The sequence below is a fragment of the Semicossyphus pulcher genome, unplaced genomic scaffold, assembly GCF_022749685.1.
Source record: "Semicossyphus pulcher isolate SPU_LCO1_2020_fin unplaced genomic scaffold, fSemPul1.0.p SCAF_25, whole genome shotgun sequence".
Taxonomy (NCBI): Eukaryota; Metazoa; Chordata; class Actinopteri; order Labriformes; family Labridae; genus Semicossyphus; species Semicossyphus pulcher.
This window is the reverse complement of record NW_027211699.1, coordinates 3,906,266-3,967,213: the sequence shown is the minus strand read 5'-3', so window position 1 is coordinate 3,967,213 and position 60,948 is coordinate 3,906,266. Positions and strand designations below refer to the sequence as shown.

The 60,948-nt window shown below is 41.8% G+C and overlaps 2 protein-coding genes across 3 annotated transcripts; both read left to right on the top strand.

Annotated features, from left to right (window-relative positions):
• Positions 1–236: 236 nt before the first annotated feature.
• grapa (GRB2 related adaptor protein a) lies at positions 237–35,170 on the top strand. Its single transcript, XM_069676218.1, has 5 exons — positions 237–567; positions 5,124–5,221; positions 7,454–7,573; positions 21,252–21,420; positions 34,034–35,170. The coding sequence occupies exons 1-5, from the start codon at positions 490–492 to the stop codon at positions 34,217–34,219; spliced, it is 651 nt and encodes a 216-aa protein (XP_069532319.1). The 5' UTR covers positions 237–489; the 3' UTR covers positions 34,220–35,170.
• A 6,261-nt stretch (positions 35,171–41,431) lies between these two features.
• On the top strand, positions 41,432–56,595 carry fam83ga (family with sequence similarity 83 member Ga). Of its 2 annotated transcripts, XM_069676231.1 has the most exons (6): positions 41,432–42,159; positions 42,882–43,049; positions 49,065–49,189; positions 50,445–52,983; positions 53,123–53,155; positions 55,461–55,548. In XM_069676231.1, the coding sequence occupies exons 1-5, from the start codon at positions 41,707–41,709 to the stop codon at positions 53,150–53,152; spliced, it is 3,315 nt and encodes a 1,104-aa protein (XP_069532332.1). In that variant the 5' UTR covers positions 41,432–41,706; the 3' UTR covers positions 53,153–53,155; positions 55,461–55,548. The 2 variants fall into 2 exon arrangements, with proteins under 2 accessions (XP_069532332.1, XP_069532331.1); XM_069676230.1 differs by lacking the exon at positions 53,123–53,155 and having other exon boundaries at positions 55,461–56,595.
• The last annotated feature ends 4,353 nt before the right edge of the window (positions 56,596–60,948 follow it).

Genomic DNA, 60,948 nt, shown 5'->3' with positions numbered 1-60,948 from the left:
AGAGAGTATCCTTAAAAGCCACACAAACTGTGTGACAAATATATACACAGGAAGTGCCTCCCACTCCCCAGCCCCCCACATGCTCTCTCTCTCTCTCTCTCTCTCTTTCTCTCTGTGAACGTTACTCATGGTAGTGTGTTGCTGAGCAGCAGCCAGTCGTGTTTTTCCCCTCACTGAGCTCTCTCTCTCTCTCTCTCTCTCTCTCTCTCTCTCTCTCTCTCTCTCTCTCTCTCTCATCCTCTCCTCTGACTCTCTTGTGCGCTCTCAGGCTCAGCAGACAGACTAGACCTCCTCTCCTGCTCCTCTTCTCCTCTCCTGTCTGTTATTTCATTGAATCCTACTACTTTGTCTGTTTCTTTTCTTTTTTTTTTTTTTTTGACATTTCTTCCTCTTTCTTCTCCCCCAAGCCCCCTGTGCTAGGGGCATTAGTGGGGGTCTCCGAGTGTGTGTGTGTGTGTGTGTGAGTGAGTGAGTGTTGGAGATAGCGGCATGGAAGCAGTGGCACTGTATACGTTTCGTGCCACTGAGGGCGATGAACTCAGTTTCAACAAGGGAGACATGCTCAAGGTAAGGGAAAGTATTTATTCCTCTATCTAGCTATCTATACAGCACACGTCTCAGACTCATGAGTCGTACTTTCGTGCGACGGCTCTTGACATTTCCAAGTACTTCTGACTGTTGCTGACTTTAGAAAAAGAAACCAGCCTGTAATGTACTGAATGTTACAAACATCACAACATTTTTGATTGAGAGAGCGATTGGCTGTACAGGAATGTTTTATTTAAACTAAAACATGTTAGTATTAGCTTGAATAGCAACATGTTGGGTACTTTAAAGCAATAGTTTAGTAGTTAGAAATTTTATCAAAAACACTTTTTTTTGCTAATGTGAATATTAAAACACATGACTGTACACTGAACATGTGGCAGGAGCTAGCAGCCAGCTAGCTTAGATTAGCATTAACAAGACTTAAAACAGAGGAAAACAGCTAGCCTGGCTTTTTTAAAAGCGTACAAAACCCACATTTTAGCACAAGTAAAAACCACTTGTTAATATGGTATTGCCAAATTTGTTTACAGTAATCTGCCCAAAAATTTGTTTAGAAAAAAAATCATTAGCATAATATGATATGAAGGCTACTGAACTGTTTCTTGGCTACGACTAGTAACTTCATGGTCCAGAAAAAGTTTGTAATAAAACCGCAAACTGACACTTTTACACGTTAGAGCAGCGCTTTCAATGCGTCTTAAAACAACGCTAAGCTAACCGTCTACTCAGTATAGCGTAATATTTAGCCAACAGACATGACTAAGCAAAAACAGAGCGAATATCAGTAAGCGTATTTTCAAAAATGGCAAACTATTTCCGAAAGGTCGCACCTTTGCTGTAGGAAACATGTTCTCAACACTACAGCTTTAAGTTTTGCTAGCCGGCTAAATGAAGGGTTGGGATAGTTACTGCACAGCTGGAGATTATTGTAGCAGAAAAATTGTCCTTAAGACATCAGCAGTAAATCTCAGAAATGAAGTGAAAGATTCTCCCTCAATTTACACTGAGGCGCCAGCTGTTCAACTTACACACAGCGCATGATCAGCCTCAGTCGGCTAAATCCTACAATGGATGCAATGCTAACTGTCATTTTAATATTGCTATTGCAACTTAACACACCATGTATTTTTAGTGTGAACCTGTTCTCTGAAAGGAAATCGTGGAGAAGAATAAGGGGCAGGTCAAGACCTCGTCACAAATAACCCGTGACATTTGATCACGTCTGACGGGATAATGATGTCTGAGGGTGGAATTTACCTTTACTTCTAAGCAGCAGGCTGCTTTATTATTCATCGCAGACGGACTCTTTTCCAATATGAGACGACACATGAATAAAGCAGCTTCTCATTTCTGCTGTGTGTAAAGAAACTTATCTGGAGTCAGTGTGACGCAGACAAAATGAGGTGGCATTTAGTTCTGCTGCTGTGTCAGCGCATTAATACAATAAATAAATATGTTTCCAGTTTCCTCACAACATTTCTATGCATCACTTTTGGTTCTAATAACCTACCTGTAAAGCCGAATTAGATTTTGGATTTGATCAACTAACCGGGAAGTAATGCTGTTCTTATGTTGCTGGCCATGTCGACAGCTTCAAAGAGAAGTCATGCTTTATGGCCACAGTGACGAACAGCTTATGCGACACTTTTTCTTCCTTCCCGCTGGGATAAACTGCTGTGTTGTCTCAGCTAAACTGCTCTTGTTCAGACTTTGGTCAAACAGAACTTTTAAAAGAATTCTTCACATTCGTGCTCGCAGCACCAGATGGCCTGAGCTTTACACTTCCATAGCAGCTCATGCAGCATCATGCAAGAAAGAGATTCTTTAATTTACTGCTGGATTCTTTCCTCTCACTACTACACTGGTGCTAATTCAGTGTTTGTTTACTCCTTTCACACCTTGCATCATTCCATTTGGGGGTGCATTGTTTATTTCTGTCCCAGTTTTGCAGACGCCATGTGGACAAGCATCAATCAAGCTAAATTGTAGCTTCAGAGTCAAAAGAGGAAGCTCTGACATTCTGTTTAAAGCTGTCAAACAATGCGGCCAAGTCTGACACAAGGGACACTAAAGCGGGAGTGAGACGACAGTAGTCTTTTGTTCGACAAAAATAATCACATTATTGTGACAGTTTTGGATTCAAATTGGATTTGGAGTGTGTGACAGACTCCTCTGTCTCTGGCACTAACTAAGATACTAAGAAGTTTTTTAGAGGCACAATCTCACAATCAGTAATCTCCTGAGCTATATAAATCATTCCAATCATGTAAACACATTTTCGGCTGAAATTGAAATCATTTTTTCCCTTTTTGCTGTCACAAAAGAAGCCTAGAAACAGCCTGTCTATTCTGGGGCCTCAAGGTGCAGTGTGTTGGAATAGTGCAGATGTCAGAAAACAGTGTTTTTCCTTGATTTCCCATTTTGGTTTGATTTGGTCTCACAGTATGATTATTACATTTTTAAGGTCAATTATGTAATTGTTAAGGAGCTGAGTCAGACACAGCGGAATCAGCGGGGGTACCCGAGGATAAACAAGCTTAATATAGGCATCCTAAATACACAAGAAGTAGACAGAAGTACATTATTAATTGGGTTTTTTCCATGAGTCAGAACTCAACCCAAAGATTAAGAAGTTATTTAACTTTAGAGCACCTGATGCCCTCGCTTAGGGCCCATGTCAACCAACTGCACCCACAACCTCAATTTCAGAGCGCTTATCAAGGGCCCTGACTGTTGCTAGGTTACGAAAGATATCTGGCGGCACTTCCGCTTCCATTGGTAGTTACCATCAAGTGTGTTTTAAATGGCTCTGTATGCTTAATATTTGCTTTTATTGAAGGAAAATTGACATTGACAATTGATTTGCTTCTTCTCCGCCATCGTTGTTGACAAAGTTTGTTTCGTAAGTCCTACCCCTTTTTGATTTTGATTGGTTGGTGAGGCGACATTGACGAGCGTGGCAGTGGTCCAAAAGTATAACTATTTTGAAATGAGAGTGAAGTGAGCCCAACTCCAAAAAACAGCTGACACGAGGTCGCTGAGCTTTGAAAACGCTGAACTGCATTGGTTTTGTCTCAAAAATAGGCGCTGCACACGAAAAATGCCGGTAGTGGACACAGGCCCTTAATGTAGTTCTACTGTATCTGGGTTTTTTTTATCATGTATATGTTGTGTTTTGGGGTGTTTAATAGATTTTAATGTGCCATCTTGTGTAATTGTGTTACCTTGTGTTTTAAACCGGTAAAATTTGCACACAGAAGTCACTCATTTAGTATTTTCTATTCTAGTCTAATAAACAGCAGAACAGTGAGGATGCAGTTTGTTGTTTGGAAATATTGGTAGCAGAAAATGGGGAAAAAAAGAAGTTTAAAGACTTTTGTATTAAAGATAAGAGCATCACATCAAACCAAACGGTCCAACATGAGTCCTTGAAGTCGAGCCGAAACGGCACTTCGAGAGTATCCAGCTTCCGTATCGTGACGTATTTCCGAGTGAAACGGGACGTGCAGGCGGGACATATCATTAGAGGGATTCGATTTGATCGTTGAGAAGTGGGCGTAGACAGACGTTCTCCACAGCGCAGTAGCTAGCTAACTGACCATGCGTTCTCGGTGCTCTGCGGCTAAATGTTACAGATTGATTGGTTGAAATTGTTTGGTGCTAACTTACGTAAGCACGCGTGAAATTTAGTTTTACCAGAAGTAAAAATGATCGGATTTTGATATAAGAATACGAAGAAATGGATTTTCTGTATTTTTTTTTGTCTATATTGTCAAATAGATGCACAAAATTACCGGGGATGTGATCTAAAAGGATTAAAATGACTTTTTTCATTTCACCTCGACTTTAAACTGCCAAAAACTTGGTTTGTGACAAATTTCTTCTTGCTCTTACTTAAATCTTTGGCCGACATTGAAGCCACCAACTTATTTGTATGAAAGGATAATCATTCAGCTCTGTGATGGAGCAATGACTGACACCTCGGACAGTGCATCATCACACGGCCTGCAACACATTTTGAAATGCTCGTACAAGTGTGCACAGTGCAAGCGTTAAAATAGATGGTGCATGAAATGAAGTTCCTAACGGGGTACTGGACAACTTTTTTGGGCAGATGTGCAACATTGCCAGAGGAGTTTTTACATCATTCTTCACTTCGAGGATACGTTTCAGATGTACGTGATTAAAAAAACAGAGTTGAACACAGATTAAAAAAGACGAGAAAACAAACAAACAGGAGAAATGACTGAGTGTAAAACAGTAAACAATAAAGAATGAAAACTGCTGGCCCTTGCGTGTGTGTGAGTGTAATTATGAGGGGCTTTATGTGGCATTTTGAACTTGCCGATGGAGATTTGTGCGAGTCGAGGGCCCCGGTTCACACAAAGACGAATGAGAACCAGTGTAGCGGATAATAGAAGAAGAAGAGAGTCGAGGCGAGGAGATTGATATACAGCGAGCGAGAGAGAAATGATGGTGGCCTTTCACCCGATAGTAATAGCCTGCGTCAACATCATTATGGGCAATATTTCATTTCTTTGTGTGTGTGTGTTTGTGTGTGTGCGTGCTCCTAGATCACCAACATGGAGGATGATCCGAACTGGTACACAGCTGAGCTCCACAACAGGAAAGGCTTTGTGCCAAAAAACTACATCAACCTGAGGCCCCATGCGTGAGTACACACACAAACACACACACACACACACACACGTACATGTTCAGTTCATCTGTAAAGCAGATGAATACATTTCACACATCCAGCGCTGGTCTATCTAAACAGCTCATCAGCGAGCGTGTGCAGCTTGGGGGCGTTTTCTGCTCTGCTTTGGACATCTGCACTCCGGCATAAGGCAGCATTACCCAAAGGGACACACTGACTCGCTGCCTTACGTAATCACCCACGATACAGCCGTGTGTGTGTGTGTGTGTGTGTGTGTGTTGATGCTGAAGCTGCTGGTACATCCTGTATCTCCATCAGATGGTCATACACCAGCTGGGTTGTACTTTTTCTTGAGAGAAACACTAAACTGACACCGCAGCCAGTGCAGCCCCTCTGGCTCGTTAACGAACACTGATGCACCGTCTTTGAATCGCCTGGTTTAGCATGTGTGGTCTCTGGGAACATGTGTGTGTCTTCAGGAACTACGGTGGCCAACAAGGGCAAACATGCTGCAATGTACCAAAGATCTCCATTGGGAGATACAGGCAGGAAATTCAAAGAAACGCACGTATTTAAGTCCCTCAAGGAAGCTGCAAAGTTTCAATTCAACCAGTTGCCCCAATTTTTTACGCAAATTTGACCAATCATCCCATTTCAGTGAGTGTTATTTCCAAACTCACAAGGTCAGAAGGCTCAGAAGGTTCCTGGTTCGAATCCCAGTTCGGGTGCATGGGGCCTTCCTGTGTGGAGTTTGCATGTTCTACCCGTGCATGCGTGGGTTCCCTCCGGGTACTCCATCTTCCTCCCACAGTCCAAGAACATGCTTGTTGGGTTAACTGGTGTCGCTGAAATTGCCCGTAGTTGTGAATGTGAGCGAAGTGTGATTGACTGGCGATCAGTCCAGGGTGTACCCCGCCTCTCGCCCAATGACAACTGGGTTAGGCTCAACCGACCCTGAAAAGGGTAAGCAGTATAGATTAAGGAAGGATGGATGGATGGATGGTTGAATGGATGGATGAATGGATTTATGGATGGATAGTTGGAAGGATGGTTGGATGGACGGATGGATGGATTTATGGACGGACGGATGGACGGATGGTTGGATTTATGGATGAATGGATTTATGGACGGACGGATGGTTGGATGGTTGGATTTATGGATGGATTTATGGATGGATGGATGGATGGACGAATTTGTGGATGGATGGACGGATGGATGGATGGATTTATGGAAGGATGGATTTATGGATGGATGGATGGACGAATTTGTGGATGGATGGACCGACGGACGGATGGATGGATGGATGGATGGATGGATGGATGGATGGATGGATGGATGGATTTATGGATGGATGGATGGATGGAGATTCTCCTTTGCGCACATGGATAGCATTGAGCGTGCACGTGCAGTGCAAAATGAGCATTTCATGGCCGTTAACTTTAGTGTCCTTCAGTTTGAACACATTTTATTTGGAGTCCTGACACTGAAATCGACCACATGTGATTTCAGATGACAAACAGCTCATTCAGCCAATAGACGGCCTTATTGGAGTGTTTGTCCCAGTCGCTCACATTGGATGTGTAATGTGTTAAACAGAAAAATACGCCTCAAAGCATCGCAACTTCTTGCTGCCGCCAAATCAGGCATTTTTTGCCGCAACAATCACAGAAAATGCCTGTGAAAAACTTTTATTTTGCTTTGGCATTATTCCTACATTTGCAGCCTGTTTCTCCAAATGTAAATCTTTTGAGCCATTGCTGCACGCTTGCCCCTGTCAGCCACTGTAAACAACAATAAAACAAACCCCCAGAATTCTGACCTTACGACCTTAACCAAGCGAGTCTTATTATAACCACAGTTCATGAAAGCAGAATGTAATTCATGCAAACATTGCATGTGACAAACTGCTCCACTAAGCAAGACTAATGAGAGAAAAAAAAACAGAGAAGGGGTATGAACTATTACTTGCGCTTCACAGCTGACAACTGACATCCTGCAATTTGGGACTTTTTTGCGTGCATATTTAGCAGCGCTTTCAAAAATAACATCACAAACGTGCTAATTTTAAATCTGCTTTTCCCCCCACCCTCAACCTCTCTTCATCTCTCTGGCAGCATTGATGCGTACTTTTGTTTTCTGATCAGTTACACTAAAAATAAAACATCAAAAAGTTCTTAGATGTCTAAACAAATTATTGTCACAAGTTCATGTTTCTTTCTTCCCTTTTTTCTGTCTTTCCTGCAGCTGGTTCGCCGGTCGTATATCTCGCGGTGTGGCAGAGAGTCGACTCAGACACAGGGAGTGTGGAGCTTTTCTCGTCAGAGAGAGCGAGAGCGCCCCAGGAGAGTTCTCAATGTCTGTCAGGTAGGAGATAGATCATAAGACTGAAGATATTTTTCACATTTTGAGCCTTTTATGCTCAAAATAATAATAATTTGATCTATGCATTCTTTTTTATTCTCCTCCTGTTCTCCAAGTATCCTCTAATTACTGCAACAGCCCCGTTTCTCCACAGGGGTCATTAAAGTTTCATTACATCTCTGCTAATGCAATCTGATTCAACTAGCAGGTCTATGTAAACAAACTGTATGCACAAATGCACACATCCTCGCACACGCAGCAGTTTTGTCCCTTGTTTTCCCCTTGATAAAATTTTGAGTGTGTGTTTGTGTTGGTGGCAGGCGATCAGAGGAGGAGGGTTAGAGGATAAGGTGTGGGGTGGAGGAAGGATCTGCAACCCCTCTGGCCGGATGTGAGCTAATCCTGTCTGGCACGCCACGGCATCTGGAGCCACTGAAGGGGGCCCGATCGGTTGTGTTGTCGGCAGGAGTGACGGTCAGGGATGCAGCTGAGGCTTGGTGCTGTGCTCCTTGGAGGCTGTGTGGATCTAGGAGGTGGAGGGTCGGGGTATGTGGGGTGGGTAATTGAGTCAGACTTGGAACTAAGGGTTGGCTCCTCTCTGCTGGCTGATTTCAGGGGGTGAGAGTTGGATGTGTGGGTTGTTGCGGTTGGTTTTGACAGTGTCAGGGCTTGATATCTCTCTCCAAGTGGTTAAGAACGTGTGGGTTGTGGGTTTTGTTGGCGCAGAAAATTAAATTACTAACATTTCACAACTTGTCAATTAATCAACTAAAAAAACAATGGATAAAATCTAGAGGGAAATCTTATAACTGTTTAGCTAGCGTTAGACAACAGCTATCATTAGCATTCCACCACTTCCTAGCTAGCAATACTCTTTGATAGTGTTACATGAAACAATAGGAAAGGTGTAAATTCTTAGCTAATAAAATGTTAGCTAGCTATCATTATTGGGCTAGCTAACACTATTGTTAGCTAAGAATTGGTTGAATGCCTAGGTTAGCTGTTGTGACAAAGCTTTCAGTCGCTAATAAGTTATAAAATGTGTTGTTTTACTTTGAAATATGACTTTACCATCTATTGTCTTTCTTGTCACTGATCAAGGGAAGCGCTAATATGATAACAATTTCTACAACATTACAACAACATCTGAGCTTCCCACCCTGAGCATCATGTCAGAGGAAAATGGCCGCTGTGTGAATATGGTGAATTAGGGAATCAAGAGGGAAAGCGGAGGGGGGTTATGGAGTCAGACTTGGAACTAAGGGTTGGCTCTTCTCTGCTGGCTGCTTTCAGGGGTCGAGAGTTGGATTTGAGGGTTAGTGGTTGGTTCTGACTGTTTGGGCTTGATATCATTCTGCCAGTGGTTAACAACAGCTCTGTAGAAGAATCAAAGCAGAAAGGGAAAAATAACTTGGTGGATCACATGGCGGCCATTTTCCTCTGACATCACACTCAGGGAGGGAAGCTTTAATGCTGTGGTAATGATGGATGGAATGTTAGCATTAACAAAGTGCTAACATTTCACAACTTGTCAATTAATCAACTAAAAAAACAATGGATAAAATCTAGAGGGAAATCTTATAACTGTTTAGCTAGCGTTAGACAACAGCTATCATTAGCATTCCACCACTTCCTAGCTAGCAATACTCTTTGATAGTGTTACATGATATGATAGGAGGTGTAAATTCCTAGCTATAAAAAATGTTAGCTAGCTATCAATACTGCGCAAGCTAGCAATATTGTTAGCTAAGAATTGGTTGAATGCTAAGGTTAGCTGTTGTGACATAGCTGTCAGTTGCTAAAATGTGTTGTTTTACCTTGAAATATGACAGGGATCTTATATCTCTTGTCTTTCTTCTTAATGATCAAACGAAGTGGTGAAATGATAACAATATGTACAACATTACACCAGCATCTGAGCTTCCCACCCCGAGCATCATGTCAGGGAAAAATGGCCGCCATGAGAAAATGGTGAATTAGTGAATCAAGAGGGACATTGGAGAAGGGAGGTGTGCTGGGTGAAACAGATTTGGGGACGGCTAATTTTAAAGCGACTTTTTTTTGGTTGTCTGCTGAGGCCTCTCTGTTAGTTGGGCAGCTTGAAAAGTGGGTCAGGTGTTTGTGTGTGTTTTGTAGCTGTGTGTGTGGTCCTAGTGTCCTGACAGCTCCTCCTGTCAGAGGAGACGTCCTGACAGGAGGAGCTGTGAAGACTTTCGTCCCGGCTCAGCTCGAATCAGCTCCAGCCAGCTTTGACGCCAGGGCGAGAAAATCTCCTCCACATTGCTTTCATGAATGGAGTCAGAAAGGGGCTTTAGTTTGCTGTTTTTGAAACTATTTTAATCTACTGGAAACTGCTGGTAAAGTTAGAAATCATGCAACACTGTGAATGTGGTGTAGGGTTATCTTTATTTACATTAAAGGTAGACTGATGACCGGTGGTCCGTCTACGCTCTGTTTCTCCAACATTTTCCTCCGTGCATGGACGTAACAATCCCAGACTTGTTTCCATTCAGTTTTTCAGGTCGACTTCTAAAATGGAGCTTATCTGTCACCAGCTAATTTGACAGGCATGTTTGTCTCTGTGCAGTGGCAATGACACATCGTACAGATGTGGATAACTGCAGACTTGGTCTATCAGCTTGTCTTCAAAACTTTCTGCCATTGTTGTCCCTGCTGTTGTGTTGACCCCGTCACATCCCCTCTTCCCTTTGTACTGCCCCTACTGGTCATGTGCGTACTACATCTTTTCTCTTTATTATTACATATTGAATGTAAAGAAAATACTGGGACTCGCCTATAAAATATCCAGCAGTGTAAAACCTCCAGAAAAGTAACAAGGACGTGACCTCAGTGCCCTCAATTTTGGTTCTGATTGGGTCCCTTTTAGGTGATCAATCTTCATTTGAAAACCAGTCAAGCATTTTGTGCTCGGAGTTAGAGATTTCTTCTCCATGGACAGAACGGAGGAGGTTATTTTTTTTATCGCTGCTCTACAGAAAACTTTCTGAGAGGTGGTTATGGAAGAATACGTGGCTGGGGACTAGCTTCAGACTATGCCAGTGAAACTGTCCCGATGGGTTATTTAGTAGCTTATTTTTGGAAAGTGGAGCAAACTGATGCCAACCTAGAGTTTTTTTTTATAGACAGAGATGAGGATTCCATTTTGCTTAGCTAGGCTTTCACAGGCCTCTTTGACTCAGCAGCAGATTCACCCACAGGAGATGTCTTCTGCGGTGTTGATCCAGTTTGAAGAAGAAGCGGCAGCATGTTATTTTCCTGCTCTGATGTTATTTTGTTGTCGAGAAATTTTTCAGACCCTGGCAGAGGAGGAACATAACTCTCACTATTTCTCAAATAGAAAGTCTTACTTCCTTCTACATATGCTCCCACAATCAGTTGCAAAATCAGGCCATCCACCTACATGTAAAACTGACAGCTGAGTGTAACAACTATGCACACTTTCCCTCTGTGAGTCATCTAAAGACACGATGGGAAATCTGTGACTGAAGCAAAAGCAGTAGATGTAAACTGAGGGTGAATGGATACACCAGACAGTTACAATATTTCCATCACAATATCTGAAAGTACAACTCACCTTTATTTTGAGTCACCTTTGCTCTTACTGAATGTATTATTCAGTATCTCCTCAACTTCCTGTTAAATTGCTGGACGTCTCACTGCCTGAAAAAGCTCAAGGTTGTTTCACCACAGCCTCTTTGTACTTTTGACACTTTTTTATAAAGGTTGTGTAGAACAAAAAAACATTTCTTTGCTTTAACAGTTTGGTTTGTGTACACGTGTGTGGTACTTTAAGCTTTGTACGTTCATTCTTGTTCAGGCATCTGCTTGGCAAAGGATAAGAAAGCAGAAAAATATACAGAGCGCATAGCACACTTCTGTAGTCCTAGTGTAATCATCCATGAGCATTTTAGCAGGCTTTGATTGAGACTTTTTTTATTGTAATTATTTATTGTATTGGCCTTTTATGCCCTTACTGATAAAGAGAGAGGACATTGGAAACTGGGGGAAGAGAGAGTGGGGAAGACGTACAGCAGGGGGCCGTGGGTGGGAGTCGAACCCGGGGCAGGCAACTGTAACCTCTGTATATGGGAGGCCTGATTTAACCGCTGAGCTAAACCGGTGCCCCACAAAAATTTAGCTTTTAATCAAACACTTTTAAAAAATACAGTCGGCTCTTAGACAATGCCTCTCAACTCAGACATCGCTTTTCAATTTGCTAGTCAGACTGCAAACAATGGCAGCGCACGGAAAAGGAAGTCTCGTCTGGAAGTCCTTTCTCGCTAACCGCTGTTGCTTCCAGAGGCTAATGTAGAGTGTATGCATGTTATCTGGTGACATGCTGTAAATTTGCAAACTAAACTGGCTTCCATGTGCCAACTTAAACGCATTGAGCTGTTTGTCGTTTGTTGGGCCGTTTCAATTTCAAAACCAACATTTACGACATGGCCTCAGAGATCATTGACTCATGCTTCCAGCTACTGATAGCTCCTACAGCAAGTGCCGAATCGGGCTGTTGATGCAGCTTCCTTGTTATTATTCATCATTAGTGTCATTACTCCACAGAGGAAACATAAAGGGAACTGACTCCTTTGAGCTATGCTTGTTTTTCAGCTACATTATATTCTTTGAGATTTAAGTAACTTTGTGTTCAGTGTCCCATGAATGTTAACACTTAAGGATGAGGCTATACTTAGTCACTCTTGATGACTCAATAAATTAAATTAGTTTGCTTTTGTTAGAAAGAAATGCATTTGGAGAAAACGTTAAAATAAATATATCATGCCAAATTTTTATGTAAAATTCTCCTTCAAGTTTTTGCTTTATTCATGCCAGTGACGGATAAGAAGACCAATGCCACTCTAATGTTTACTGCTCTTTAATGTACGGTAAATAAAGAGTAGCTACAGCCAACAATCAGTTAGCATAGCTTAGCACAAAAACTGGAAAAAGGATCAAACAGCTATTTGGGCTCTGTTTGAAGAGAACAAAATGTTATATCTTGTTTGTTACATTTGGACAGAGCTGGGTTAGCCATTTCCAGTCTTTATGCTAAGCTATGCTAACTAGCTGCTGTCTATAGATTCATGCTCACCATATATACAAAAGAGTGATATATCAAAGTTCTCGTCTAACTCTCAGCAAGAAAGTGAACAAGTGAACATTTTCATTAAATAATCATATGATGAATAAATAAAGTGCTGGAGGGTTTGGGTCTATCCCTTTCAAAAACAATTAGCTTTTTTCTCAACAGTCCAGTTAGGCTTTCACAGTTTAAACCACATCTCAAGGCACCATTTATTACTAGATTTCAGTGAACAGAAGTCACCAAGAGAGGTTTGAAAGAGACAGAAACAGAGAGAGCACAGAAAATATGGCAAGAGATGAAAGAGACAGACGGCAAACAGAAACTACAGATAAAATAGGCTGGGGAAGGAAAGAGGTTGGAGGGGGTTGCATGACTTAACTTTATTTTTCTGCTTTCTTATATTGACAGTGAAGCTGAAATAAGACCAGCCAGCCAGTTCTCTGGGGGATAAACCCTCCAGAGGGTCTCTTTCTTTCTCTTTCCAGTCTGTTTTTAATTCAGTTTTTCTGACTTTATTCTGTCCTTACTATTCACCCTGACTCTATACAAAGCCCCAGAATAAACAAAAACCAGTCGTCTGTCATTAAATCATGAATGTGTTATGTTGTGCAGCCAAAAGGCCTGTCCTTCACTTCAGTTTAAGCCTTACACATACTACAATTAAAGGAATCTATTGACATTTTGGGAAATTAACTTTTACTTTCTTGCCATGAATTGATCATACAGCAGTCATTTTCCTCTGATGTCACATGAAGCAACTGGAAAGACAATAAACTGTGAAAATCTGGATGGTTATTTCAAATTATATCAAAATATTAGATAACCCATTACAGACAGTCAACAACAGCTTACGTTAGCATTCAGCCACCTACTAGCTAATATTGACATTAGCTAGGAAGTGGCTAAATGCTGATATTACCATTTGGTAGTGTTACACGATACAGTAGGAAAGGCATAAATGCCTTGCTAACAAAATGTTAGCTAGGAGGTGATTGAATGTTATTATTAGCCGTTGTCTAACATTAGCTAATAGGCTAAAAATGTGTTGTTTTACCTTAAAAAATGGCCTGATGTCCCTCTGGCTTTCTTCTATTTATTGTCTTCTCAGTAGCTTATTAATCAAGAAGTAGTGTAATGAAAACGATTTGTCATTTTTCAAGATTTATGCCTCACAACCTAAAACAAAGCAGTACAACACTATAACAGCACTTCCTTCCCGGGCCTTAAGTCAGAGGAAAATGGCCGCCATTTGAATTTGGTAAATTGGAAGATAAGATCAACAATCATGTATTTAAAATGAATTTTAAGGCTACATCCAATAGCAGGTTAGCTTAGCTTAGCACAAAGACCGTAAACAGCTGGGAAACAGCTCCCCTAAAGCTCGATAATTCACTTACATCTTTTTCTTGTTTAATCTATAAAAACTGGGGATTATGAGCAAGGACACTTTCGGGCCACGTTACATTTTTGTATGCATTTAAGACCCAAAAATTCAATGAACTCAGCCAGGCTAGCAGTTGCCCCCTTTTCCCAACTGCTGCGCTATGGTAAGCTAGGCTACGCTAACTGGCTGCTGGCTGTAGCCTCATGCAAATTATCCTCCTTTAAAATGAATTACAAATTATTTTAAAGGTTTTAAATGATACAAAAATGTAAAATATAAGAATGTTTGCATTACTAACTAGCTTGTCAAAATTGCTAATAGCGGATTTGGCTAGTCTCAATTGGAAAGTCAGGTATAGCAATCTAAGTAGGGAAAAAACCATTTAGTTATCCTGAATAAGACTGCAGAAGTGCTTTAAATCATTTTAATACTTTTTCCTCGCTGCTTAGTCATTAAACTCTGTAGCTTCAGAGTAGCTTGAGGGGTTTTTGGTCTAACATTTCTTTGCTAGATTACCGGTGGCTCTTTGGCTCTGTCTGTTGAGATTTAACAAAATGGATTAGACTATTTCTTTGCTTGAGGCGTCTCTGGCCCAGAGAAACTCTTATATAACCACTCAAATCTATATTTATTTCAGGGTTTCCTTTATTGCAGCTGAATATTGTCAGTTGGGGATATTGGCTGTCCTAATTCTGAGGCTTAAACAAGTGTAAGTTTGAATTATTAAGGGTATTAGAAGTTGAAATAATTAAAGTGATAAGGGGATGGTGTGTTTTGAAAAGCAACAATCTAATACATAAAATCAGTGTTTAGATAGTTGTGTTCTTCGTGATGATAACTGACTTGGACAGAAACTCTGTATGACCCTGTCTGAAAGGCTGATTGAACTATCAACGTACTTTTGAATAAATCGCCCCAGCCATACATCTTTTATCATTCTCTTCTCTTTAGCATCTCATCTTACTCTCACTTCCTCCTTACGTCCTCATCCATCCATTGAAACAGGAAACAACTTGATTGATGCTCGGAGTTCAACCCCTCTGTCATGCTTGGTTGACACAAAAACCACACACATGCACACACCAACTGTCCCATACGTGCGTCATTAGACACAGACACACACTGGTCTGCACACGTAAACACTAATGTAACATGTGATGTGCAGCGTGCACATGGACTGACACACTTTCTGATAACTACTTGACACGACCATCAGCTACTAACACATGCGCTCAGTTACCGAGTTAAATTGACAGCTGGAGGTGTCGGTGTGGCTCTGTGAAGTGTTCCAGACATCTGCAGCAGTTTGGAAACCGAGCAGCAGATTAGAGGAGGGGAGGGGTTGGCAGGATGAGAGACGGAGAGAACAAGGAAGTGAGAATAGATTGATAGAGAAAGTCGAGAGAAAGATGGACGGATGACCTTCACGCTGCTTGAATTGTGCTGGCGCTGAGTAAAAGTTCTAAAAATAACTCGCGTCCTCATCTACAGTATATCTCTCTCTGTGCTCTATCTCTACATCTATTTCATTTTCAACCTTTCCCACTCTCTTTCTCTCCTAATCTCTCTCTCCCTCTCTGGTTACCTTGAAAAAGAAAATAATCTGTCTGTATCGCTGTGGGCCCTAATTACACTGGATCGGGGAGATGAGAGGGCACTTACAGAGTGTGTCTTGTGTGTGTGTGTGTGTGTGTGTTGAGACAGATGCTGTCTGTGTTATGCACACTGGTTCTCTAATGTCTCTGGGTAATAATTAATAAAAACGCCAACATGACATCAACAGTGGCTACAACATTACATCTGCTTCCTCTCCTCCTCCTTTCCCTTCATCTTTGAAGCATTGTTTTGGCTTTCACAAACCTAGCTTGTAGTTTGACTTCATCAAATTGTGATTGTTGACCTTAATATAGTCATAATAGTGGTTTAAACAACTTCTAACATTAGCTAAATTCAAATATAGTTTAATTAAATACTTTCATCAATGTTCTTTGACCTTAAAAGTTTGTAGGAGGTGGCGGGAGGGGGCTAGCAGGGTCTCCGCATCTTTGCTAGCCTTGTGTCGAATCTATTCAGAGAAAGTAGTTGATAATGGGCCGCGTTACTTTTGTAATGTTAACAAACGAGGGCAGCAATCACAGACTGCTAACATTAGCAGTAAAGACGCTAAATGGAGGGGAACAAGGACAAAGAAGAGGATTAGCGTTGTTAGCAGAAAGTACGGTAAGCTACTTCTGTCATGCTGCGTGCCACAGACAAGCTACAACTGGCAGGGCAGCTTCAATCTATTCAGTGAAACACAATAAGTTTGTGCTGATAAGCAGATAACTGACCGCGTTACTTTTGTTATGTTAACAAAGGAGAGCAGCAATCACAGGCTGCTAACTCCAGCAGTTAAGATGCTAACTGCTAACATGGCGGAGGAATTGTGCTGCAACAAATTGAGGGAAACGAGGACAAAGAAGAGGACGGCGGAGAAGATAGCATTAATACCGTAAATTAGCATTGTTAGCTACTTCTGTCATGTGCTGTGTGCCTCAAGCAAACGTTAGCTACAGCTGGCAGGCAGCTTCAAGCTAGCAGGAGTTGTGTGGGAACACTGTGGGCTCACTCTGCTTTACCAACAGAATTAATTGTGCTTGCCTCGTACATTTAGTAACGTGCATGTCATTTATATACCAAGGTTAATTGAGTCTGTTCATTCTTTAGGTATATTATGTTATAGGTTGTAGCGTCAAAAACCGTTAGCACCTGCTACAAACAATTCAGTCCTATAGCTCCCCCAGTCACAATTCCCTGGCGCTGCTCCTGGTGTTCAGTGTGATGCTGCTGAGATGGCAGCAGTGTTTACAAGGTTGTCATTTATATTGTAGTAGTTTCCTGTAATTGTCCCACAGTATTTAAATGTGGTCTCAAAGTGCATCAGCTTTGTTTGCCTTTTACTGCTCGACAAGTAGCAGCGTTTTTCACTGGAGGGCAAATTGAGTGTGAAGATGTGATGTTATGGTTCAAGAGTTGCTACATGAATATTTGAAGCCATTCTGGTCAGCTGTACGAAGAAGCAAAATCTTTTTTTTTTTCTGTATAGATTGTTTTGACTGTCACAGTTGCAGGCGCTTCTGCTGACACAACGCATAGAAATGATTTGCAGAATTCAAGATGAAATATTTCACATCATAGTTTCCCTCATGTCTCAAACCATGCTCAACAGATACATTAAAATTTGCACTTCAGAGGTTTTGTGTGTGGCTGCACGCATCATGCTACCCTCTGCTTCATGTCAATCATTTGAAAGCGACTGGATGAAATGGATTTCTCTGACAGGAAAGAGGCCTAAAACTCAGAATAAACATGTCGCCTTAAAACTTTAGAAGTGAAATGCATTGTTACATAACATAGCAGGTGCAGGACGTGTAGACCTAATGAGGTCAACAAGCTACACCACAATGTAAATGATGTTTTGTTTCCTTTTCCCATGTGTTAGTGCTTGTTGTTTCTATGTTACATAAGTGTGTTTCCACTATAGGTAAAGTCCTTGTCTTGTTTACATCCTGTCTTTAATCTCCACCACCCACTTCGCTTTTTACTGCTTCTATTTGTTCTGTATGCTTTCTTTTGTTGTGCGTTTCCTGAGCTGGTAAGGACACAGCTTCTTTCTCAAACATGTCTGTTAAACACCTTTCAAGAACTCTCACCAATCCCTTTTGGATTAAGCTTCAGATCTTTCTTAAACAGCTGCACAACAGGTGGCAGTACTTAAACCCAACCAGTAGGGTGCAGCAGATGTGTGGGGGCTGACAGGGATCATTCAATTCACAGTGGCATCATACTTTTGTGTGAGTCAGCGGAGGGTAAGGGCTGAATCAAAAGGAGACGAGGAAGAGCAGATAAGACGGGAAAAGTTAGATAGAAGTCAGATAAAACAGAAGAGAGAGAGCAACACAGACGCAAAGGCAATGCCAAAGAGAGACACATATCAGAGCTGCAGTACAGTTGTAATCTAAAAATAAGTAACAAAAAAAAGCATCCCTCTATTTTTTACACTTCATTACATTATTTGGAGCATCACTCAGGGTGAGAGGGGAGAAATGAGGACACGCGGGGTGAAACAGAGACGATGGAGAAACAAGGGCAGGGTGGAGGTGGAGCTGAATGCCATGCAGTCATCAGGGAGTCAGCCCGGCTTGTTCCGAGAACTCTGCGTCTGAACGAAAAAAAAAAGACTGACTGAAACAAGCTGATGCTTATTTACCTTCCCAGCTTGGAGCAGTGCCAGTCCGACTAGATAAAGGAGGAGTTTGAGTGCTATACTGTGTTATTCCAGAGCAAGAATAGCAAAAGATGTAAGCCTTATACACACATGCACCTTCTTCTGTGATGTGTTAAAGAACATGGAGGTGTTGTATTGGCTTCCACTGCATATTACATGCAGTTATATAACAGTACGATCACGGTGAGATGTCCAGATATCTAAAGATAAGCTGGCAAGTTACTTAGCAACTAGCACGGAGCTGGACGAGGGAAGCAGGTATGATTGCCAACGAATACCGGCCAAAAGTCTTTAATCGCAGGCAACAACTCCAACACTGTGGCTATTTTTGTTTGTGCCATTGGCTCTATTTTATTAATCCTCTACTACAATAATCTATTTTCATCACCAAAATATCAGATTCTCACAGATGAAGTACAAACCTGTGTAACATATTTTTGCCTGATTAATTACACTGTGTGAAAATGTTTTATTTTCAAAGTAAAACTAATTGGTATCAATCACGTTTGTTTGACATTTGCTTAGTATTGAATCCCAGAGGCCCATAGTGACTTCCATTTGTTGTTGGTGTACAATCAGCCGTAGCATTATGACCACTGACAGGTGAAGTGAATAACATCGATTATCTCTCGATGTTAGGCAGCAAGTGAACATTTTGTCCTAAAAGTGTTTAAAGCAGGAAAATTGGGCAAGCGTAAGGATGCGAGCGACTTTGACAAGGGCCAATGGCCAATTTGATGGCTACATGACTGGGTCAGATCATCTCCACAACTGCAGCTCTTGTGGGGTGTTCCCGGTCTGCAGTGGTCAGTACCTACCAAAAGTGACCCAAGGAAGGAAAACCAGTGAACCGGCTCATCGATGCGTGTGGTGAACGAAGGCTGGTCGCAGACCGATCAGGGTGCCCATGCTGACCCCTATCCACCACCGACAGGATTTGGGTTTTAAACAAAAAGGTAAAGGACCCAGGTGCAGACAATGGTATTAATTCAACAAAAAGGCCAAACTAAAGTCTTACTGAGTAGAGAGAGTCCAGGTTACAAAATCCAACAAAAAAAGGTACAACCAAAAATCCAACGGAATTGGGAAACACATGGAGCCACAAGAAAATCCACCCTGGAAACATGAACAAAGCTTCAGGAGGAAGGACAACAATGAACTGGCAAACTCAAAGGGGAAGACAAAGACTATATACACTGGGGATAATCAGAGACAGGTCAGACCAATTAACACAGGTGAACACAATGAGGGCTGGGAACACAATCTAAAAGGTGGGAAACACACAAAGGCAGGAAGTAAAACAAGACATGGGACCAGAACTACAAAATAAAACAGGAAACACTAAAAACCAAACTCAGGACTGACAGTAGAACTCCAGGAAATGATCTCTAAACAAATGAATCTTTGACATCATGTGGATGGTCAGTTGCTTGTGCAAGGCTAACCTGTTGAAGCACCAGGTTGCACTATGGTAAGAAGGCAAGCCAGTGGAGGCAGTGTGATGCATTGGGCAATGGGTCTGCTGGATCCTGCCATTCATGTGGATGTTACTTTGACACGTACCACCTACCTAAACATTGTTAGGGAACGGTATTCCCTAATGGCAGTGGCCTCTTCCAGCAGGATAATGCGCCCTGCCACACTGTAGAAAAGCTTTAGGAATGGTTTGAGGAACACGACGAGTTCAAGGTGTTGACTTGGCCGCCAAATTCCCCGGATCGCAATCCAATCGAGCATCTGTGGGATGTGCTGGACAAACAAGTCCGATCCATGGAGGCCCCACTTCGCAAGTTAAAGGACTCAAAGGATCTGCTGCTAACGTCTTGGTGCCAGATACCTCAGCACACCTTCAGAGGTCTAGTAGAGTCTATGTCTCGACAAGTCAGGGCTGTTTTGTTGGCAAAAGGGGGACCTACACAATATTAGGCAGGTGGTCATAATGTTGTGGCTGATGGGTAATGTCTGCTTGTTTAACTCCAGCATATGACTAAAAAAAGACTCCACTAGTTGTTGCCTTCAATCTCTATTATTTATTATTATTATTATTGACTGATTGAATTTCTATTCATAAATGTGGAGAAAGTATGCACTTTTTTCCTCTGCTCTTGTACTCTTTTGTCTCTCTTCGTGCTGTCTCACCCCATGTTTTGCCAGGTTTTTCAATGGTTTTCTGTTCATGGTAAAAAAAAAAAAAAAAGATCTTATGTAATTGAAATAAAGTAAAATAACTCTTTAGAGACAAATGAACCGCACAGCACTGACTGCATGCCAGCCCCAACAGCTGACAGCTGTTGAGTTAAATTGGCGGCTTAGAGGACCACGCTGTTGGTCTCAACCCAAAGCTGCTCCAAACATTTGTATGCAGAAAGCAGTTTGTGATGTGAAGACAGGAACGCTTTATGACAGGACCAGATAATGTTCTTCTGTCTGTCATTTTTAAATATTGCAAACTATTGTGAACATGCTCTCAAGTAGGGTTGTTCCAATACTGATACCAGTATCGGTATCGGCCTCCAAGACTGCCTAAAAGGTGGTATTGGGTATTGGCAAGGAGTTTACATGTTGCATGCGTGGGTTCCCTCCGGGTACTCCGGCTTCCTCCACAGTCCAAAGAATATGCTTGTTACAGTAGGTGAATGGTGACTCTAAATTGCCCGTGGGAGTGAGTGCCTGTCTCTCTGTGTCAGCCCTGTGATTGACTGGCGATCATGTGAACCCCGCCCCTCTCCCATGGGCAGCTGGGCTTGACTCCAGCCCCCTTGCGACCCTGAACAGGATAAGTGGTATAGATAAGGATGGATGGATGGATGAATGGTTGATGCTATGGTAGAAATGTACTTAATCCAACATGATCACAAAAAAGATATTAACATACCTTACGATGAAACATGGTTTTATATTTCTTTCTCTGTTCATTTTGCAGTTACGGGGACCACGTTCAGCACTTCAAGGTGCTGCAGGACCGCTGTGCTCAGTACTACGTGTGGGACGAGCTCTTCTCCTCTCTGAACGAGCTCGTGGAGTTCTACCACAGCAACAGCATCGCAAAGGAGAGGACCGTCTTCCTGAGGGACCCTGAGCACTTCGCTAGGGTGAGCATGTGACCCCAATATACATCTGTTCTGGTCAGTTTGCGTCTGCCTCGCCTTCTTTTTAAGCAATCACAGCTTTTATTAAGCATCTGATGAGACCTTACAAAAAGCACAAAAAAGCATATTTCTGTTATATTTCTGTCTGTTGCGTTTTTTCAAACATAACCAGCTGACTGCTATGGGAACAGCCCGTATGTTGGTGAAATGTCGGCCGCTGTGACTGTAGCGACCGAGTTTGACGTCGAGGTGCGGCTCGTAAAAGATCACAAGACTGCCGCCGGTTTGGACCAGAACCAAATCAGTCATTTCAGACACCAAGCCAGAGGGAGTGAGCGCCGCAGACACTGATTTAAAAAGGGAAATTAATTACATCGGTCATGATTAAGTTGGTACATATCAAGTTATGACAGAACTTCTCTTTAGTTTGTTTTCAGTCTAGTTTCCATTTATCTTTCAGACACCTGGTGAGTCAGGTTGAGGTTTTTATTCTTATTAGCTAATCCTGCTTTTAATTTGAAAAGGTGAAATAGCATTACATGCTAAAAGTTAGTTAGTTGAGAAAATAAATAAACTGGAAGTTAAAGATAAAGCTGTGGCAGGACAACACCCAAAGGCGTTTCTCAAATTTCAGCGTCTTCTCTGAACTTTCAATCAGGTTTGGTGGGACATATGAAAGCTAGTTCCCATGATGATGTCACCAGGGGAGAAGCTGTCGTTCCTGCGATTGTGAAGTCATTACGCCAGCAGGATCACATAACATGTTAAGTATTCTTGGGAGTGGCAGGCAAGCTGCGCCGCAGGCAAACTCGGTCGCCCACAGAGCGATGTGATCTACAGCCATCCTGACATGTCAACATGTTCACATCACTACTGTAACAGCAGCAGCGTGCTTTTATACCCACCACATCATAATCACTCCTAAAGCCTGGCACCTGAGAGCGTAGACCACCAGTCATAATGGAGCTGAACATGCAGCATCAATCATTGAGAGCAATTAAAGTCATGGTAGGGTAAGAAAAGCTGCCACACAGAGAGCATGTTTGATTTAAGGGAAGATTAAAAATCCAACGTAAGGATCAAGAGAGTTGTTTTAACATTAACATTATCTAGAGGCAGTCAGTCTCTGAGTCCGCTGGGCACCCTGGGTCGGTCGTTTCTCAGTCAGCAGGTTGGGGGTTCAGTCCCTGACTGATTCACAGTCACATGTCTAAGTGTCCTTGGGCAAGACACTGCACCCCAAATTGCAAAAGTAAATGAATGCATAGGGCCTGATTGGAAATTGGCACTAAGGTCATTGCCATCAGTATATGAATAAGTGTGTGAATACGTGAACGTGACATGTAGTGTAAAAGCAGCTTTGAGTAGTTTGAAGACTAGAAAAGTGCTATCTAATCTCAGTCCATTTACCCTCTGACGTTAATATAGCCTCTTGGAACAAGGGCACATTTTTTGGGTGACCTAGACTTTCTTTTCTGATCATTGTTTACAGTCCGATATTAACTTGAGACACAAGACTGAAGTCTGTGTTGAGAGACAGCTTAAAAGAACGCATTGTTAGCTGCACTTCTATGCAGATATCGGTTTATAAAGAATAAAAAAGCTAAATTGTTGTTATTTTCAGCGATTGCAGTATGGACCATGGTTCATGCTTCTCTTACTTTTATGTTTGGAGCAATAGCTTAATGAAAAAAAAGTATCCAAATCTTGCAGTAGCTAAAAAAAGTAGCTAAATCATTTGAGTAGTAGCTAAATCTTGGTAAAAAAAAAAATTAGCTAGAAAGTAGCGAGAAAGAAGCTAAGTCTTGGAGTAGCTAGACAGTAGCTAGAAAAGTGGCTAGAAAAGTAGCTGAAAAGTAGCTAGAAAGTAGCCAAGTCTTGGAGTAGCTAAAAAGTAGCGAAAAAAGTGGCTAGAAAAGTCTAGGAGTAGCTAGAAAAGTAGTTAGAAAGTAGCTAAAAAGTAGCTACAAAGTTGCTAGAACTTGGAGTAGCTAAAACTTGGAGTAGCAACTAAATCTAGGGGTGGCTAAATCTTGGAGTAGGTAAAAAAGTAGCTAAATCTTGGAGTAGCTAAATCTATTTTTCCCGCATACAAACTGAAACCACATGGCTTCAAACACCAAAAATCTTGTCCCTCGACTCCAGACTCTGTACTAGTATGCAGGATCTGTTTATAGAGATTAGGAGGCAGTGAGCTTTATATAGCTAGCTCGCGGCTCCACAGATGGCAATATTGCTATTTTGGTCAGTTGGTCTTTTGATCAACCAATTTGGTCCTGACTTAAATAACTGCATCTGAAAGACAGGCAGGAAACAGACAGATTTCCATTGTTGACAGAGTTTAGCTGGAGTTGTGTTGTTTTGATGTTCCAATAAAATCCAACCAGTTTAATATTGTCGGACCTCTTTTGGTCTTGGCTCTTGGTAATAGTGGAGTGCAACGATGTGAGCATTGTGAACAACCCGTACATGCTCTCACACAAACAACAGACCAGGTAACAATAACAGAGAAGGAACTTGACTTGCTCCTAATGCATGACCCGACCAACATTACAGCCTCAGTCACAGCAGATAAGGCAAATCACTGCACACACAAGGACAGCTGTGTATCTAGTTGTAGTCTTGTAACTAGTGACCCTGCAAGATTCCCAGTCTTTAAAAGTGTTTTAAAAGTATTTAAACGTTTTCCAGTGTACCGCAGATATAACTCCTTTTACAGTGACATTAATCTCATGCACATTCCTACACGAGAGCTGTAACGACATTAGAGTAAAGGGAACATACTCTAATTCTCATAACCAATGAATTTTTAACATTTCCCTCTAATAATGAAGTCATATATTCTATATTTGCTCTTAAGTTAATATCCTGAGTGTATTGCACTTATCTCATTTCCCGCTCCCAAGCGTGCTCAATGACTAACAGGATGTGACATGTTATATTAAGGTCACATCACTCATTAGTGATGTTTCTCTATCTGTGCTGTAACCAGTCATCACTCAGGTACTTCAGCTCTCCTCTAGTTGTACCTATTTCATATTGATTTTGATCACATGTCAAGCAACAATAAGGTTCGTTCCTTTCTAATACCCCTTTCCCACCTAAATTTAGCGTGTTGACGCAGGTTTTTCAGACCAACTTATAAATACAGATTGTTTGTTTTCCCATTGCAAGTGGAGTATACTCCTGTCGGTCTCTTTTCTGCTGCGTCACCGTCTGATGTCACAAACGCGCCCGAAACAGAGTTAGTAAACAGTGAAATTGTTACGCTGGTTAGGTCTTTATAGTCTGTTTGACAAACTCTGCGCCAACAAATTAGTAACGATGTTCGAGCGCTGCTCAGTTGGAGATGGAGAGAGATGACAAGGAGTCGCAGAAGTTACAGACGGCGCATAGCATCGCACTGGAAAGCACGGAGATTAGCTTGTTGACACAGGTTTGGTGTTCCCATCAATACCGATCGGAATTATGCCATGGCAATAATTACCTGGGTCTACTGCAGAGTCATTTGACCCGGGTCTGAATGCCGATTGTAATGTTCCCATTAAGCAAAAAAGCCGGGTGTTAGCAGGTTTTTTGACCAGTGGGAAAGTGGCTTGAGAGCTACAGTGGCCTACAAGGGCAATCGCACTGCAACAGTTTCCATTAGAAGAAACAGGCTGCAAATTCATAAACGATGTCAATTCAAAAAGTCCAAAACACATGCAACGACAGCACCGTCCAGCCCTGTAGGGGCACTCGGTTTAAAAGTTAAGAGCAAGAGTTAAGTGTTGCTTTCCCTACCTACAGATCTAAGTTAGCCGTGCAGCTAGCGCTACAATCAGCTAACTCTGCCCTGTGTCGGCCTCTGAGCACTCACTCCTCAACTAGCACAGGAGCTTGTTACACCGAGCGCCCCCTACAGGCCTGGAGCACTTCAGTTGTGTTGACTGGATTTGCAGTCAACACCCCCTTGCAGTCTGGGTTTGTGTGTTTATGACTTTGCATCAATTCTGTATTTGCAGCACGTTTGACGTTAATGCACTTGTTTCGGGCTTTTGCGGTGCGTTTTTGAATTTGCATCGTTTCTGAATTTGCAGCCTGTTTCTTCAAATGGAAACTGTTTGGGCCGTGGATGAGATGAGATTACAGTTGCAGGTGTTTGCAGTGTATTTAAAGTGTTTGGCCACTTTAATGGGTAAACATGCATTTTTATATCCTTCTTTCGAAAGCAGCAGCCCAAAGCAACTCATCCTGCAGATTGGATCCATTTTTTTTGACTCCTCTGGTTCTTTTTGCTGGGAAATCCAACTTGAACTTCTATCAGCCCACTGCATAACATGCAAGTCAATAAAAAGTAGGGAAGATGCAAGGAAAGCATAAAGGTGCAGGCCTACAGGTGCAGCAAAGGCTGGCTTGGTGGTAATATTAAAGGTTCAGTGGCCGGTGAGTCAGTGCTGCTAAAAGAACTAAACTGAAAGAGAAAAAATAACACACTTACACACACGCGCCTACATCTTTCTATGCTTGTTAAATTGTCCAGAAGGTGTTTTATTGTAGTTTCGAGTTTGTATTCATATTCTGGCAAGGTGGTCTATTGTGCTTTTATCACTTGTCCATCCTGTCTTATCTTTATTCTGCTTCCAGTCAGAACACTTGAACCCAATCATTGCAGTAGCATAGTGTACGTCTCTGTAAAAACCTTAAAGAAAGAGCTCATAGTAAGTTTTAGATGCATTGCCTGGAGTCCTCTCATGCATCTTAAAGGACATAAAAATGAATGCACAGTTGAATAAGTTTGCAGCTAAAAGAATAAAGTGTGTGAATCTTTTGTTCTTTGAAGATGATTCACATTTATTGATCTTTGTGACGTGCAAGCTTTGCCTCGATAAATCTTCAGATTACCCCTCTCTTTATAAAACCTCTCTTTAAGCGTGAGGGAGCCTTTTCTTTCTTAAACTCAATTCTGTACCTCAGATTGGGTGATTGCTATAAAATCTAGGGCTGATTTTTCTCCTAATCTTCATTTATTCAGCGACAGTTTGACTGCTGCAGTATGTCGCCTGGTGGAGCAGGAGACTCTCAGATGAGACGACAGGTTTTGATCCTAAATATAGGTTTTAGTTTCACAAAGCAGCTTCTAACAAAGTCAGTTTGGTGCATGTTGTAAATCACTGGGGATGTTGCACGGTATATTCTATCATCTGCAGCTGGAGCAGGTGTAAGTTAGGAATGTAGCTTCGGGGCGTTCTGATGGTAGTTAGACTGGAGGTAACGTCAGTTGTCCTGCGGGAGAACGGAAAACTGTGTGACCTAAATACTGTCACAATCTAAATCTCTTTAACATACATTTAGAACAACAGCAGGTCTGTGTAACACTCATACACTAGTTCATCCTCTGCTGCTGCCATGTACTCCGCTTAATAGTAACATAATTACAATAGTTATGGAAAAACGCACCAATTAAAATGCTAATTAGCATTCATTGGTGCCCCTTCAGTTACCTTTAATAACATCTTTAAATAGCTGTTTCTTTTTAACAAAGGGAGAACATGTTCACTCCACTACACCACCCACATCTTCATAACTGCTGTTCACAAGCGTGCATCTCTAGTGTTTAGGATGTGGCTGCTCAGCATTACATTACAGTAAGTCAAGTTTAGTTATATATTTATATGGTACATTTTAAAGCACCTTTTACACTGCAAGTTTGAGGTGGGAATGTTACGCCTTCTGTTATGCGTCATCAGCAGCATGTGTGTTTATGTCGCGCTCTTTCTTTACATGACGCACGCCAGCGCCGGAACGCAATGTAAAAACACTGGAGCGGCTTTACGCCGGCGTGGATTGGTTCAACGTAAAATGGCAAAGGTGGCGCAACAGGACGTTCGTTAGGCACTGGGGCGGAACCGCAGTGTAAAAAGGGCGAAACATACTATTTACAGGCACCCGGAAATTCCACCATTAGCAGGAAGTTGGCGACAGCAGCAGGGATAAAATTCCTTTAACAGGCAGGAATCTTGAACACAACTAGTATCAGGGTGGGCGGCCAGCTGACTCAAATGGTTGGGATGAGAAAGAAAGTGGGAAAGAAATAAAAAAAAAATCATCATACATTAATACAATGCATGTTACACAGATATAATAACTTTTAGCAATGGTAAGGTCGTCAAATAAAGATGTTTGGTTACTGCCCTGAGCATCTTACCTCCGACCAAACAACACAGGCCTTCTAGCAAGGAGACCAAAAGTAGATGTGTTATTGTTTTAACTTCCACCATGATGTTTTTTCTCACCTTAACCGAGTTTTTATACCTGAATGTAACCAAGCAGACAATTTCACGCTGTGTTGAAATGGTACAAAAAAAGATCCTAGCATATGCATCTGTATGACATGCAAAAGGGGTGTGACAAAAGGTTGGTTTTTAACAAGCCAGGATGAGAACGTGCTGCAATGATATTAACAACACTAATAATGATAGACACTTAACATCCTGTATGTATGTTTTAAAAAATCAATACAAAACATATTGTCGTTAAAAAGTGCATTAAAGAAAGATTGCAGCCAGTAGTTATGCATGTATACTTTCTGGTTTGAAACACATTATGCAACTCGTCTTATTTAATGTTCATATTTTATAATACCTTATCCTACAATGTTATGAGCCCAAGGTCGGTCCCATATAGAGACCATGACTCTGTTCATGTATCTGGAATATTCATATAAGTTTAATCAGGGCTGAGTCGTGTACAATACTCGCTCAGTGTTTCTTTGCCCCAGGTCTGAATGCTGAGCTTGTAGGTCACCTTGCTGTTTTATATTAATATCAACACTAATGAGGGTTGCATGCTAGGTGGGCCTTGTTTACATACATGAGTGTACAGTCCTAGAAGATGTGTTATTGGGCTGCAAATATGATTATTTCATATCAGCCAACTGACATAAAAGATGCATCAATATATTCAACTTTCATCCCTGCAGTTAGTCTAACAAACCTGAGTGACCATTCTAGGACTGAACATAATACTGACTTATATGACATTATAATGTAGTCCATATGGAAGCTGTGGATTTATGTATTTCAATAATAAACTAAAGAAAGTTTTTGTTGATTATCATTATCACTCAAGCTGGTCATAGTGTGGCTTTAAAGGCCCATAGCTGAGGAAGCCATGCATCCTAAAGGTGCTGTGTTTATCTGTCACTCCACCTCACATCATAGTGGCTTAGTCATACCTTAATGTCTGTCGCCTTGTTTATTCTTCAGCTGTTACAATGAGAGTCTTAATTTGAAAAACTGGATGTATTCCATCGTCTATTTTAACAACACAAATAGAGCAAGCATCTCAAATATTAAGCGAACACAATGTCTGTCAAAACTGAAAACTGAAAGAAGTATTTTATTCTCTCATATCTAAGTATACAACTTGTGGTGCTAATTTAGGCTTTAATTTTAATAAAACGAGGCAGCAGAACAAAGAGAACAGACAAGATCTCCATCCTGCCTCCAACACATTCGACACTCTAAATTTAGCTTGATCCAAACTGACTTTTATACTGTCATTTTATATAAAATCATGCTCAGCGGGTCTCGTATCTGCAGGGCTTCAACAAAGCTCCAACACCCACTGATTGTCTCTCACTGAATGTGTCTCTCCACACGCTATAGTACAACAGAGTCTCCATTAAGGTTTCACTCACAGATGAGACGATAACAGGACGACTAAATGGCAAGATACAGTAAACCTTTTCTCCCCTCATACATTATTCCTATTCCTGCCAAGTTATTTCGTAACTCACCGCTCTCTTTCCTTCTAACCTTGTTAATTATGCACATCGCACAGTTGCCGGTTGTGCTGCAGCCGTGATGTCTTTATCCAACACAGAGCTGTCCACACAGCTCTGAACTGTCATGTGTTTTGGACACTACATTAAATATAGACCACACTGTGTATTTTTTATGATAATTGAGCCAGGCTTATCATACAAGCCTTACCAGGAGGTGGCGCTATGACAAAAACGTAATGTTGGCATATAAACGTGTTGAGGAAGGGACTGTTTTCAAACATGTAAAGTTTGGGGTACATTAGACACTGTATGTGTGAGTTACAGCAACTTCCTGTTTCATGGCAGGACATCAAATTTCAGGGAGCCGCTACAGTCGCACCATTTAAGGGTTGTACAAGAAAAGACAAAATTTTCACCCTTAAGGTCTTTTCTACCAGTTGTGAAAGTTTAATGCGGACCAGATAACCGCCCTTGAAGGAGTTGTTAAAATATTCAAACTTTTGGGGGACTTCCTGTTAGGTTTAGGATATAGCGTTAAAAGGCTTTTTTGTAGATCTGGACATGATATATATTGATACCAAATTTCACAAATCTAAGTGAAAAGTACTGTTGGGGACTAACTTTTGAAATATTGTATATGGCACTACAGGGAAATTTTGCCATGGCCATCGTTTCAAATTTCGGTCAGTCGCCACGGCCATGCTGTTCGAGGATTATATAGCATCTGAAGAACTTTTCATCCATAAGGTCCCTGCAATATGCTGACCAAGTTTGATCAACTTTCTAAGCGGAGTCGGCTAAAATGAAAGCCTTGTAACTTACCAAAAAATAGTCCCTAAAATTGTAGTTTTTTTACTCAAATTGTCCGTCTTCTTGTTGAGTTTAGGCCCAAAGAGACTTTTTTGGATGTTTCATGGACCTACTAAATTTCATTCATCTTCTGTTAAACATACAGAAGGACTGCTTTAATGTCCCAGTCCCAAGACCCTAATCTGTACGCTTTTTCTGGTGTGTGTACCATGTTTCGAAAGTTTTTAAGCAACTGTAGTAGCCCCTGAAAAAACAACTTCAAGCATCATCAAGTTCTAAAGGCTTAATGTTTTTGTTGGTGCCCTAATAATAATCCTGTCAGATACAATAGGGTCCTTGCACTGCTTGGTACTCTGCCCGAACTAGTTTCTGCATTGCTCCCTTTCGGCGTGCAGATTATGAAATGAAAGCATGAAAACAGGATCATAGAGAAATAAAAATATTGCCCTAAGCTGATGTTCGACTATTGTCTGAGTCTCTTCCTCCCCGAGTCTGACACGCAGCATGATCACAGTTTTGTTTTGGGTCAGTCTCACAGACACAAGCTAATCTTTCGAGGAATGGTGTAATCGGAGTTGCGTCTCGCTGCGCAGCTTTCTGTGTTGATACTGTGCAGCACGTCTTTCCAAACTAATTCCCATCAGCTCATTACATGGCCATAGATCGCTTCTTATCTCTCCATGGCAGGATGGGAAATAATTCTGTCACTTTTAAAAAAAAATTTTGCTCCCCAACACATCCCTAAGGTCCTCTTGTCTCATAGCTTTCTCTTCAAACAAAAGCCTGTTTGTGCAGAACTTTGACCTCCTTTTGACATCTTGTCATTTTTTAGTCCAAACAGAGGCAGTGTGGGGCTCTTTTCCCCCTAAATGCCTCGGGTGTGTGTGTGTGCAGAGACAAATCTAGTGCAAAGCTGTAGTCCATTGATGTTACTGAGTAATTTGTTCCCCTGTCAGCGCTTGCTCTGGATCGGAGCGGGCGCTGAAGAGGACAATGATCACAAGGCAGCCGAGTGCAGCAGATACGGACGGACCATATTTCTCCGTCCAAACAGTCGTGCCTCACTAACCGGAAAAATGAACTGCTTTTCCCTGCACATTGCAAAGGAAGCCTCAAAGACTCCCAAGCAAATAGGGACGTGCACACACACGCTGGCTCACACCCAAATACAGAGGCACGGCTCTCTAACAACAGGTCTAGACTAGATTAGCGGAACAATGGAGGACAAATTTGCTAGGATTTAATAGATTTTTGGGATTATTAGATGGTGTCTGTGTCACTTGATCCCAATCCTGCTGTCTGGTTAGTGTCTGTGCGTGTTTGTGTGTGTACCTGCCTCTGCTTGGATATCATACTTTTTGGTTAAAGGTTGAAAAGAAAACATCCCACTGCAATAAAACCCAGAAATGCAACACCTATTCTCACACCCGAAAAAAATATTGATATTCCTTCCAGTATCTCACCTCTCTCCCAGTTCATATCACATCCACTTTTCTCCGCGGGAGATGCAACTGACAACCGAGGGGTTAGTTAAGTTCAAGATGCTCTCCTTAAAATAGCTGCTTTTATTCTGCTACTCTTAAACTGTTTTTACTTTCAGACATCAGAGGAGGCCGGCTATCAGGAGGGAAGAAAAAACACTACTCCTGAGAAACACAGTCGGACAGATAAAGTGCAGCATCTGACGATAGAATTGAAGGCGCCCTTGCCTTGATTTGCCATCAACATCACGATTTAACAGTGTGTTGTTTTCTGTTCTCTTGTCTGAGCCTCGCGCACATTATTCTGGACTTATAACGCCTCTCTGTCTCTGTCTTCCTGTCACCGTTTAAAGCTGCTGTGCTCTGATAAAGCCCAGGTGTACCCAAATAAACCAAAACCAATGAAACCAAGAACTAATCAAAAAGATACACGTAGAGAAACTTTTCTGAATACAAACTTTCTTAACCTGCTTAAAAGACAAAGCACGGCAGCAAATATAAGATGGCCATTAACCAAATATGCCGTATGAGGACACGTTGAAAAGTAAACGCTAAAGAAAAACATGTCATGTTTCTCAGGATGGTAAAAAACAAATGTAATGGGAGCACATAATCGACGTCACATTTTCTGATTTAGCGTCAGCTGGGTGTAGACAGCATGTCAAAATGCCAGCTGCAGCCTCAGAGGTGTCATGTGAAAGTATAAACCGGCTGTCACTTCTTTATCTGTCTACCTGTTAGTCTAGTCTGTCTGCTGAGTCGACCTGTTCACCTCAATGACTCCGTCTGCCTGTCACAGCCTGTCTGCTGTCAGTATGTCACATGATCAGACTCTGCTTGGCAATAAAAAGCTGCCATAGCTTTCTCTTTGTAATTTGGTTAATCACTGTCGCAGATATTACATACACAACACAGAGAAATATTTTCTTTTCTTATTGACTCTCTAGCTCTCATATCTACGCCGCAAAAAATGAAGGTACTGCCAGTTAGCCTAGCTTAGCATAAAGACTGGGAGGGGGAAACAGCTGGCCTGGCTCAAAAAACAATCCAGCACGTAATTTCCAGTATAACCAAAACGTTACCATTTTAACACTTTGATTTTTCTACAGATTGAAAAAAAAAAGTTTTTGAGATTACCTTTGTTAGTTAGCTAGCACATTGGTAAGCTAAGCTAAGCGACTGCTGGTGTTAGTTTAACACTGTTTTCAGAGATATATAATGCTCTGCTTGAAATAATACATTGTGTTTGAGTTTTTTCTGCAAAATATGTTTAATTACATTGTAAAAACCCTCCCAAGGCATCTCCTACTTCTCCCTCATTAAAAATTCCAGAATCTGCATAGGCCCCGCCCACTATGTCCTACGTTTCTCCTTTCATAAAATTACAGCAGAAAAAAACGTCTCTGCATTGTTTAGTGGCAACTTGTTGAAACTAAGCTAGCTTGAAATTTTGTAATCAGCAGAAGTAACGTTAATGTTAGTAGTCAGTAGTGACAGTTACAGCTGGCTCACGCATCGCTGAAGTGGTCGCCATAGGTTACACATAATGATATGCATAGCGTCACCCCGTCCATTAACAGGATTGGCTCCTTAGGTTTGTGACGCCTCAAACCTGCCAATGTGAAAATGTGTTGTTCAGCCTGTCCTTGGTACACTGCAGTTTAAAAGCAGACAGGCCCAGCCATGGAGATGACTGCTGATGTTGTCCCTGATATGTCTCGTAGCACATGAAGAACACCACATGGAGATGTTTACAAGGATTAACACTTGATTTTCACTAGAGGGGGGCTTTAAGTTTGGTACCAATCTACTGATCTAACTCTAATGAAGAAAGCCAATAACGTGATTTCCAAAATGTTAAATAAGGCCAATAACTGGCATGTCTTGTAAATATTAGGCTACTTCATCATTGAGTTTTTTCTTTCATGGCTATATTCTTTTTCTGTCTGCGTGCTGCTGTCATGGTCAAACCTTTCTCATCATATCAATATTTAATATGAGAGGAGTGACTGGCCGTGGTCCGGCTGGATGAAAGTTAAAAGAATAATATAAATGAAATATATATGTACTCCAAAGTACTGAAGAATAAATGGTTTATTAAATGCACACAGCTAGCTCTTAACCTGAAAACAAGGGCTGCTATTTTAAAACGTACTACATTTTACCAGGTGCTGCAAAAGAAAAAAAGTTTTGTTTTGCTTTTTTTGGTTTTAACAAGTGTGGGGATTCAAAGAAACACCACCTAATTTAAAAATTCACAGACTGTAGCATGGTTACTTTTGTTTACCGTCTTTGTAATAAGCCAACTGGCTGCTAACTGTAGCTACATATTTAGCACTTTTTTGTTGTTGATAGTTGTCCAGGAAATAAGGTACCACTCTCATGCCTGTACAAATGGAAGTGTATCATTATTATTATTATTATATTAATTTGTGCTTATTTGCAAATTCCCCATTGGCTGTTACCAGTTGACGTTAGCGGTGTTCCCCTTTAAAAACTTAAAAACAAACTTTATCAAAAGTTGCGAGGCTAATTTTCTATCTCCCTTCCCCCACAGCGTCCCCACCATGCCCACGCTCTCTTCGACTTCACGCCTCACCACCCGTCCCAGCTACGCTTCCTGCGCGGTGATGTCATCGAACTCATGGACTGCTCTGATTCGCTGCGCTGGAGGGGCAGATGTCACGGACACGTGGGCTTCTTTCCCCCGGAGTACGTCCAGCCCATTTACCAATGCCAGTGACCTGACGAGCGAATCAAACACACAGCCATTCCTACAGGTTCACCAGTGAAGCCGTCTTGACCCCGCCCCTCACACTGCTCACCTGCTCCGCACTTGACCATACATCTTTGGAGCAGTAAACTGACGACCTACAACTGAACTGCTCAGTATGTTGCCGACTCCTCCTTTTTGTCTGTGATGCCACCTGTCAATCACAAGCCCTGCCCAATCAGCTTTTACCTCCTCCTACAACTCAACTCCTCTAATAAAAAAGATATGGACCTAGACACTGTGGAGAATTTACACACAGGCACAGATAAACCTCCATACACATATTGGAGGAATGATCATTTATTAGAACTTTTCAGCACTGGTGGAGGCTTAATACAAGCAGAACCTGATGGGGGGGGAAACTTTGTGGGCAATGGGAGGTCGTAGATAGAAGGAAGAATTTCTTTGCTACGGAGAGACACAGAGCGTCATTATGTTGTGAACATTTGAGCCATGAAAATGTGGATCTTTACCTGCAAACTACTTGTATGTTTAATGAGAGCAAGGAAAGTGAATGCATGTGTGTGTGAGTTTGTCGAAAATGATTGGTGTGAGTGTGTCCGTACAGCCCCGTGCTCTGTGGACCAGCAAAGGAGGTGTAAGTGACCAGTTGGATGAACACTGCCCAGACGATGCTTTGTTTTAAATACACAGCTTATAATGTAATACCCTCAACTCAATATATGAGTCATTTGTTTGTTTCATTGTATTTATTCTTATTCATGCGTAATCTTAAAATGCATATATTACAAGTAAGATGAAACATTGTACAAAGGTTTTGTTTCTGTTGTACCAGATTGTTTAAGAAAACCACATTTTATGTGATTAACAGTGAGAACTGGGACCGGTCTTCCTCAACCTGTAATGACAAATCATTGAAATAAAGTGAGACATTTACCTCTTTCAACTTGACAATGCACATTAGTGTACAATGGAATTACTTTTATATGAAATTTTATCAAAGAATGATCTTGGGTAAACAAACTATTACTTACACTTTGCTGGATTGAACTATGAAATGTGTTTCTGCCTACATAAATGACAGAAAGACAGATAATAAAAGGTTAGACTAAAGGGTACTAAGTGGAATTCTCATAAAATTGTTGTTCTTATTGAAAGTGGTGGCTGTTTGCTGCAGTAACATGTTGCCTGCACAGCGTAGGCGTCAGCAAGCATTCTGGACAAAGGCCAAAACATTGACATGACACTCTTGAGAATGAACTTAATAAATGGGTTTTGCATTCTTTATACGCCTCCGCTTTAACAGTTAGATCATTCATTAATAAATCCACAGTTTTTCACATTACGTAAGCTACTACCATGGGCAACGTATGCTGGTGAAGTATTTTGACTTTGATTATGCACTCAGTACTTTTCTAGCAAGAACATCAGCAAGCTAGCAAGCTAAGGTTAGCCAGCTAGCTGTAACTTAAATACTATTCTTGGATCTGACCTTGATTGCTAGCTCAGTTGATCATTTCAGTGCAATGCTGTCTAACTTTACATGCACATTTAATATCATGCATTCTTAAAGGGGGAGTATTATGCTAATTTCAAGCTTCATATTTTACTCTGTGATACCTGTGGAGTAGCTTAGCATAATTAACAGTTTATAAAACTTCTCACACTGGTGCTCTGTGCAGGGCCTCATACAGCCTCTGCCTGAAAAGACTCAGTCAGCTTTAAGAAACCCCGCCCCTACAAGCCCACTTTCTTCTGAGTGGCCAGCTCTCTGAAGATTGTTGAGGCTGCACTTTGTGAGGTCACAAAGTGCAGCATGTAGAAAAAACTATCTGAAACCTAGTGTTCACAGCAGCCTGCAGACAGAGCTGAGAAGCCTGGGGATTACTCCAACAAACTACAGATTTGAAAGTTCATTATATATGAAACATTATATATATATGTCTTAAAATGTGAAGCAGCATAATACCCCCTCTTTAAAACACAAACGGTAAATACAGCTAGAGTCAAGACAATGTAACCAAAACCTTGCTAATCATAAACCAGCGCAAAAATATAAAAACTCAAACCCCAATGTTCTGAAAAGACAACAGTCTGATACAAGGAATGTTGGGATATGAGGGCGGTTACCTACAATACCCATCCATCGATCCATCCATTATCCATACCGCTCATCCTGTTCAGGGCTGCAGGGGGCTGGAGCCGACCCCAGGTTCCTACAATATGTGATTTATAAGATCATTTCTTGCCTCTTGGTTTGAACAAAATATGGTTCTGCATAGAACCCTCAGAAGACAAGGGAATCTTTATCGGTGAAACCCCTATAAATGGTTACTACTGAGTCGTCTGTTAGTGTAGATAATTCACTTGGAATATAAAAGGCTCCTTGGTTAGATCCCTCTCTGAGGGTTTTTGATGAAACCCTTGGAATACAAAAAGGTTCTCAGTATAGACTCCTGTGTTGGCTCTTGATTAATCCCTTGGAATATTTAAGGGATCTAGCAAGAAAACCCAAGGTCTGTTCTGATTGCACCCTGATAAGCAGAAAGGTTCTGGAAAGAACCCGCATAGAGGGTTCTGGGTGGAACCACAACAGGGTTGCAAGTAGAACCTCAAATTGGGTTCATTGAAACATTCTAGTCTACTCCTCGTGTGAGGTTCAGGGCAGAACTCCAGTTCCAGGAGGAATCTTTATAAAGTTCTAGCAGGAACCAAAAAATATAGAACGCATTTTTGGCCCAATCCAGAGGCTGCATCCTTTGAAGGCCGTATTTGAAGGCCGATTACTTCACAGCGTGTCGAAGGCTGTCCCAGTTCGAAGGCTCCTTCAGATGCGGCCGACAAATGCGTCCTTTTTTTCCGGATCGCGAAAAGGAAGAATCCATCAGGTGCATCCTTCGCAGCCCAACGTATACCGAGATTCATTACACGACAATTCAAACGAGATGGCGGACTTCTAATTGTAAACGTTTTTGTTCGGCTTTAATGGTCTATGCAGGATATGAATGGCGCATCCTCCGTAGACCACCTCCTTTGAAGGCTGCAGCCCCTGAATTGGGACAGAGGGAATAAGTGCCGCAAAGATTTCACAGGATGTTGATTCATCCACGAGTCAATTACGAGAACTTAATTATTTTATGAATCAATTAATCATGATAGTAATTTATCTAGCAAAAATGTCAGTTATTGCTGGCAGCAGCTTCTCTCTTGCTGAAAATAATAATTATTTGCAGGCCTGAACACAGTGTTTAAACATCATCAGGTTTTAAGTCTCTATTAGTCTCCTGTTCATGCCAGGAGTGATCTCACAGCCATGTCGTTCTTGCTGTCAACAAGAGGTATTAAGTCTCATTGTGTTTTATGTGCGCAGCTAAACAGCCTTTCACTGGTGGTGACAGACACATACACAGTCACACAATATATGCCACTATGGATGACAGTCGTGTTGTGCTATGCGAGGAATGCAGCTCTGCTTCTCTCACCAGGATGTGATGTGTGAAATGAAGCCGGATACAGGGTTTCATTCTTTAATTCTCCTGGATTGAATAACTTCTAAACTGTTTTCTTTCACTCTATTGTCTCCTCTTATTACTTTTAACAAAACACTTTCTTTCACTCCTCCCGACAGAGTCACCTCTGGCCTGCCAATGACAGTTAGTCAATAAAACCAGCGAACATCCGGCAGGAGAATAGAAGAGAGGAGTTAAAGGTGTACCAGAAATAGAACTTGTTTTCATCCACTGTTCTGTTTTAACTGCTGACTCACTTTGAAGTACATGTTCTGTAAATAAGGACACAGACTTGTATATTCATGATGACATATTTGTGTCATATGCTAGAATGGAGACAGCACAAGAATACTAAACGGCACTGACTCACTGTCGGAATAAAAAATCGCAAGCGAGAGATGAAAGAAAGAAAGAGATAAAGGAAGACAAAGGGGGGAATTGCAGGTATGGAAGAGAGTAAAATGTTAGAGAGTGCAAGTGTACGTACGCCAGAGGGAAAGGTAGGGTGGGGAAACAACTGCTCGCACGAGAGTGTCACTAAAAGAGCAAGTGGCAGGGGAAGGTGTTTCAGATGAGATGATTCAGATCAGTGATGTTCATTGCATTAGAAGCAACAGTTAAACCAGTTTGGCTGACTGTCTGCCTCTGGCCCTTTAAGTGAGAAGAGAAATAAGCACAAACAGTCTGCAAATGCCTCGTAAAAACCGCACAAGTCTATCAGATAATTAGTCAGTATTCTGCCAATAAGCGAGTCGGTAAATCAAGAGATTAAATAGGCAGCCAGCTAGTGATTCACCAAGTGATTCACTGAGGGTGTGATCAGCAATGACAGACAGACAGTCAGAGGGAACGTTAGGTGCCAGGACCCCCGCTGTGCCGACGCAGTGTCCCATAGAAATGAGGAGAGTGCGTTTTTGATGCAGTGCAGTTGTCAATCTGGACACACTCCTCTTGGCTCTGCGGGGAAATCTCTCAAGCCAGGAAGTTCACACCTGTTAAGGTGAATTGAATTTATATGCATGTGGAATATATGCTGAGCGTTTCCTGTCATGCCCTGGGTCTTGCATCCAGTGAAGAGCAGCAGAGGCGATTGTATCAATCCTGAGAGGTTATGGTTTCCCACGTCAGAGCGAGTAGCGATCAGGTCTTTACAGGCCTGGCTCAACATGTACTGGCCTATTATCTGAAACCACATGTAAAATCTGACTACAATCCTTCTGTACTAAAAATATACAGGAAACTATTATCTTCGTAGCCATATAAGGAAACAACGACTGCAATTCATTTTCTAGCCTGTAGGGTAATATTCTCCACTGGAAGGGCACCCTAGAGGCCACTTTATACCATTTACTCCACTCTTGGACACCGCTTTATGTTTTCTCCACTGGAAAAGGCACCCCGGGAAGGCACTGCGTAGCATTTTCACCCATTTGTGTACTGCTTGACGTTGGCTCCACTAGAAGGGCAACATACAGTGTAACATTTACTCCAATGGAAGGGCCCTTGTGTTTTCTCAATTGGATGGGAGTTCTAAAGGGTGCTTACTTCCCACTGGAAGGGCACCCTTGGACACTGCTTTATTCTCCACTGGAAAGTGTCATGGTTTTGAGCTATTGTTTTCTTATTTTTCATCGTTTATATTTTCAGTTTTATTGTTTATACTGTGATCTAACGCTGCTGTCATTTCAGACCCAGCCACTTCCACCTGTCTCCGTCTCTGCCTGTAGAGTCACCTCACCTGCTCCCCATTGCCTGATTAGTGACTACGTAAGCTCTCCAGTGTTGCGTAATCTGTTTTTGATCTAATTTTTCACTCTGCTTGTATTTTCGGATTTGACTTCAGTCTGACCCCTTTGACTTAGTTTGCCTGCCTGGACTTTGTATGCTTGTGTTTTTGGATGTTGTAAGTAAAGACTTGATTTTCAGGTTTTTTTACCTTCGACTGCTGTCTTCTTGCAGTCTAGAGTCACATGATGGTGCTGTGTTGTGTCTTATATATAAGCAGGGTATCTCGTATATGACGTCACACTGTGCAGTAAAACATATATCGGAGAAACAGGAAGGTCATTCAGCAGGCGCAAGAAAGAACACCAGAGAGGGAAACATCGAGGAAGCGCACACGAGCAATAAAAGACAAAGCAGAACAGGAAAACCTAAAATCAGCCATATCGGACCACTGCAAAAGGGAAAACCATATCATGAACTGGGAAAAGGCCAACGTCATTGGGTCAGAGAGCAACAAGTACCACCGTTGGATCAGGGAGGCCACTGAGATCCAGAAACGTCCCCAAAAGACAGTGAACCGGGACGAGGGGGCATCAGGAAGCAGTCAGACAGCAGCAGGTGTGATCGCCCAGTCAAACCTGACAGGACAATCAAATCTGCATAAACAACAGCTGATAAGACACGTCACAGCAACAGACAGCTGTCGAATCATGTTAAGTTAAAAATCATTGTCTATTGATAAGAAAAGTACTAATAAATTCAGTGAAGACAAGATGAACCTTTTTGGACTATTTGTTTTACCTACTGAGTCGTGCGCTTGGGTTATTTTTGCCACTGAGCTGTAAAAGAATGGTCCCCTCGGACACGAAGGCACCCTACAAGGCACTGCATATCATATTCTCCAATATAAAGGCACCCATTTGTGGGTTGTATAATATTTTTTTCATTGCAAAGCCACCGCAGGACACTGCACTACATTTCCATCCACTAGAAAGGTGCACTTTGGCAGCTTTTCCTTTGATGTCTATTCATTCATTCAACATTCTAACGTTTTGTAGCGGAAACACAAAACCAGAAACACTGGCACCAAAAACAACCCAGCTAGTGCATTACTGCATTATATTGTTCTGTTACTTCCTCAAACACAACAAGATCACACTACTTCCCTTTTAATTGTACCTTTCTTATCGAATATCCATACGACATGTAACAACGTTACACACAACTGCAAAGATTAAACCGTGCAGCATCATGTGAGTGTTATCTGCCGATAATCAAGCAGTGTTCTTAGCACTTTGAAGTATTTTATAGCGTTCATAAGGTTATAAAATTATGTCTTATAACCTTGAGGCTATGTGTTTTATTTGGCTGCTTACCTTGTAAAAACTTGTTTCGCTGCTTTTACAATGAAGCCTTTAACTATAAGGAACTGCTTAGTAGGATATCAAACTAAATGGTTCAAAGGTCAGTTAATGTAGAATAGGTGTAGTTGTTGGTTTAAGACACCGTACTGTGATTGAGACCAATTGACTGTGTTTTCTCAAGTTAATGGGTTTTTAGATTAAATTAATCCCATCCAAATCCCTCAGTGTTGTTTTCGAATTCAGTAAAGTCATTATGTACTTAAATTGGATCTTCTCAGAACACAGATTGCGGCTCTCCCATTCTGACAGGAGCATTAAGAAACATGAGTGAACAGGTGAGGCTTCACTCTAATGATTTAGTAGACCTGGCAAGCTTATGATTGATTGGAGGTTTAGAAAAGGGAGGGATCGCCCATTTAATTGCTTCATTTCTCCGGTTAACTCACAGACACTCAATAAACACCCGCACATACACAGATCAGCAGCCCTGCATGTCACGTGACAAAGGTGCGCATGTTTCAGTAAGTGGGTGTGTGTTTTACCTGCCAGGCTCACACCTGTCGGGCGGTGCCAGCGGCGGGAAGGATGTCACTCACTCACTCGCTCGCTCGCTGGCTCTCTGGGCTGTCAGGTCTTTCAGTTGGTAACGTGAATGACAATGGCTGAGTGTTAGAGCAACCATGGCCGGTCAAAGGGATTACAAAGCTGACCGAGGATGGGAACTGCATAAACGTATGTGTAGCAAGTCTGGAGCTAAACTGCTCAGCTGTTTAAACCACAGAGGAGGAATCAAAAGCTGCTTTCTTTACCCAAAGTTTGGAGACGTTTAGGAGAGTACGTGTCCCGCGAGACTTACATTTTTAAAGTTTTATTGTGTTCAGTATTTTGTGCTCGAGGCATGGCTCTGTCCCAGATACAGTGCCTGGACCATAACCACGTGAACCCGCGGACGCATGAGTCCAAACCGGAGTTCCTCTACTGCGAAGACCAGCGGCTCGCGCTGGAGGCTCTCCTCCAGGATGGTCGCGAGGGGTTTTTTAAGTGCTTGGAGGCTCGCGGCCTACGGGGTTTCCTCTCAGACCCGGAGCTGGAGACACTCACCGGGGCGGTGGAGCCTTATGACCCGGGCTTGGACCTCTTCCCGGAGAAAGCCGAGGACGACGAGCCCCCGCTGTCACTGCACTACTGGCCCGACCTGTCGGACACGTCTATCCCGCATATGGACATAGGCTGGCCGGACACTGAAGCTTACCGGGGGGTCACGCGCACAACCGTTTATTCTCAGCCACCGCTTGATGGTCAGGCACACATCAAAGAGGTTGTCAGGAAAATGATTGCGCAGGCGCAGAAGGTATGTCCGGCTAACCTTTTACACTTTGGTGTTTATATTTTTTAGTAATGTCGAGTGTGTTTTCATTTAGGAATAAACTGTGCTGCTAAAGTGAAATGCTGACATAATACTACCACGACAGGCCATAACTCTTACACAGTTTGAGGTCAGAGTACAGGCCGCTCACCGAGACAGACACTTTAGAGTAAAGTGCAACCTGATTAAGCTTTATCAGGGAAATTAAGTTCAGCATGCTGTCACTGCGCCAGCAACATTGGTGTGTCTGTTATGTTGGATATTTGCATATGTAGCTACTTTACTGCCGTGGCGCAGGCCTATGGGTGACGTTTCTGTGTGTTCATGCTGCTGACTAATCCAAAGGTATAATTTTATGACAGGTTTCATTTCTTAGCAGCTGCTGTCAGTGAGATGTGGTATTTGACTGAAACATCCTGTGGGCATTTTTTCTGATGGTAACAGAAAGAAAAAGATAAGGGCTGTGGGTGATAAAAAGCTGGTAGAACGAGCAAAACTTATCTTGAAGATTTTCAGGAAAACTTGTTCGATCCTATTTTACTTAAACCTGTGGAGCAACATGAATGTTGTTTTGGTAAACACTGAATGTATTCTCACCGTGACTTAAAGCCTGAGGCGTGTTAAGTCTGTGTATGTATTTACTTATTCATATTCGTAAGCATACACTTTGTGCATGACTGTTTCCTCCATGTGATGTTTGTGTCCAGGTAATAGCGGTGGTGATGGACGTCTTCACCGACGTCGACATCTTCCGGGATTTGCTAGACGCTGGCTTCAAGAGGAGGGTTTCTGTCTACATCCTGTTGGAACGCACGACGCTACCTCACTTCCTGTCTATGTGTCAGAGGGCTAACATGCATGGCGGACACCTCAAGGTGAGCCAGGATCCCCTGCTTGATCATTTTGCAAAGTGGTCAGAAGTTTAGCATCAAACAGGAACTCTTAATCTTGGGAGCGTGAATCTTGAGATTGAAATACATAAGCAGGGTGCTGTTATACAAAACAAAAAGTACAACAAACGTTCATTATGCGTGGATAATGAAAGCACACGCCATCCATCTCTTTCTCTTTCTCTCCATCGTTCTCATACACGCCCACACACAACCTGAACACCCTTTCAGCTGGCATGGTACCAAAGAAAACACGAGATGTAAAACACCCTTTGGTCAAGTTGGGACATGTGAAAGAGTTGCAGGGAAAAGCTTGCTCTAGCTGTTTCTCTGGTAAACTGTATTCTTGAGGTATAAATCTTTTGATCAAGCTGCCAAATTGGCAAACATGATCATTATGTGTCATGTCAGCCAATTAAAACATCTCAGATGAACAGTCGATGATTGGCTGTTTGTCATCTAACAGTCAGTCCTTTACGGGAAGAAGAGATCACAACAATTGACTCAACTTTAACTTTTTTGACTCAAATATGAGCAGTCACTCTTTTTGTCTTTCAAGCGTCGTCATGTACGTCATCAAACTCACTTCTCTGTTAATCAAAATATGAATCCCATTAAGCTGGCGATGTCACCCGAGTGCAACTTTTACTGTATCTTTAATATCTTTGGAACGCTGCATGCTAGAGACTGGTGAGATTAGCCCGTTTTACGCAGCTAGTTCAAGATGGGATTATTACAGCTCGTCTATTCTTTGTGAAGCACATGGAGGCGGAATGGTGGGGCGAAGTCGTTCCGCCTCTTGAGCCGGCATCGGAGGTTGCACCAGAGGCGTAACAGACGCAAAACGGCGTCGGTGTAAACGGTGGAGCTGGCAGGGCGGAACAGCACTGTGTGTGTTTACACCTCGCGCATGTTTTGCTTTCAGAATAGCGTGTATAAATGACACTGGGGCGGCTTTACGCTGGCGTTGCTTGGTCCAACGTAAATGGCAAAGGAGGCATGATGGGGGAGCTTCGTTACGGCGCTGTGGCTAATGTTTTCTAATGCAGCCTTAAACTACAGCGTCTTTTCTGAGACTTAGTAGACTAAATCCATTATAATAAATCTCTTTTTCCATGTTGAAAATTGTTAGCCCAATGCTAAGAATTAATTGTTAATCCCAACAGTCGCTTATCAGTCACTTCTTATTAGCACATCGTAATCATGGAACATGAGAAATGTAAAAAGATAACACATCAAACTCATTTGAATGGGTGTTTTCCGATAATTTTATTCAGTTTTCACACATTATTTGGCTTCTTATCTTTCTAGCGGTCAAAAATTGAGGTTTCAGCAGGTTTAGCTTTTTTAATTGATCAGTATATTAATTGCTCCAGCAATTTAATTGCAAAAAAAAAGCCTCCAGGCATCACAACGTGTATCAAGCTGCCGTCAAATCAGAAATTGCAGCAACCACAAAAATGGTCTGTGAAAGCCTGGAGGGACTGAACAGATCAGTATTTTGTAGGCAGTAGCTGCTGCGTTGTTGCTCCTCCTTCCTCTTCATTAACAATCCAGGATACAGAAGAAGTGTTGGATGATTTCCGCAAGGCTCCAATTTATGTTCAGTCATATTTAATGTTGGTTAGATAAGTATTTGGCAAGCAGATGTGAGACTCTGAACATGCAGTAAGCTCTATTTAAGACGTAATGACACACAGTACGCAGATATACAAGAATAGGCAAACACACACACACACACACACACACACACACACACACTCCCCTCTGCTAGCTTATGCCTTTGAGGGGCTAAAGTGAAACTGAAAGGCGGTAACAGCTTGACAGACTTCCAGTACCATCTGTATCTGGATTATATGCAAAACGGCAGAAAATGTCACCATCTCATGTGGCGGTTTGTGCTTTACAAACAGAGACAATGACTGAGGAGGCTGATTTAAGCTCTGCTTCTTTAAATATCTGGCATTCTGTTGTTTTAGCTCACATTCTTAGTGATGCTTCAATCCAGTTTTCTTGCTCCAAATCCAAGTGCAAACATGTCTACATATCACAGCTACACATCGCAGGCTTAGCCTCAAGTTGGCCTGCGTTTAAATGAGTCAAACATTTGAGTCAGCTCAGGTGTAGCACTCAGGCTTGGGAGAAATGTCGCAGAAAGCCGTGTTATTTAAACACAAACATATTCACAATCCTAAAGGAAATGGTATAACAATTTATGTTAGAAAGCTTTATATCCGTCTCTAACAGAAGTCCTACACTTTGGTAACCACGTTCTATCCCAGAACATTTGATAGCCTGGGGGAACAGCTGGACAAGTGGCAGTTCTGACGAAGAACAGTGACGAGCAGCTAACGCAATGTCTCCTAAAGTGTCTGTCGGGCTGCTGAATGAGAGGATGGCAGGCAGGAAGAGGGGAGGACAGGTGTGACAGCTTCGAGGACAGCTTGAGTTTTTACTGCAAGTGACAAGAGGGAGGAGGTAGGTGGAGGTAGAAAAGATGGGAGGAGGAGCAGATGAGCGTGTAGGCATAAAGATGACAGATTGTTCTTTCACTTTAGTTATGTTGGGGGATTTCTCCTCAGTGTCTCAGCTTGTTCGGCGGTTTAGTTTTCGCATAAAATTCTTTGTAGGACAACTTGAAGCACTCACCTTCCACAGTTTGAAAAAAGGTATGCATAAGGCGCACACTGAGACATGCAATTTGCTGATTTTATCTAATCAGTTAACCAAAGGAATGTACTGAGAGACAGAGAAAGTTAAGGGTGGGACCAGAGGAGGAAGGAAAACAAGTGTTTCCACTGCGAGACGAGCCAAGCCGGGAATAATCGTCTACGTCAGGACAACTGGTTAAACCATTTTCAGGCTGCACCCCAACTTACACAAGCAGCTTTAAAAGACTTTAATCTTTTGTTTATTTTAGTGGTCTCTGTTGAAAAAGCTCTACACGCATCATAAAAAATCTTGATCTTGCTATTGTGCGCATTCGTTTTTGGAAGGAAGTAAAAGAAAGGCATTTAAACTTTTCCTAATGAACATCTGTTTGCAGGAGGCGCGGTGTAAAGGTTATGTATCTATTTGTGGCTCTGAAAGATAAATAAATGTAAGGTGATTACAGTAAACAAAGCCGACTTTAAGTGCCTTTTAAACAAGATTGTTTAGCCTTAGTCCAACAGACAGTAGGGATGCACCGATGCATTGGTTGAACATTGGAATCGGCCGATATCAGCTGTGTTGACAGATGTCGGCCCATCGGCAAATAAGGTGGCATGCGCCAATGTTTTTGTGCGGTAAATTTAATTGTAACACAAAAGTATTAAAAGTACTTAGTTATTTTTTGATAAAAGATTATTTGTATGTGAAAGAAGTTTAAATACATTTTTTATTTTTTATAAATAAAGTTAATTTTGGCCCCTTATACAGACGAGGGCATTAATAATTACAAAAATTACACTTATTGAAAAAACCATCTGTATCGGCCATCAGCAAAATTGTTGTTTTAAGCATCGGTATCAGCAGTGATTTTCTCAATCGGTGCATCCCTAACAAAGTATTGCTCAGTAGAAGTGTTTTGTTTTTTGGGCCATTTTGCCGTATTTACAGGACAGCTTAAGAGAGACAGGAAATATTGGAAGAAGAGAATGGGGAATGACGTGCAGCTGGGAGTCAAACCCGCGTGCGCTGCATCAAGGACTCTGCATCAAGGACTGTCAAGGCCTCTACCTGCTCTACCAACAGAGCTAAACTAGCGCCCCAACAGTCATTTAGCTGAGGAGATTCTCTAGTAGTGTTACGTCTTTATAATAATAAGCCGACAGCAAGATATAGCCCTGTAGCAAGGCCAACATAAAATGTTTTGTTATAGGCCAGTTGTCTTTACGCATGACCTCCATTGACTTTGCACAGCCACATCTCATATTATACACCCAACGGCCACTTCATTAGGTACACCTGAACAATCTCATGTAATCCAACACACCAGCTTAGCCATAAGATTTGCGTTTATGTTGCCTGTATAAACAGGCTGTTTTCTAAGCTGTCATAGAGGTGTTGAGTCAATGATTTTTCAGTGTCAAGGTCATAATTGGTGTTGGGGCTGTACTGAGCTGCATTATATTCAGAGGTGTTCCTAATACTCTGGCCCTCTCATGTATGTAAATATATCTCATTATAATTGAGTTCAGTCCAACGCCACCTTTAACTACGGCCTCAGTAATAAACATCATTGAATTTACACACTTCCGACTCTCAACAAAACAAAAGTCAACAAAAACTAAACTTCATAAAAATCCATAGCAGTGTTGTTGTATTGAATTGCATTAGATTGTACAGGTGTACCCAATGAAGTGGCCTGTGAGTGTATATCTTACATTGAATCCTTTCAAATTCCCCAGTTCACTCCAATGAATAACCAATCAATCATTGCGTCTGATTTTGCAGGACATGTTGCTGTGATAAGCATTAAGAGAACCAAAAGAGAGAAGGCGAATTTCCTGCTAATGTTGTCTTTTGCTTTTTCAGGTCAAAGAGAGACATCAATTATAAACTAAGACTCCATAATAACTAGTTAAAGAACCACTATAGTAGGCTTAACTGAAAATATCAAGGTAATATGTATAGCTGAATGTACAATTTTCTGGTTGCCAACATAAACCAAAGTCATTGTAAACACCTGCTTAATGTAATATTTGCTGACTGTTTCCAAGTTCATACCTAGTCAGTCCTGAATTAGCTGTGAGAACTTTGGGATGCCCTGTTAAGTCATATAAACATAAACAACATGGCTGTCGTTAATAAAGAAAATAAAGGAGATAGAAACAGAAAGTGGGTCATAATGGGAGAGCAATAAAATATTGGTTTAGCCCTTTCATGTGTAATGTCTTATCTAAAATGTGGTTACAGCCTTTTATGACTACAGCAGCATATACTGCACCACCCCTGTATTATCATGAATGCTAGCACTGGCAATCATTATTGAGTATATTGTTTTATAGGTTTACAGCTGTAAACTTACACCTATTGGTCTGTCGGAAGGACAGGTGCGTTTTTATGGCAACATTTATAAAAAACAACCTGGTCTGGTTGGACCACACGAAACTTTTTATTTAATATAGCACACATCTCAAGTGGACAGAGAATAGACCCCTGTGGGACGCCAGATTTTACAACAAGGGAAGCCTGAAGACGCATTATGTTTTTTACAGTGTGCAGGCTGTTTGTTTTGTTTTTTTAAAGAAATTAGCAAACCAGGCAAGTTCCAACAAAATCAGCAAGTAGAGGCAAAACGAGATTAAATCAAAATCCTAGCAACTAACACAATGTTGTTTGCACAAGATTTAATCACAGTTCTTACATTGGATGTGGCATGTGAAATCACCCAGAAGTCTGAAAAAGTGGAGCAAAGTGGAGTGCTTAAACTACGGGCGACAAATGGTATATTAATGCTCCTACTGTTTTTGTGTGGTTAAATGTTTTTTATAGAAAATACTTAAGAAGGTAGCGAGCAGTTGTGGGTTGAAAGTTTAGACTTCTTTTGGTTTGAGTATTGAAACCAAAAGAGCACATAAACACTTCAATCATAGTTCAAAGAATTGGCTTCAGGCACATGTATGTTCTTCTTGGCATCTGTCCAACTAACAGGCTCTTTACAGTTGTTATTGTGATAATGCTAAGAATTAAATAACACATTACATAAATTAGAGGTTGGTGCTGGTAAGACTATACTATGCTCTGTGGAGTATTTCATGTAGGTAGCATATACCCTGATCATCAATCAGCCAATAAATATTCAAAAAAAAAGATAATGTCTCCTCATAAAGTCCTACAAATATCTTTTGTTCTCTGCAAGCTTGAGCCTAGTAGCTTTGAATATTTGTTGATATTGTAACTTGTGGGTAATTTGCCCATATTTGGGCGATACTGAATTAAAGTACAAGATGAAGTAGCTGTTATAAAACAAACTGAAGATGATGACATATGTATGTCTGTCTGTCTGTGTTACAGCACCTTCGTGTACGCTGCGCAGATGGAGCAGAGTTCTACTCCCGGTCCTCCACAAAGGTCAGAGGGCAAATGGGACACAGGTTCATGTTCATTGATGGAGACAGAACTGTGTCTGGATCGTACAGGTCAGAGCACTTTACTTTTATGTGTGTCTGTGAGTGTTTGTCAGCGAGAGTGTGAGAAAGAGATAAAGACAGAGACTGTGAAAGAAAGAGATTAACTCTGTGGGCTCCACCTGTCTTTGATGCAAATACAGAATTCACTGTGTCTATTTAAGTGTTCAGTAGCATTCTCTACATACTAGACTAACAGGTTGTAGAAAATGTATCCAATGTATAAACGCACGTAGGTCCTAGGTAACTGTACAGTGACACTTTACTTTTAGCTACGTACTTGAGGTTAATTGAAAGGGCAATTCCTGTATTTTTCAACCAAATGTACTAAGGTATGTAAAGGACTACTAGGTTCAAACAAACTTCATCAGCCAGCAGCCACAACAATGCTCTCACGGCTGCAGTGTAATCCTTTGGGGCAATCACAATCGAGCAATTTAAGTCCACTAAAAGTGATTTTGGTGGTGACAGGCTTGGGTTGTATTGACAACATCACCGAAAGCATCCCTGCAGTATTTGACCGGAAAGTAAACACAAAGGGAAATCTTGCTCTGAATTCTCACGGTGAGGATAACTGGGTACAGGAAGTAGTTGGTACAAAGGTGAGTGAGAGGGTTGGAGAGGAGTTGTTGCTATCAGTTTAATCCTCCCAAACAATGGTCCAAGTTTGTTTGTGCATCTCTGAATTGAGACAACAACACGTCAGGCAAAACTTTCATCAACATACTTGGTCGTATATGGATATGCCGAAGTCTACATGTTCAAAATCATCGTGATATACAGCCATGACTTTTGCATGTATTTTGCAAGCAGTTGTAACAAGTCTCCTCACCTCATATTTTACAGTAAGACATCCCCTCGGGAAGAATTTACATTCCGGTAAAATACTCCAGAGATCAGACACTTAAAATTACAGTCTGAGCCTGTCAGGTGCAATAAGAAGCACTTTTATTGGACTTAACTTGCTCAGCTGTAATTGCCCCAAAGGATTACATCGGAGCATGCTTTACATTACAGCTGTGTCACGACTAATCTATTGGAGCAGTTCCAAAATGGTTTAAATCTACTGGTAATTTACACACAATAATATATGAAAATTGGACCCTGGTTGAAAAATACAGAAATTCCACCTTTAAGGCCTTTTCATTAATAGTTTCCCTTTTTTGATTCACTTAAGGTATAGGTATATTTTCAGTACCTAGTTGTTTGTCATGTAAGGCCTTCGTGAAAAAGTAGTCTAACTTTGTATTTGCTGTGTCTTCTATAGTTTCACTTGGATGTCATCACGGCTTGACAAAAATCTCATCACCGTGGTGACAGGCCAGGCGGTGGATGCCTTCGATAAGTTGTATCGCACCCTCTACTCAACTTCCACCTCAGTTGACCTCCGGCAGGTCGCTACAGACCCAGAACCAGAACCAGAGCCCATCCCACAGCCGGTCCCAGCTGCTGTTCCTTCTGCTGCTCTTGCGAGAAAAATGCACAATCCCAAGTATGCCCTGGTTACTTTCGCTAACCCAAGCCCTAGCCCTTCTGCTGGCAACAACAGCCCTCAAGCGAACCAAACTCCAGAGAACTCCAAGAGCCCAGAGGAAACCAGCAAGAGGAGGCGGAGTCGGTTGAGTAAAGAAGCTTTACAGGAGGGTCCTCCGCTCCACCCTGGTCTCGTTGATCTAGAGAAAGCATGCTTGATAACATACCTGCCCACCTGGCCAGAGCCGGACCCCCCCAAAGACGTTATTGGGTTCATAAACGTTCGTGATGCCAGAAAACCAACTCAGGTCCATCTACAAAGATCTGAGATGTTTGAAACTAGTCAAGCGATCAGGTTCAGCAGTCCATTCAACGCGCCGAAGGAAATCCTGCCAGAGGTCGCCACACCCAGACAGTTTTCTTGTAAACCTGCAGAGATGAATAAACTCCAGCCAGCACAAAATAAAACCAAGGCTGAGGAGTCCCAAGTAGACGGAGCTTCACTCAGTGCACATCCTGGTGACATCAAAAGAAAAGCAGGGGCAGGTGAGCAGAGCTCACCTGCATCCGGACCAAAGTGTGACGCAACAAAGACTCTCAACGCTGAGAGTAGACTGGGTGCAAACACACCCATCAACCGAGAAGCAGGACACAACACCACACCTCACCTCAATGCACACACACTTCCCCAATCCAGCACCAAAGCATCCACCCCTAACCCTGGGAGGCCTACACACACCCCTCAAACTGTCACCACAAGCAGTCCTAAGCCTGACTCCCCCGCTGGATCAAACACTAAGAGAGAAACAGAAACTAGTGCTAAGGGGAACAGCACACAAACCTCACACACAAACTCAAACAAAGAACAACACACACAAACACAGAAAGTGCTGCCACATACCCATTCACACGCACAGGCTGTTCACACACAGCCACAAAACTCCTCTGAAATAACTTTGAACGTCAAGACTCCCACCGCCAACGGCCACGTTTCCTCCTCCTCTGCCTCTACCCTTTCTGAAAATAACAACGTCAATGCCTCTTCTTCTGTTCCTCCTCTTACCTCTTCCTCTGCAACTCTCAATCTGCCTCTCCCTTCACCCTCACAAGCCTCCGCTTTGCCTCCAACTTCAGCTCCTCCCGTCCCTAAACCTCGGACTATCCAGCTACTTATAAAAGACGGTATCTCTAGCGACGGCAAGAAGCTGCTGGAGTGCAGTGCTGTCGTGAAGCCTAATACCAGCACAGGGGCGACAGTGGTCCAAAATGAGTCTGCTGTCGTAACCATGGTGCAGACATTGCCAGAAAAACAGCCTGAGATTGTCCCAGAACTGTGGAACAACAGCAGAACGCAAAAAGATACAGAGAGCACAGTAAATCTCAAAGAAGCTCCTCAACAAAAACAGAGCGGGACTTCCCAGGAGACAAAGAATGAGGAGGCAGTTGGACTACATGATGACAGAATAGTCCCGGAAGCACCGCCAAATGTTTCAATTACTGAGCCATCAAAGGCAGAGAGTGTGAATATTCAAGAAAGAATTCCAAGCAATGATAAACCCAAGACTTTGACATCCAAATTAACCGCACAGATAGACGGTATAAACACAGTCCAGACGGAGGCCAAGGCCCTAGAGAGAGCCCCAACAGACCGTGAATTTGCTAAAGCTCCCAATGAAAACAGTAAGACTGCAACACATGGCAAAACAAACCTAGAAAAAGCACCAGAACTCAAGAGAATATCGGATAGTGCGCTGGCGCCACAGAATAAAGATGTATTAGAGGCTGTGGACACAAAACATGACACGCAAAGAACTCCTAACGCACGTGAAAGCAAACACACGCCTGAAAAGTCCCTGTGTTTACCGCTCTCCGACACACACACGCAAGACTTGCGCTCACTGACGCCTGACAAAGAATCTTGCACTCCCACTCCGGATGGTCTTCCATTGCGCACACCCACCCCGGACTCAAGAATGCACACGCCAGATCCGCGGTCGTACACTCCAGACCTTCGAACGCCTACCCCTGACGGGTATATGTCAGCGTTTGAGGACTCCAATCTCTCGACCACCTCAGAGGAGTTTTATGAATGTAGCGTCTCTCCCTGTCTCCTTGAGCCTTTTTGTGACCGAGCAGCTAACATCAACCACTGGACGACTGAGGATCATGTTGCCGTCACTACAAGATTAACCAAGGAGGGAGCGTCCACAGGTGACCCCAAACCAAAGACAGTTTGTTCTGAGGGAACGGACAAAGAGAAGGCGACATTAGGACCGAGCGTTGTGATAAGGAAGGACAAGCCGCAGGCAACCAGAGAGGCTGAGGGGCAGAAGGTATGATTAACAAAAAGACAGCTGACGTTTACATCTTAATATACAAAATAATTCTCATCCTCAAACAAACGCCACCATGCAGGATAATCTAATTTGTATGTAATCATTTGTACTTTTGAATTTTCTAACCACTTTGCAGTATTCTGTTCAGCGTACTCCGGTGGCATGAAGGGTAAGCACAGTTTATCCACTATTGTAGGGGACATCTTTACGACTAAATTTAATTAAATGTGGTACTAAAGAAAGTTACATAACGACAAGGAATCTTAATCCCTCCTATTGGTGTTTCTTTGATAAACCTTTGTAGTTAATGAGTTTCCTAATACAAGTGAAACCAATAACACATTAAAACAGAGAACATAACAGAGCATCAAGTGGTAAGTAGGTCTTCTAACTCTCTGGGCAATAATAATATTATACATTAGTTTAATACTACTAATAATACTAGTATTAACTGGGGACCTCTAGTAATTTGTTTCTGGAAGTCGTTATGCGATCTTACATCCTTGGAAATCTACCATGTCCGTAATTTGTAAAGTCAAAAATCCATTGCAAATTATTAGAGGTCATGTGATAACGTTAGTCCATTGGAATCAACATCTTGTTGGTTTTCAGGTCTTTTTTCTCTGTGCCTTTTCTGTATGATTCTAAAAGTCTACAATTAAAAAATCTTTACATGTATGACATGAACGCAATACATTTTTCAACAGGCTCAACGCTCGTTTTGTTGTAGCTTATTCACAGTAACATTAGGAAGCTAATGTTTTGCAGAGCCTGGACATCATGTTGTGTTTATAATGTCAGTAAATGTGTAATGTCTGCTTTGATGGACGACGCGTCTCCATTTACTCTCATTGTACAAAATTGAAGCCAAAATGCCCCCTCGTGACGGGCACTGCCATCTTGTACTGGTGATAATGAACAGCAAAGATCCCGCACGTAGCCGTATTTAAAGCTCCTGTGAGGAGTTTTTCACTGGTTATGAAACAGACTGAAATTAATTCTGATGACTCTATATGAGCTACAAAAGAAAACCAGAGCATCAGCGACAAAATTGATTATTTCTATATAGTTATTTTTAATGCCTGAAACTGTCGGCGGGGGGTAGGTGTCAGAGGACGCTGCCTTTGTTTACATTTTCCAGGCCTAAACTTTAAGTGAGTGATACATGTGACTGTTAAAGAAAGCAGGGTGAGATCTTTTGTTGAAAACCACCACTTAAGCAAAGCGATAAGAGGGACGGCTTTGTCCACAGGGGGCGCCAAAATCAACACAAACTTAAAGTTCTTCACAGGAGCTTTAACAGCAGAACAGCTTCTTGTGTTGGTCTGAAGCAGACGTTCACAGATATGTAAACTTCACTGACTGTAGTGATTGTTTTAGTTACGTCTCCTCTTGCCGTTCCTCCTCTACTCTGCTAATCCGGAACAGATCGGCTGCAGGAGCCGTGTCCGTCAACAGAGCTGTCAAATGACTACTTGAGTCATACTAGGTTTTACTTCATTATATTAACCAAAATGACAAGGCAAGGCAAAAACCCATATGATGGTACAACATCGAATGGCCTGGTGCCAAATTTCAGCTGCTGAAGTCATGAGGTCATTGAGGTCATTAACGCCTTTGAATATGTGTCAGATATTTAACAAAGTCAGCGTGTGTGTAGCTTTGTAAATACTACTCCAAAATTTAAAGGAACAGATATAAATTCAATGTTTTTATTACTGAAATGAATGAAGTGCTTGGTTGTATTTTTCAATAACAGACGGTACACGTCTTGCATAATCTTTTAAAAACAACAACTTCACTTGACAAAAATCGACCTTTTTGCCATCGTAAAAATGTGTTCCTTTATTTTTTGAGTAGTATATCCTGTCAATTAATCAACCAACCAATCATGACATCTATCTATCTATCTAGTAATATTTCATTGTGTAGTCAGTGTGCTATGCAAGCTACCATCTCTGTCCTTGTGTGTCTAGGTCTGTTGAGTATGCACCAGCCGAGCGTCACTAAGTTCAAACACACGACACTCGTCCATAATTGAACAAGGAGACTGTGCGTGAATTAAAGAGACATACTTTTAATGAAGAGCCGCTCCCGTTCACACTGATTCAATATTGATGCACCGGTTAAAGATTGATAGCTTCACATCTATTGGCGCAGTTTAACTCGCTCACCGTCAACCTGAGCTTTCTATCTAAGAGTAGTCTGGTGGAGTCAGGGAGGTGTTGTTGGCATGTTTTCATTCGGTTCTATTGTGTAATATTGATGAGAGCGACAATAGAACAAAATCGCACAAAAGGAAGTCACAAAGCTTTTAAGTCGCTTGGCGCTGCCTTTGTGAGTGTATAAATCTTACACTGCATTGTAGATACGTTGCTAGCACACTGAACTTGGTGTCTACTGTGTTAATGAGAAATCCTCATTATACATTTCCTTCAATATCCCTTCTCTTGTCCTCTCTTCTCTTTCCCTAGCTTGTGTATACTTCTTCCAAACCTCCAGAGGAACAGCAACAAGACGACGGAGCTTTCCGATCATCCAGGCCCACTCGACCCCTCTCGGGCTCCCAGTTCTTTGGGTCTCGTCCCTGGGGAAGCTGTCTGCTGAACAACACAGAGAGCACGGTGCACCATGGTAGCTTTCAAGTCTTGGATAACGCCTCTTCTTCTCTCAAACCGCCAACAAGACCACCTCCTCCCATGACATTGGGTGCCGTCGGGTCCGCAGCAGGGCGAAGGCAGACCGAAGTCTCCCGCAGCCAGCAGAGCCTCTTCTCTCGACAGTCTTATGCAGACAGACAGAAACCTCAGACCTCCCTGCTCCACGCACACTCTAACTCACAGCCTCAGCTCAGTTCTCGTTACCAGAACCAGACGCTTTCACCACAGCGCAAGGGAGCAGGGCAGTCTCCGTTCAGCTTCACCTTTAGCAGGCTGTACAGCCTAAAAGACCTGAAGGAAAAGATGAGCAAGCTGCCAGCACAGGGCAAGAGAAGCAGCACCAGCTCTCCAAATCAGTGACGGAAGAGCACGAGTTAGGCATCCATTTTTAACGTGATTGCATCAAATTAAGCCAAAGAGTAGGAAAGGTTTAAACTTATTCTTCTGTTCACGCAGATCCTTTTCACCCGAGGGTTACATCTTGCTGAGAGCTTAAGTTAGTATATCTGAACTCTGACCTATATTCTTTGACTTGTGATGTTGACCTGCTCCTGCCTGTCTCGTCTTTTGGACTTGAATGTTGCTCATTAGCAAACAAAGGCCAAACAAAATGGATAAGTGTTTTTCGTCCTCTCTCAGCTTCTCAATTCCAAAGGTGTTCATATTACTGCATCTCAGACTTGAAATTCTTTTCATGTTGAAAATGTAGCTAATTTCATGATCTGTGGTTTCAAGTTTCCTACCTGAACAACAGAATGGGTTGATCAATCAATGGCTCCCAGAATGACATATAATACTGTTCTCTGAAAACGCAAACTCATGGAACAGCTGGATAATTTTGTTGAACAGTTTAGTTCAATTTGTCAAAAAAAATACTGGTTTAGGAAAATCTCATTGTTTAAGTTAAGTTGTGGGTTATGTAACTTATGTAAATAATGTGTTGTATGTAAGTGTGTAATAATGATAAAAATAATAACTTAACAATGACTTTTGGTCTTGCTCCTTTTTTGCTCCTCCTTTTTTCTTGCATAATTTCTATATCCACTAGAAGTCGCTCATTAAGCTTAAATGTGGGTCGTAATAAGCTGCTTGCACAGAGGCACTACCCGTATATGTATTTGTGCGGATGGTCAGGAAAATTAGCTGTGTCTCAATTCAGAGGCTGCATCCTTCGAAGGAGGCCGTCTACGGAGGATGAGTCATTCGTAGCCTGCGTAGACCGCTAAGGTCGAACTGAAATGAGACGGTCCGGTCTACGGAGGATTTCCTGCAGCTGTTCCCACCTTGTGTCACCAAACGTCACTCCTGTTGCGTAGCAACAGAAAGCTAGCGGGCAAACTAGCTAAATGGTAAATGGTAAATGGACTGTACTTATATAGCGCTTTTCTAGTCTTTGCGACCACCCAAAGCTGCTTTTACACTACATGTCACATAAACCCATTCATACACACATTCACACACTGATGGTAGAGGCTGCTACCTAAAATGTATGTTTAAATGCCTCTATGACCAAACACCAAGAACATATGTAAGGATAATTAAACTTAGAAGTTTGCCTTTAAGTTGGGTCTCTATGTTAGCCAACCAGGGCAAACATTTCTACAAAGGCTCAGAGGGTTTTCATTAACAGAAACCTGCTGCAAATCACCCAAAAAAGACAATTCCAAAACGCATACCAAAGCGTAGCTGCTGTTAGCTCATTAGCTAGCTAGTCAGCTCACTTAGCGTTGAACTTGTTGTCATGATTAGAGATGCAGCATTTCTCGTTGCACTTCTTTTCAGGATTTGTGTGCGTGTGTGTGTGTGTGCATGGAGGGGGGTTACTTTGTATTATTGACGTATTTGCAGCATGTTTGCTGTCAATGTATTAGTTTTGGCTTTCCAAAGAACCTTGTTTGAGCATGTTTTGAATATTGTATTCATGTTTAATTTGTGTATTCCAATTGGCATTATCTTAAGTTGGAGACCATTTCTCCTAATGGGAATCGTTGTAGCTTTTGTGCCCTTACAAGCCACCGTAGATCAGTTGCTTTCAGGTGCCGTGATCTTTTATCATCTCTTTTTTGTCTCATTTCACTCACTCAATTTAAATTTAAACAGTGGCAGATCTTTGCTTATGGTGTCTCTGGTTGGTGCCGTGTGACGTGCCACATTAATAGATCTTAAAATAGATGCTGTTACATGTTTGATGACGGTAGCCTGAGTGTTTTTTAACATTAAAATGTACACACAAACTGTATTTACAGCAGTGCAGTAATTTATATGATACTGAACACTGCTGAAAACTACCAATGCCACAGTGTCTCTTCCAAAAGTCCAAAGTTTGTATTCAGTTTATGACATGAGTGGGAGTATTTGTTCCACAATTCATTGTAAAAATCCAGCCATTTCCTCTGTTGTGTATTCAAAAAGCGCTCCCGATACAAATTCAAATGCAAAAACTGTTGATGTCGACTCTTATCTTATTGTTTTTCATGTCTCCAACCTTCTTTTTTGGTTGTTTTGCATTCTTCCGTTGTGTGCTTTACATTGAAAGCAGACAGGTTATTGATTTATTCTTTGTTTACACCAAATCCCATTTACATTCACAATGCTTTTTGCATGAAGTCAGAGCGACTGTGCTCACACAAAACATACATTATCTGCAGGGATGAGGGAGTTAAACACCACACAGGACCTGTTACTCTTACACGAATAAAAGTGCAAATGTTAGACAGCTGTCTCACATGTGAGAAAAGCTCCAGTGTGCCATCTTGTTATGTGTGACAGGAATGTGTGCACTTGCTGAATGTTTGTTTGCCTCTAAATCCTCTTCACGTTGCTGCAGTGAAACCCTGCATTATTATTTGGCATAGTGAATCTTTTCCTAATGATATTCAGATGAAAACGCAAACCAGGATTGAATTAAAATTTTACCACATAAAATATAGATTAGGAATCATGGATGGCTGCGCTGTGGAGCTGTGAAAGGTACTTAATGTTGACATCTCCAAAGCATGATTAGGTGAGGAAAAGATGTGCTGAACATGATTTATCTCAGCGTGTTTCTTCCAGCTTCAGGTGTGTCAAAACATTTGCAGAGCAGAGGTATGGTACACTCCCACAATGCCTCTGTAGGTTTGGAAGTGTCAGTCGTCATTCGCAGCACGTTGGAATTCTGCAAATATCAGCTGTAATCCATGTCAGACGCGGTTGTGAGTTGTGAACAAATTTGCAGCTGTAAATATTACATTCACGATGATCCCAAGACACATCATCAGATGTTACCTAATATTCAGCCACCTTGAAAAAGGTGCGTGCGTGAGTGGCATGAAAATCCACACTAAGGTGTTTGCACAGTAAAAGAAGTGTAGCTTTTACTCGTAAAATGACTTATTTGGTTTGTTCAAAGTTATTCCTCTGTGCTGTTAAAGCTGATGTCAAGCCAGCAGTGACAAGCGATACACCCGGTGTCTGACCTAATTTAGCATATTAAGCTAACAACAGGAAGAGAAATGAAAGAGAGATCTTTTCATTGCAGGGAAGGCTAATGTGTGAACACTCTGTACAAGCACAAACACTTCTATTATGCAGGATGTCAGCTGTCTTAAATCGTCTGAATGTTGCCTGATAACTTGTCTCCAAATATTTGAGAACTATTGATGTTACGGTGAGATGTATGTGTGAAACAGTGGGTAGACAATAAAATGAAGCATCGAAAAACTAGTAAGATAGTAAGACATTAAGATTGAGACCCCTCCCATGTCTGTAGGACAAATGTGAAGCGACCAGTTAGCTTAGCTTAGCATAACAACTGGAAACAGGAACACCTTTATTAGCTATTTCTATCTAATTTTATATAGCATGCAAAAAACAAAGAGTGAAATTTTCTGGGTGTTTTTTTTGTTGGATCATTTCTTTGCTGTGAACAGTCAGTTGCTAGATGCTGCCAGGCAATTGCTAAGAGCCCCAAAATACTCCTACAAATCCATGAATTGTGGTCTAAACACTGAAGTTTTCACACAAATTAAACAAAAATTACCTTTTACACAGAGCCATGTAAACTGTTATCGCTAGGCTGGGCTAGGCTAGGCTAAGCTATCTGGCTGCTGGCTAACACTTTTAACTTATGGTTCTGACATGTCAATCTTGTCGTCTTGCTCTTGTCAGTAATAAAAGATGTAAAGAACAAGAGAATTTTACATGATACTTCGCCCTTAAAGGAAAAAAATAGTTGCATTTAGGTATACCAAAAATAACATTATTTTATATGTATATTGTATGATCAAATAAGCAGTGTTCATTTGATTTTGGCTACATCCCCTGTAAGACACCAGTAAAGATGGAAAACACATTATTCATAAAGCCATATATGACATAAAATATGCCTTATGCATAGTTTTCTGGGTCGCACATCCAGATTTAGAATGAGTCACACACTGTCAAACACACACACACACAGTCATATCACACAGTCATATCACACAAGGAGCATGCAGGGGAGGAGAAGCAGTGATTGAGATGCAGAAAGCAGAGAGATAGAGAAAGCGAGAGAAACAGAAAATCCCTCCTTATCTGGAGTGACTGAGAAAAAATGGGGAGAAAGAGAACTGAGAGGAAGCGAAAGATCGGAAGGCAGATATACAGCGAGAGACACTGAAACATAAAATCTCCAAAGTAAAATACTTAAAATACCTTTCCTGTCTGCTACTTTGTAGCTGTTCCTACTTCAGATGTAAACCTTAGAGTTTGTAAAAGATAGTTTAATCGTTTGCTTCTTAAACAACAGGCAGACACATAGAAAACACTTGTTGAGGCAATTCTCAGCCATGTAATAACATAACATTTGGTGCTGAGTATTTACAGTAGCAGGACAGTGTATGTGGGACCAGGGGGGTGAAAGTAAGGCTTTTAGGGAACCATTCTAAAAGCAGATGGTATTCAGTCGACAAAACACTGCAATCGACATTCAATGCTTGATTGTAATTTCCAGCTAAGAACTCTGAAGCACCTTTAATATCTGTTTGTGTTTTCTGCTCGCTCTTATCTTGTCTGTAGGCAGAGTATTCTTATTTAAGCCCAGAGGGTGGAGGCATGTGTAGGTGGGATACACATGTAGCAACAAAAGGCAAAGAAGAAGACATCTGTAGTGTGAATGTGCGCAAAATACCACTGATACTACCGGTTCTGTCAAAGATGTCGAGTCAGCAGGGTTTATTAACTCAACTCAGCTTTATTGGAATAGCACCTTTCATGCAAACATGCAGCCCATATTTCTTCACATAGGAACAAACAGACTGAAACCAAGAATGATTAAAGCTGC

Coding starts and splice junctions, on each gene's coding strand:
- grapa (XM_069676218.1), top strand. CDS start 490: ATGGAAGCAGTGGCACTGTATACGTTTCGTGCCACTGAGGGCGATGAA. Junction 568..5,123: donor ACAAGGGAGACATGCTCAAG/GTAAGGGAAAGT, acceptor GCGTGCTCCTAG/ATCACCAACATGGAGGATGA. Junction 5,222..7,453: donor ATCAACCTGAGGCCCCATGC/GTGAGTACACAC, acceptor TCTTTCCTGCAG/CTGGTTCGCCGGTCGTATAT.
- fam83ga (XM_069676230.1), top strand. CDS start 41,707: ATGGCTCTGTCCCAGATACAGTGCCTGGACCATAACCACGTGAACCCG. Junction 49,190..50,444: donor ACTGTGTCTGGATCGTACAG/GTCAGAGCACTT, acceptor TGTCTTCTATAG/TTTCACTTGGATGTCATCAC. Junction 52,984..55,460: donor GAGAGGCTGAGGGGCAGAAG/GTATGATTAACA, acceptor CTCTTTCCCTAG/CTTGTGTATACTTCTTCCAA.